The sequence below is a fragment of the Gossypium raimondii genome, chromosome 10, assembly GCF_025698545.1.
Source record: "Gossypium raimondii isolate GPD5lz chromosome 10, ASM2569854v1, whole genome shotgun sequence".
NCBI classification, from domain to species: Eukaryota; Viridiplantae; Streptophyta; class Magnoliopsida; order Malvales; family Malvaceae; genus Gossypium; species Gossypium raimondii.
In genome coordinates, this window is record NC_068574.1 from 1,522,693 (window position 1) to 1,573,172 (window position 50,480).

Genomic DNA, 50,480 nt, shown 5'->3' on the forward strand with positions numbered 1-50,480 from the left:
ATACTTGAGTTTGACATTTGTTTTATATGATGCGTTGTTTTCAATGTATAATACTAATATTTGACAAAAGTTATACGTTTCGGTACCAAGAGATATCGATGTTAACTTTTATCATTTAATTCAGGTTTTATAATTTATTTGATAAAAATTCATAATTATCAAATCAATCATAAAACTTGAATTAAATCACATCCATCACAATCAGATCTGTAAAATTAAGCAATTTCACAATTAACACTAAATTTATTAATGTATTAACAAAATAACGAACAATTTAAACCTAATAATATCATCAATAAACTTTCATCAAAACAACCTTAAAACTCAAATTAAACATTAAAAGTTAACATTGTTACCTTTGGGTACCAAAATATTTAACTTTTATCAAATACAAATATCGAATTGGACCAAAAATAACACAAATATCATCTTTTAAAAAAGTGTCAACCTCGTATACCAAATAATACATTAAACCTAAAAATTATATGTTTTATTGACAGTATTTATCATTTTAACACGTTAAATGGAAATTATTTATACAATTGTAAATACACATTTATTTGTAATTTTGACTTCATAATTTAAACAGGCTTCATATTATATTCACGTTTAACGTTTAAATTTACAAAATAACTTGATTAATATAATGTTACTATTTTAATGATTCAATCTAAAACATTTCAAAATTTAAAATAATGAAATAATTTGAGGATATTTACTCCAATTAACACTTTATATGTATAATAATATATATTGTTTATTCTAGATAATGTTACTCCTTTAACATATTTGGTGCACACGCTTACACATGTGCAGCTTTACTTGTTTATCCACAAAAAATACATGCCAAAAATCACATCCATAATTCAAGGCTTCATTGTTGAAAATTAAAGGGATGTTTAGGTTAATATACCATTTTGGTATTTGAGTTTGATTTTAATGTATAATTTGATACTTGAGTTTTTTTTCAAATTGGGTACTTAAATTTGATTTCAATGTTTACTTTAGCCTCTAAGTTTTTTTTGTCCCAGTTAAATACTTACAAAGGTGAAATAAGTTTTTTTAGGGCGGAATTAAGTCTTATGTTTTTATAAGAGCTAAAAACAATTTCATCATTTTAACCGTTTATATCTTTATAATTTTGTAAAAGACTAAATTAAAATTTTATTACTTTAAGAGGGTTAAAATATAATTTACCATATTCTAACTTGAAATTTTATAAAATTTAAAAGATTAAAAATTAAAATTACCATTTTAAGGCCTCTCACTATGCTTTTTATTATACCGCGTGTTTAACATTCATTAAATCATATAATATTGTTTAGTCTAGATATCAAATTTAATTCAATTCAACATTAAAATCAAATTTTAATATTAAACAATATATTAACCCTTTTATCTATATGTTTGTACAACTGCCATGCACTTTCTTCAAAGCTAGACTTTGATTAATGAAGTCAACTCTATCTTCTCCCCTACAATCTTAATCTTTAAAAAGAAAAACATTTTGGAAGATAAAATGGACCGACAATTTGTCCCCTTCTCCTACACGCGTTTTAGCCGAAAGCAATGGTTCTTCATTTTTTTCAGCTGCCTTCGTTCTTAAATCTCTTTTCTTTTATGAATCAAATCTTATTACATATTTTACAACTGAAAGAGACCAATGGATGTCGAAATGTCTTGATCTTCAAGTTTCTCTGTCTTATCCTTAAACTGCAAATTGCATGTAAACGAATGGCACAATACACGGCCAAAAGGGTCTCTCGGTTCCCAACTGGCTTTACTTGTGAATTGGGTAAGTAGAATTTTAGGTAAGGTCAATCTCAACTAAATTAATTTGGGTTTATTATGGTCGAGGTTAATTTTGAATTTGAATGATTTATATCATTATTTTTAGAATTAGATTGGTGGGTGAGTTAAATAGGTTTAATAGGTTCAATTGTTAGATTAAATAAATCATTAATATTCATAAAATTACTAAAACTTTTATTCAATCAATTCAACCGATCCATATAAATTTTAAACCAATCAATTCAAGATCTTTTTCTGAATAAATTCTTAATTTAATCGATTAATTCAAACAAGTGTAACATGGTTACATATGTTTAGTTCAAGGTCACTAAGCTCAACCATATATACCAATTACCAAACTATTGTTTTATAATAAGAATTTTTATATATTTTTGGTTCGTTTTCAAATAGGCTCAATCAATGAAACTTGGCACACCTAGATCATTGATGGAAAATTTATTTTGATATATTTAGTGGGTCACATCTAATCTTCTTAAACTATTCACAAATAATATATGATTTGATCTTCAAAATTTGTTTCATTATGTCAAAGAAAAACAAATTCTTGATAATTTAAAATCGATAAGACATAAGTATACTATTCACAATATATTATGGATTTTGCTACCCTAAAATTTAAATTCAAACTTTAAACATTTAGGCTCGAAATTTTCTTTAAATCTTAAATCTTAATAATTATAATTAATATTTTAATTATATTTAAATAAATTTATTAGTATTCTTTTAAAGGAATAATTCTTTAATTTATTCAACAAAAGAGATCATACAATTTTAATAAAAGAAAAACAACAAACACACGTCGATAGTGGTGAAGGACAAACTCTATCAACACAACAGAGGCTTCAGTCTCTGCATCAATAGAATATTATGGTATGTTAACAATTGGCTTTATCAAAACTCAAGTAGGACATATCTAAAGTGATTACAAGCAACTACCATAATAAGAAAATCAACTCCAATTTGTACAAAGCGGCAGGCATGCAAAAGAAGTGAATATCCACTAAACTAGAGAGAAATGTGACAAAATTATCTCTAAAATTACTTGCAAAAAGAAGACTAAAAAATATACTACATAGCAGACAAAAACTTTTAAAAATAAATACTTGTAAAACAAGGAAAAAATAAACAAAAAAAATTAAAACTCAAAACAACACAGTCCAAACCGATAACTATTAAATGATATTTATGAAAATATCAGCTCAAAGCTCTCCTTTGCCACATAGGGCGAAAAAAAAAAAAAAAAAGGAAATTAACGTCCAAATTCTAAGTTCCTTTTAATGATGGTCCATAATTATTATTTTTTTAGTATATGGTCCATAAACATATAAATTCTCTATGATGGGGTCCCATGCTGCCTTGATATGGCCAACTCCTAACTTCAACTCTTTATTGCAACTGTCGTTTTTATAATATACTTTTTTTTATTTCGATTTTTTTGGTTGTTGTTGCTAATGAGATGGGAAAAAAATAGTAAAAGGAATTTAATGGTATATTTTTAAAATTATTAATAATAATTGTATTGTTATTTATAGGTGATTTTAAAATGGTTATGGATATTGTTAGTTGAAATTTATATTTCTAATACATTTTATTGTAAATAAATAATCATAATGAATTTCGATTAATTATACATAAGGTTTGTATTAGGTAAAAAAATTGTGGAGGCTTCTATATAAGGTATTATATTGCATTTTATGCCATTTACTAAAAGATGAGCAAATTAGTTTCAATATATTATATTAAAGAGTAAATTTATCTTTTTATTAAAAATTCATCATTTCTACGGTTAAATACTAGTGTGGCTAGTAGAATAACTAAATAGTTACACGTAACGTGTCACATGTACCTCTTTTTGACATATAGAGACTAAATTTTAACAGAATGGATAGAATTTTTAGCAAAATTACCAATTTGTTCTTGGATATAATAATTAATTTACTAATTTTTTAGTAGAAGAGACAAAATCTAATCTAACTCATAATATAAGAATTTTAAGCTTTTAACTAAATTTAAAACCTAACTAAGTCAAATCTCTAAATAAGCTTTCTTAGTGTTATTTTTCTTCATCCACCATTACTCCAACCTTATTGTATGAGTTTGTTTTCTTTAATATATTATATTATTTATTATTACCATATGAAAAGATTCTCTACAACACAAAAAAGGAGAAAAAGGGGGAGAAGAAAGATAAAAGCATGCATGAATATGATGACTATTACGTTACGTAGGGTCAGTCAGACAGCTCATAACCTTTTAGGGACCCAATCTTTTCACCGTGACTGCAGGTAGGACACACTACACTGCTCCTTCTGAATCAATTTAGTCCTTTTTGTTTTTAAATTTTTGGATTAAATAATTTCATATTTTGACGAGTTTGTATTTAAATTATTTTAGGTTCAATTTTTTAATCGAATTAATTTTAATTTTGATCATTTTAAAGATAAATTATTTTAAATTTGACTCATTTCAAAATTCAATCGATTTTAAATATCAATCCGATCGAATGAAAATTATAATGTTTAATTTTGATACCACATCAATAAACAGTTCCATGATGAACTTTTCATGCCATATAATTATATAAAATATAATCCAATTACATGAATTATTAAAATTATTCTAATGTTTAAAACATTTTACAATTACACAAATTATTGAAATCTTGTAATGTTTTGTGCAGCACTAGTCACACAAAATGTTATCGAAAATTATTACAATTTATATATATTGAAGAGTTCGCAGTTAATAAATACAAGTAAAAATATATGTTGGAGTAATTACAATATAAAACTAAATTAATACAAGACAATAAAAACAAGAGACGTACTAGGTAAAATTAAAAAATAAAATAAAATTTAAATATAATATATGTACATAATAAAATTAAAATTTTATAGATTATAATTATAAATAATGAGACCCATATAAACATTAAATCTAATGGAAAGTTGGATGTGGGACTCCTTTTAGAATTTTCCTACTTCTTAATAAAAATACTTTTTGCAAGAAAATAAAAAGGAAAGAAAGAAAAAGCCATGCTTTTACATAAAATGATGAGCTATTTCAGTGGTACAACACAGTGTTTAGCAGAAAAGGGGATGGTCGGTCAGTGGGCACATGAACCAAAAGGGCGAACCCAGCCGCTCCGCTCCGCACCCAATGGATCGGCGCCTGAGGTTCTCGCTACAACTTGCGTGAGTAACGGTCGATTATGTGACCGTTGGAAAATCAAATAAATACATATATTCCTATTTATTAAAAGTAATTCAAAACATTTCTTACTGCCATTGCAGTCTGCCACCCAAATTCCCTTTACAGCCTCTAGAAAGATAAATTCACTGCAAGTCTCTTATAAAGTACATTATTATATTTCTTGAAATTTGAAACCACTGCCCTCTTTTTCGTTGTTGTCCCTACATAAAATTGGAGAGAGGAAAAATATTTAATAATCGGTAAAATCATGAAAATCTTTGTACCATAAATTAAGTTGTGTTTTACCTTATTTATTTTGATAAATTATTTTTATAGATTAGATTAAAGAGTTAATTGATTCTTGTATATTAAAATAAGGTATGCGTGGTATGTCACGTATAACTATCTAATTATTTTATCAGTCATCAGCTTTTAATAGTAGAAATAAATAAAATTTATAATAAAAATTATCAATTTACTTTTTGATATAATGTATAAGTACTAATTTACTCATTTTTAAGTAAAAAGATAAAATATAATTTAATTCATAATATAATAGCCTCCATAATACGTTTACCTTTAATAATCTCACCATGCCAGATGACCCAACCACTCTAAATTTGGGTTACATTGGGTTCAAATTTTAAATTTTTTGTACTAAACTTGGTGGATTCACAAATAACAGTAAATTCAGTATACCATTATTCACATATTTAGCCATTTGATCAGCAGTCGCATTTTGAGACCTTGGAATATGACGAAATCTTATATTTCAATTTCGTTTGAAAAGACAATTAATTAAACGTAACTCCACCAAATTACTATTGACAGCTCCTCCAGTTAGCAGAGTCTCTACTAGAAGTGCATTATCGCATGAATCCTTTCTCCCTTGCTATGCACAATCCTTCAAGCATGACACACGTTTTAATTCGAAAAATTGTTTCCCTACCAACCATCATTGAAAACTCAAACAACCATCTCGCATCAGCATCTCTTTCAACGTCATAATTTTGTAATTTTAGATGCATATAAAAAGTTTTTTATGGTAGAAATTAAATAAAAAATAATAATATTTAATATTTTTTTGCTTTTAAAATTATTTTAATTTTACTTAAAAATTTAAAATATATTTAAAATTATCCACTCAAGAATATTCTCACATATTATTTTTATTAAAATTGATAATAATTTCAAGTCTTTTTAAAAAAATATTTGTTATATATTTCCTTTCCTTCAAAGAAAAAATCATTATTTCATTATTCTATCATTTATTTACTAATTTCAATACCATCATTATGGAAAAATAAATTGGTTTTCAAGACACAATTTTTAAATACAATCTAAATCGTTTCATCAAACTTGCAATTAGAAAAATAGATTATAAAAATTTTAAAATTTCATATTTGAATTTATTTTTATGATTTATGAGTTAATTAAGATTTTATTTTTGTAATTATAATTATAAAGTAAAAATAAAACATTACAAATTAATTCAAAAAATATAATTAACAATATGATATGATTGATTAAGAAGGGTAAAAATATGGTCAAAAAACATAATAATGATAGTAAAGTTCGGGAAGGATCAATTGTTTTCGTGTCCACTTAAATAGCAACATAGAAAGCTTCATTTTAACCCTCACCTTATCTTTTTATATTGTACAATTAAAAATTTGAAAAAAGAAAAAAGGCCTAATCCAACTAATTTTTGGCCCCACCACACATAAAACTAATATCCACTCTCCATTTACATCCCTTTTAAATCTAACGGTCAAGATTCAATCATCAACTGCATCCCCACTCTCTATATATTTCCCACTCCCCATCCCTCTCCCCCCTACCCTTCAAAAAATCTGCACAAAGACTCCAAAGGGGCTTTTTTTTTTTTTAAATCTTGGCTCTGAAAATGGCGTCGGCGAGCACTTGGATGTTGTCGATGAAGGTACTGTTTATTTCTAGTGGTGTATTGAGTATAGCTTTAGGACTTAAATTATCTGTTCCATTGGTTCTGGAATTCTCCGTTTCTCAAGCTCCGTTACTGTGGAGCACGTTCCGTTCTTGGCTCAAACCGCCTTATCTTTACTTTGTCATAAACGGGATTATAATCACGATTGCGGTTTCGTCACGGTTTCATCAGAACAATGGCGAGAATGAAAAGACGGAGGAGCTGATGCAGCAGCAGCCGAGATCGAAGATCTTGGTGGAACAGCGGCCTGATTTGGAGTACGAGATGAAGAGCAGCTTGGATTTCGATTCGGTGGAAACGGTGGTGTACGAGCAAAAGGAGATAGTACAAGAGGTGGAAACAACGGTTTTTGAGGCGGAGACCAATGTAGCGGTTGTAGATGATGGAGATGGAGGTGACGTGTTTGCTATCTCCAAATCGGAGTGGATTCCTCCTAGGAGAATGGATTCGTCGGAGATTCCGTTGGATGTTCTGTTTCCGGTTGAAAAACCACCTGCTTCTTCTAGATTCGGTCACCGTAAACCTGTTAAAGCCAATCCTGAAGGTATATTTAGCATTTTTCTTCTATCGAATCATTTTTACAATATTATCATATTTTCTGAAACAAACATTAACGTTGCTCGGTTAAAATGTCTACATCCAGATTTAAAATTCAAAAAAACTCTGAAAAGCAGTTTGGTTCACTCGACGGAGCCTCTCCGTCGGTGTTTCAATTCTTTTACCCATGTTTTCCATGTTCTAACACTTTTCGGAACGAAACTGAGTCGTTTTCGTTTCGGTATAATTTGATTTTAGTCCTTTTACTATTATAAAATTTAAGATTTAATCCTTTATTTTAATTATATATAATTTGATCCTTTATTTTTATAATGATATTAGTTAGTTGAAATTGTTATTTACTCACAAGGTCAAAGTCTTTGGAAAGTTTAGTGAATTATGTTTAATTAATAATAAATTTATAGTCATTATTTTAATCCTAGCAACTAGAAGTTTTTCTAATTTGGATTTACTAATGAATTATATTAATTTGTATTGAAAAGATTAAACCTTAAATTTTTAAGTAGTATACGGGACTAAACTAAAGTTAGACCTTTATTTCTCCTTTATTTCTTCCAAACAGACAAAGTCCGTTCAAAGGTGGCGTCTACTTGACGACGCGCCACTGAATAAGTTCAAAATAGTCCTTTTCTAAAAATTGATTAAGAAACTAAAATATCTAAATTACGTAATTAAGAAGAGTAGAATGGTGATCTAATCAAATTAGTTAAATCTGTTCCTAATGCAGGTGGCCGAGCATTGAAAGTGGCGAAGCCCAAACGCCATGAGACACTGGAGAGCACGTGGAAGATGATAACGGAAGGGAGAGCGATGCCATTGACGAGGCACTTGAAGAAGTTGGACACGTTTGAGAATCACGGCCGCGAGATCAACGTGGAGACCATGGCCGACTCGCCGTTGGTGAAGAAATCGGAGACGTTCAGGGACCGGACTAATTACCAGCTTCCACCGAGCTCTTCTCCGGCTTCGGGGAAGCTGAGGAAAGAGCCGTCGCTGAGTCAAGACGAGTTGAACCGTCGAGTGGAAGCGTTCATAAAGAAGTTCAACGAGGAAATGAGATTACAAAGGCAAGAATCACTAAACCAGTATATGGAGATGGTTAACCGTGGATGTTAGCCACTAATTATCGTTTAACCATAGTTTTAAATCATGTTTTTTTTAAGTAACAGAAAATATGTTCATTAATTTGTTTTTTAAATATGTTTCCTCCATTAGGTCTAAAGAAGTTTGTGGAGACTTGGAGTTGAAAAATTTTTGAAAAAATACCCAAAAAAAAATGAAGAAAAACTAAGGGTGTAGATTTTATGGTACAGCTAGTTTTGAGTGGTATTAGAATCATTAATGGTAATTAAAAGTACTGTAAATTAAGGAAATTAGCTGTTTGTTTGTTTTTGGGTTTAACTCATATTTCAATGAAAGATTGATATGTTTATTAAATCTACGTTATTATTTTCCTCGTTTAATTTATGAGATATTATTAAGGACTGAGATGTGACTTGGTCTGCTCTGCCCTGGTTCTTTCCCTTTTTAAACACTCTAATATCTAATTAAAAATAAGGTTAAATTAAGTTTTGAATTTGGGTGTCAATAATTTTTTTTTGTTAAATTTAGTAATTGTTTCTATATTGAGCTTAAATTTTTTTTATTCACTTTGAATTTAATGAGGAAACAATTGTCAAGTTGAGGCCTCAATGTAAGAAAAACTATCAAATTTACGACCTACCTTGAACCAAAAAAGAGTTCAGCCCCAATATAAAAAAGTTGTCAAGTTCAAAATCTAACGTCAAAACAATTAACAAGTTTAGAACTTAATATTAAAAAAATCAAAAGCAAGTTTAAATTCCATATTTAACCCTTAAAAATATGTTTATAATAGTTGAATTGAGGTTTATTTGATTGATTAAGTACTCACTATTTTTCTGTTGCATTTTATTTTTCTTAATAAACTTTTTTAGAAAAATTAATATATTGTTCAAGACTAATTTTATTAGAGTCGGAATGATAAATATTCAAGTAAAACCTTTTAATAATAATAACGCAATCCAAATGCTTGAGAAGTTGTCCGCTTCACTTTTTTTCAATCACATATTCATTAAAATTAGTATTTTTGTTAAAATACACCAACTCTAGAAGCAATATTATAATTTCATAAGGAGCTTATCTATTGCTATATTACATTGTTGGCTTATAATATATAAATTATAAATGAAGATATCTATAATACCAATTGTTTGACTAAAATTTTAAATAAAATGATAAAAGCTTAGACTTAAAAAAGTTGTCAAATTCATATTTCAAATGATGATTTAATCCTTTTAAATATAATAATTAAATTTCAAATAAGTAATATTTTTTCAATGTTTAATACTGAAGGACTTTGAATCGATTTATCTAAAATTGATGATCTAATCGATTAGATCGATAAATTGATAATCGACCAATTTAAGCACCAATCTAATTTTTTAAAAAAGCATTTTTTAATAATTACATAGTAATGTTAACACCAACATTTCAACCATGGAGTTTGAAGCACCAACAAAGAATTCTAACCACTAAATCCTTTTGGGTGGTTGAGAAAAATATTTAAAATAACATTTTAGAGAAATTAAAACGTAATTAGTTTGTCGATTGAGTTTTAGTTCGATTGGTATTGATATTATTATCAGTATGAATGCGCTAAAACATATTATCTTTCTATTTAAAAATTGAAGAGATATTATAAATAATTCTAAATATTATATAAAAATAAATATAATTGAAATTTAAAAGTTACAATAAAATTAATGTTAAAAACCGTAAATGACGTATGCCTATAATCGCAGCCTTGGTTTTGTCTTTTTTGTTTTTAATAATTGGTTTCATAGGCAGCACGAGCAATAGTAGTACCTATTGATATAGGTCGGTTCATGCTTTGCGGCAAAGCAGTGCCGTACTTTGAAGTTGCTGGCCTAGCTTGTAGTTGCCACAGTCTCTAATGGAAGAAAATCGTGAGTGCGAGTCACCACACAGATGCTAATGTATTTTCATTGGTTGAAGGATAAGTTTCGAGAAATTATCGGGTCCAATTCCGGGGTTATTTGAGATTGTAGTTGTACAGGATGTAAGATTGGAAAGGATCTAAAAAAAAATACTTTTTCAATTTTAATGTGAAAAAAAATTAAAATAAAAAAAATTAATTAAATATTTAACGCTTTCAATTTTTCACCATAATTAATTAATCTGTTAGGTCCAAATTTTTTAGCTTCCATTATATTATATTATATATATTTTTTAAAAAATTTAATTTATTGTTATGCTTATGACTCAAAAATAATAAAATGAACTTGAATATAATTATGAATCGATTGAGAGTTATGAACAACTATTTATAATTATTGAATTAGATAATCTCGATTTTATAACCAAAAAAATATATAATTTATTGATTTCTATTTAAAAAAATACATAGAGTAAGTAATCTAAAACGTAGGCCCTAAAAGAAATGGCAAAGACCCATACTTAACCTTTCACAAAATGGGTGAAAAATGAAGGTTCACTTCAAATTTCATCATTATAACGTAACATGCGTCCCAAAGGCACAACCCCAATGTGTTTAAGTTGGTTAAAATGTGACTATAATCCCTGTAATTTTCTTTTACATTTCGAATTTTAAAATTCAGGTCCAACTATTAATATTGTTAGTTTTTTTACTTAAATTTATTGCTATGACATTTTAAAATTAAAAAAATATATACTCATTTAGTAGTCATGTAATTTAAAAAAATGTTATAATTAACTTAAATTTAATTAAAAAATAGTACTTTAAAATTTCAAAAGTAAAAGGACTACATTTTTGAAAAGAACAAAAATTATAACCGTTTAATTTTAACTCAACTTCACACTTAGGGGAATTGTTCTTTATTTAGATAGAGCGGTATCACCTCCGTTTTTAATAGATAGAAATTCTTTGTAAATGTAATGATGGATGAATTTAGAAAAATATGAGGTTTAATGTTGCCGCAACATAATTTTGGGTTCGGATTTCATGGTTCATTTCAATTTAGGTAAGGTTTTTAAAATCGGATCGATGATCGAATTTGTTAGGTTATCAATTCGTCAGTTTAATTGGTTCATCCGATTTAATTAAATAAATTATTAAAAATTTATAAAAATAAAATAATATTAAAAATCCGATTCAACCGGTTCATAATGATTCAAAGCTCCTCTTCAAATTAGTGCCCAACCAATCCGATTCAAGCAACTTGATTTTATATTGTTTTATGTTCAAGTTCGTTTTAGTTCCAATCGTTTCAAATTAATTGTAAGATTTATTTCAATTTCAGGTTGTTCCGTATTTGAATTTGCTTAAGTGTTTTTTTGAAAATAATCTCATTATAATTTCTGATTATATCTGCTTTTTTTAGCACAATACTTAGAACTGCCTATAGCCCCTCCCCAACCCATAGATAAGAGGATAATGTTTTAGCATACTCGAATTCATGCCATCCTGCATTGATAACAATTCTCATGCCAATCGAGCTAAGACTTAATCAGTTGAATGCGTTTAAGTTAATAGGGATGGATTGATCCATGGTCCGTTCATGTAGCAATTCTTCGAGATCTAATTATGACTTTAATATATATACTTTATAAAATTTAGAATTTAGTCCTTTATTTTAATTCCACATAATTTAATTTTTTTTATTTTATAATCTTACTTTGATATTTTTGTTAACTACTGTCATTAAAGAAGTTATTTCAGTGAGACTTGGCCCTCAAAACGGGTAAATTTTATTTTAGTCCCTTTAAAAATTTGAAATTATAAGTCAATATAATATTAAAATTATATTTTAACCCTCAAAAACAATAAAATTTCAGTTTAATACAATGATAAAATTGTACTTTGTCTCCCTAAAAATTATAGTTCAATTTTAACCCTGGTAAAATAAATTTCTAATTTCATCTCATATATATATATATATATATTTGTTGATAACCTTCTTATATAGTGGATAACATGGATAAGTCAACCGAATCACTAGTGGAGTGGTAAAAAGCTTGCTTTCAAATTTTCAGTTGACACCAGATTCGGGTTCAATCCTTGTCCGGAAAATAATCATGCCAAATTAATTTAAAGATTCAATTTCAAACTTCAGCTTAGTAGAGGGACTAAAACTAGATTTAGACCTTTTATATAGAATATTTTGAAAAATGTATAGCCATTAACAGATTCCTTCAAGAAAAAGAAAAAAAAAACCCAGATAAATTTGATTAAAAAGTAAAAGAGAAAGGTAATCCCAATTCCCATGCAATAATTCAAAGAAAAGAGAAGAGATTCAAGACGGAGGGAACATTTTACTTTGTAAGTTGTTTCAAATTTTTATTTACTTTTTTGTTAGTTGTTTAAATTTCTCCTATAATTTGCACTGCGAACATGGAAATTGTTAGGGTTTTATTCAATTTGGGATGAAGTAAGGTAGGAATTTTACTTGGATTTCTTCAAATTTTTGTTTGGTTTTCTAGGAAATCAGATAGAGTTTAACAATGTTCTTCCCATGTTTGAATATGAAGAATTCATAGGATTTTCAAGCTTTTTTCTTTCTTTTTGTTTAATGATTTCAATTTTTTTGTTATGCAGAAAAAAGAAAAAGAATCTCTCCTGTTGATGAATGGGTAGTAATCTGTTTTTTTTTTTTTCTTTTAAATTTTTTTCAGTTGTGTTGTCCGATCATCCAAATTTCAAACTCAAACCCTAATTGGTTTGATCTCAAATTGACCCTTTTATTGAATACCAAGTTTTGCCTTAATGGAGGTTAAGCTATGGAATGACAAGCGCGAAAGAGAAATGTATGAGAATTTTGCAGAGCTATATGCCATTATCAAAGCAACAGAGAAGCTTGAGAAGGCTTATGTAAGGGATATCATTTCATCATCCGAGTATGAAACCGAGTGCCAAAAGCTTATTGCCCATTTCAAAACCTTGGCTTTTACGCTCAAAGACACGGTCCCCAGCATTGAACGCTTTGCAGACACATATAAGATGGATTGCCCTGCTGCTATAAACCGACTTGTAACCTCTGGGGTGCCTGCTACCGTTGAGCACCGAGCTGCAGCCGCCACATCTGCTACTAACTCGGCTGCCATTGTGGCTGAATGCGTGCAGAATTTTATCACTGCCATGGACTCGTTGAAGCTCAATATGGTGGCAGTTGATCAGGTGCATCCTTTGTTGTCTGACCTCTCCGCATCTCTCAATAAGCTTGGCATTTTGCCACCTGATTTCGAGGGGAAGATGAAGATGAAGGAATGGATTTCACGGTTGTCGAAAATGGGCGCGGCTGACGAGCTAACGGAACAGCAAGCTAGGCAGCTCCACTTTGACTTGGAATCTTCATACAATTCCTTTATGGCTGCTTTGCCTAGTGCCTGTACTTGAATCGATCCAACATACCCTTTTTTTTTATCTCTGGAAACTGGTGTATTCTCTGTGATGTTTTAGGATTATTAAGTTGGTAGCAGTGTATAAATTTAGCGAATTATCGGATTGTTGAACTCAAAGATGCCTATTAATGTGCTGAACATGGAGAAAATGTTTATGTTGTCAATCTATGATAATATATTTGTGCTTTGATCTAGTGTTTTTTAAACATGCATTGGCCTTGTTCTTTTTCTACCATGGTAAATATTATGTTATGCAGTTTCATGGTATCATCCAAGTAAAACATGTCATTAAGGGCCAGAAACTCAGCACTAAATACTAATTTCCAAGCCAATAATGTTACAAAGAAGAAGAAAAAACAGAGAAATTTCATTAAAAACAGCCACTGAAACATGGTCAAAACCAAACAAAAAATCTCTTACCAAACTGATTGGTTCCTAACTTTGTTGGATTCCAACATGATTGGAAAGAAGAATCTAGAATGCCCAAATGCTTGAAGGTATGCTCTTCTAACTTTGTGCTATTTTGTTTTTTGTTTTTTTAAATTAACTGTCTCTGAAACTTGCTATATGTACCATCTAAACTGAACTTTGTTAGACATAAATACATTTCAAGTTTTGTTTTCTTTTTGGCCTTTACATCTTCTTCTTTTGAATTAGAGTTATAATTGTTGGCAAGAGTGGTATGAGGATGACTATAATGAGCAAAATTGCAGCAAGTATTGCTATACACATCCATTTCCTGGAGTTCTTTTGATGTTCCCTAGCTTCTTGAAGTTGTTCGGTCCCTCTTCTTACAAAGGAGCTCGCATGCGCAACGTGGCTTTCGATGTCGTTGAGTTGTTGACCTTGAGCTTCAACGAGTGCCGCCATGTCCAAGAATATCTGATGGAGTTCAATCAGGTTCTTCTCTATCTCCTTAACAGCATCATGCCTTTCTTGTATTTCAGAAATGGTGTCCATAATCTGACCCCTTCCTTGTTCTTGAATAGCCCTTTGGAGAAAACTCTCGCTTTCTCCACTCGAGATCAAGTTCTCGATCGTGTCCTCATCGGGTTTTTCCCCAGTAATGGTAAAATATCTACGTTCCACCGTTTCTTTATACTCCGATTGCATCTTTGCTCTTAACACTTGAAAATTATCCATCATATCTTTCAGTTTCTTTCCCAACCCACTAACCACCGATGTCCTAGTCCTATCCGCAGACGAACCAGGGCCACAACCTGGAGTGTTCCGACTCACCGCATTCGACTTTTCCAACGCTTCGAGCTTTCCTTTAATGATCTTCACCCGTTTAAGCACCTGTTCGACATCGGTATCCATTCGCGAACGAAGTTGTTTCATCATTTTCGCATTATGAGCGGTCTTGCATTCTTCATTAGCCTCTTGCAACGCCTTGTACAACCTTTCAACACCTTTCATATCTTCCTTTACATTCTCAACATCTTCAAAGAATTTATCGAGGTTTACACTCTCGGTTCCGGCCTCCATTTCGTCCAGGTAAGCCTGTTCTTTCAGGTCCGTGTATTTCTTGAACGAACTCGAGATTAAGTCATTCATCTTGCCACCAAAATATTTAACCTCACAATCTACTCTTCTTTTTCTTCTTCTTCTTTTATGGGATTAATATTGGTTATGTTTTAACCAAATGGGTTGATGGAACTATACATGAACTAATCTAAATTGTAATGAAATTTGGGATTATATTTTTATGAGAAATGGGACAATGTTTGTTTGTTCTTTTTCCCTCATCATCAACTGCTGCAATTGGCAATGGAGGAAGAGGAACAAAGAGAAGAGGGAGAGGTGGTGACAACAGGGAAAACTGTCACCAATCGAAGCATCAAAAAGGGTACAAAATGGCTAATTTTCCCTTGTTTTTTGGTTGGTAATGAAATTACAGGTATTGGACAAGCATGAAATAAAAATAGGGGATTTTTACAACTTCTTTTATTTTTTGAAGTTCGATACCAAAATATCTTTGGTTGACGTTGTCAATGGATATCCTTATTTTTATCCATCATTCACTATCCTCAAATCTCTTAATCCCCCTTCTTAATGCTCACTAACTTTATTTTGTTTATTAAAAGCTCCTAAACTTGGTCAGAATTAGTCAATGATGAAAACTCCTGTGTTTTTATTTCAATTTAAGTTAATTTCCAACTTAATCATTCAAGGTTTTCTTTTATTGGTTTCATGTTTTTCTAGCTTAAATCATTTTAAGTTTGGATTATTTCGAGCTTAAATTATTTTAAATTCAAATTAATAATTTGTTTGATTTTTATAGTCAAATTGGGTTTGGATCAGTTCGAATTGCTTCAAATTTTTTAATGTAAAATTTAAATATTGTAAAAATTTTGTTGAGCCCATGATTCAACAGTATTTTTTACATAATTCAATCAATTGTGCACCGATTTTGACAATCATGGTCAAAGCAATACGAATCGGTCAGATCAAATTTTTGAATTGGAGACAAAATTGGTAGGCAAAGATTATAAAATCATTTCTCCTAAGCAAACTTTTCTATTTCGCCGCATAATATAAATAGTATGCAAGGCAACAAAACAATGTAAAATCAACAAAATGCAATTTCTCTTTAACTTGCATTCTCTATTCTTCTTGATGTATATATATATATATAGCAAGGTGAGCTCCTAAAATGAACTACACTAGCTTCGACCTCCATTCTGCATCGGCAGCATCTCGGATATTACTGCAGAGAAAATGATCGAAAACTGACTTATCGATTTCTTTTTATGTCCATGGAAGAACAATGCTGATGAAGATGTATGTTTAACCAAAACTGTGGCTGATGTAGTTAATAGGATATAGTGCATTGATCTAACCGGTGGCTGATGTGGGTGCAAACGTTTTAATAGGGAAAATTGCTGGATGGTCCATGTCAGCATCTCGATGACTGGCTCTAAGATCGATGCTACTGTTGATTTTTCCTAATTCCGTTCCGCTGCCAGGTTGCGTCTGAGTAACTTCTATGTTACTGTTGCCACTAGAGCTCAAAATACTTTGCTGCCTATGGTATTTGTCGGTGGCATCTTGAAGCAATCTCATCGTGCCGCCGGAATCTGAACCAGGTGAGAGCTCTTCTTCTCGCTCCGGCTGGATATTCAAGTCAATTTGGCCTTTAAAGGGTGAACTCGAGGACTTTAACCTGTTAGTATCATCATCCAAATTCTCGCTGACAACCTTTTCCGGATTCAGGCTGCTGTTTCCCGCACTAGTAGTGCAAGGGAGAGGCTCATCGCCCACTACTTTATCGGGCAATGAAGGCTGCTGCTTCTTGCGTGTAGCGTCTGCTTCTTTTTGCGATTGTTTCTTCTCACGCCGCAGCATTAGGGTGCGGAAGCGTCTCTTTACTGTTTGGCAGACATTACATGTACATGTCTGCTTGTGTTTGGGGCCTTTCCCACTCGGGGGTTGAATGCATACGATACATGAGCAGCCAGGTCTATGCCGGGGATGCTTTGTGGTGGCCTGAGAAGCAGGGAGAACGTCTCCCTCTCCCAAGATAGCTAGGTTGGCAAGAGTATCCAACCCCTCTAAAGCATCTACATTTTCAGATTCCTGTTTAGCAGCCTTCATTTTCTTAGAAGCAGCTGTCATTCATAGTCACAAAAAACCAAGAATCACGGTTATAATAGGAAACGAGCAACCAAGAATCAGCATTTAAGAATGAAGAAAAAAGATATCATCACGAAATCACAGTCATATGTATACATTCTTTTTATTGAAAAACCAAAAATACCTAGATTACAGTGTGGCAGCAGATTTTCCAGCTCTTCTGCAGTCAATTCTTGAGTGGCCGAACAAGATGATCTGCCAGCATGATAGAGAAAAGGAAAAAGCATTCATGCAATACCAATACAAAAACCATTGTGTTTTTAATTTCTCCTTTAATTTCTTTTTTGACAGGTAGGGCGTTTAAATTGATTGGTGTTATTAGAAATGAAAATGTATAACCATGTTTAGTTGGTAGAGAAAAACACTCAAATGAGTGCTTACCTTTCAGGATCCCATGAGTTACTGGAACAGGTCCACTTGGAAGGAAGAAGAACATCGGAAGGCAATCTACGCCACTTAAAACAATCTTCACACTGAGCCCACTGGATCTTTTCCCTGACACAAGAAACAGATTGGAATTTTAGTGGTTTAAGACAACTCTTGCCGCCTGTAAGACAAGCTATCACAGTATATAGTGTTTGGTATTTTCATTATGATTTCACAGAATACTTGAATAAACCACCAAGGTGCGAACTACATTATACGTACAATATGGAATTTCAATATTATACAAGAAGTACAAAGATTTCAACAAGCCCACAAAAATGAACCAAAACATAGCCAAGTAATACGTTAATTGATTTTCTTTAAGATAATGCAGAGCATCCAAAAGAAAGAGAATTACCCCGACTTATCAGTTGCAAATATTGTAGGCTTCCCTAAAACAGGCGCATCCTGTTACCAGGAAAACAAATTGAGAAAATCAGGAACAACATATGGAAAAGGAAATAAAGGGTCCCCAAGAAAAGGATACAATATGTAGAATATATAATGTAAAATAAAATGCTACTTATAGCAACACAAAAATAATAAACTGACTAGTTGAAAAACAACAAATACTTAAGTCCATAAGTAAAAGGAAAGTGAAAAGTCAATGACCAAAACGGATTGCATTAGCCTGGGAAAGGCTAGAATAAGAAGAAAAAGAAAATGCCTTTGCATTTAACCATCCAGGACCTGTGGTAGCATTCATAAACAGCTAACAATCTACAGGTTCTTTGAGCAGCCCTATATGGCTTTTTCAAGGGTGTATCAACCATAGAAAATTCTTAGATATGCATGTTAGAGGAGTTCAATATGTTGACAAATGAGCAACAAACCCCACAATGGTAAAGTGGTTTCAATTGCAGCAACTTACAACCAAAAGTGATTTCAATCACAAAAGATTGCAAGTGGTCAAAAGAAGCATTAAATGAAGATGTATGATACCTCATATTCTTCAAACTCAAAACCTTCAATCGAAACAACATTGGCTACATGATTAGGTGGGGGACGGAGCAGCCCTTGAGCTTCTTCCCATGTTAGTTTCAGCTCTATCATGTCTTCATTATCAATTCTCAGTCGCTTACTCTTTGAACCCAGCACACTATTCTTCCTCTTTCTGGGAACTGCTACTTTGGTTCCTAATGCTTCCTTTGCTATGTATCCGGACTTATCAACTTTTGACCATGAGCTGGGATCTGCCAGTTCAGCCTGGTTGTGTTGTTGATGAAATGCTAGTCAGCCTGAGCTATCATTTAAATAATTAACAGTTAAGTAATATCACCAGTTTTAGGCTTAGAGGTACTAACATCTCCATGGGTAGAAACTCCATTACTATTTTTGGCTTCATTTTCCTGCCAATGGAAATGCAAATATGTACATAAATTGCTATTTGAATCAGTTGAGTTAGTGGCCGCGGCCACATAGAGTTTACAAACAATCAAGTAGATTTTAGAAGGAGCATTATCTTAACCAATGAATTAATGTTTTACCATGATTTAAGTATAACTATCTCCTCAAAAGGACTCATGAACAAGGAGGAAAAAAAGAACTTATATGAGACAGTTGTATAGCATGCTATCTTAGCTCTAGAGCATGTAGATGCACAATCAGAATAGAAGGTACTAAATTACTGGGGATACCAACCTGCTCAGATGCTGAAGCAGCTGAAGCCTTTCTGAAACCCATGACCAACTTCCCTCCGGGTTCAAGACGACTAAATGTTACTGAGGAAACAGCATAACTATCAGTTTTTAAAACAAATGCAAGTCTTAAAACATGATGCATGATAATTGAAATAGCCACACACTGATAAGGAATACAAAGCAAATAAACAAGGGTGGGAAACACACAATTGCTAAACAACAAAATGAATGGGGCAGCAACAGGCAACAGGCAACAGAATCAGACCCTGTCATAACATATATGAAATGGAAAATCAAAGGACAAGGAGCAATGAAAATAAGTAAAAGGTTCTAAAGAATAAAATCAACATAGGAGAGGCACAGACTAATAAGCTATAACATGAACATGACATACTTTGGGCCTCATAGCACAAAAGATTGAATCTCTAAATCATTGTTTCAAGTGATATCAAATTGTTACCTACGTCACCAGCCTGCAATTGCATGTTCTGTATGCAAGGAGTAACACCCTCTAAAACATACATTCTGCTATTATTGTTGGGCCAGAAGCGGAATTGAAATATCCATTCCTTTCCTTTTGAATCCTGGACTTTCAGCGGTAATCCTTCTGGCTGAGATATTGGTGGGAAATATGCCTGTTTCATGATTAGTGTTTTTAGTATGTGATAACAATCTAGGTAAAAACTGATGAACAAAAAAAAAAGGATCCAGTATAATGAACCAAAAAAAAAAAAGGATCATTAAGTTACTGAAAGGACAAAACTAGATGAAAGTGTATCCAGTATAAGAAATGTAGGATGCTAAGTGAGACCGATATGCATGAAGTCAAAACCTGCTACCTAGTCACAAAATAAGAATCTAGTCTAGATGATTGATGTAAACAAAAAAACAAACTTTACCACCAAGCCTTTACGACCATCAATCTATAGTTTTTCATTGCAAAGCCATTAAAACAACAAATTTAGATAAATTAAAAACTCTTAAGCCATGACTCACCTCTGCACATTTTTTTGGCAGCACTAAACGTCCGATACGCCCAGCATCACTGGCACTCAACATTTTCTCAAACAAAGGAGTGATTATAGAATTTGAACTTACATATGGTTAAGTCAAACTGAAGCACAATGTAGTTCAATGAAGGCACAAGAACAGCAAATAGGTACTAATAATTACGAGGATGCTTTCCAGAATAAAAGGATACTCGGCAGATATTTGCTGCAGGTCTTGGTCGGTAAACCTAGGCCAATAACGAGGAAATAACTGATTCCTTCCACGGCCATCTGCTCGAGGCCTCCCATTACGCATCTGAGTTTCACCTGAAGAGTCAAGCCCATTATGTGGATTACTATGAAATTGCTTGGCAAGTGAAGGTTGGGGGTTTGGTCGCAAATGAGTGCCAGAAACCCCCATTTGACCATTTGCTTCATCTATAGATGTGTACGGTACAGCTAAACCAAATGGAGGATTAGATGAGTCCTCCTTCAGAGAAGGCAGCTGAGGTTTGGTCAAACAAGAAGTATGCTGCTCCTCACAATTGATCCCTGAACAACAAATGGTTTACAAGAGGGTCAGCAGCCACCAATAAGTTGTTTTAGAGACTATTTTCACAGAAAAAGTTTATGTCCTAAAATGAGTGGACATCCACATCTTACATATGCAGCAATTAGTGTGGGTACAGATTGCTTAAAACTACCATGATTGATAGAGGGAAAGTTTTTCTGAACCTGTATTTCCATTCTCATGTATATCATGTGCAGAAGGCTTCAAAGGTCCATTCATTAACCTTTCGGGAAAGTCTTCATTTTTCTTCTTTTCAAGGGAAGGAATAGATAATCTTTCTGAAACATTTAATCTGTCAATGCCAGTGGATAAGTCAACTTCATAGGGCACTCTAGAATGCAACTCAGGCTGAGAAGTTGATGAATTGAATAAACCAGGCGCTTGCCGCCAAGGTGCAGGACCCGAACCAGTTAGCTGACTCCAACCTTTAGCAGAACAATCTTTGAACCTCTCAGGCAAAGATGAATTGAAAAGCAAAGAAGGTGGCCATGAAGAATTTGGTCCCTGTGATAGAATGTGAAAGAAAAAGGCTTACTACAGAGTCCACTGCAAAGGAGTGCTATTGACAAGGAAATTTACTTCAAGTAGCAAACTTGAACCTAAAAGTAAGACAACATCTGCTAGAAAAAGCAGACCTTTTGTTCATATATGATAAGTACAACAATGTAAACAAATAATGACCGATTGCGTCCTTATTTTCAAAAGTAACTGTTTCAATTGAAACAACATAGTAAAGTTATCCACGCTCACCAAGACAGCATTTTTCCTCGAACAAGCTATGCATAGAATTCCTCCAGCATCCAACAAAGCAAATGCATATGCTGATACAATGCATCCGCAATGAACCCGCTGCAGAGAAAGAACAATTGTGTTAAAACCAGAAAGGTAATCTAAAATGAAAAAAAAAAAAGAAGAAGAAGAAGAAGAAGAAGAAGAAAGGAAGTAAAAATCAAAGCACGCATTCAATATCATTATACCAAATTATAGCAAAATAAAATTAACGTCAATAAATGTTTCTACTAACCTTCCCACATGACTCGCAGGTTCTCCAACCAGAAGCATTCAAGTGAAAAGCATCGCAAAATCTTCCCTCATCGTAAATAGAACTAAAATCACACAGAGCTTAATTCAGATTATAGTAAAGCAAATAAATTAATCGATATACATCATTTTTTTTAGAGTTGTGGATTAAGTAAAGCATTTTTGAACATCTAATTCAAGTTAACAAAATTCACAAAATTAAACTCGGGAATAATCATGAAAGAGCAAAAATTCCGCAACTAAACTTAAGTCCATACTAAAATTCCAAAAATAAAAAAAAAAACTGCTGAAAAAACGTAGTCAACAGCGAGTAAAGACAAAAGTGAAACTCACGCGCATCGATCACAGAGCTCAGCCAACTCTCCCGTTCGCAACTGCCATCCTTTCCTCGGTCTTTCCGATTTCAAATCGTTACAGACTGAATTGAAGCAAATCCTAGAAGACGAAGTTGCTACCGAAGTCGACGTCATCTTCTTTGTTACTTTCAAAAAAATTTCAAAATTTCAAAAAAAAAACCATACGTAAAGCTTCTTCTCTTCATGAAAAACAACAAAAAAAATATACTTCGAAAAAAAAAACCAAAAAGAAAACGAAAGGTTAAGGGCTGATCTGCACAATCATGAAAAAAAATAACGAAAACAAAAAGTAAGAAAAGGGGTTTTAGAAGGGAAGGGAGTGAAACGTAAGTGACAGAGAAAAATGATAAACCAAATAAATAGATAGCAAAATGCGTTAGATATAAGAAATAAATGGTTTAACTTTTCTTTCAGTACCTGTACTCCTTGGAATTTTGAATTTAAGTCCTTTTACTTTTGATTCTAGGTTTTTTAGGGTTAATATACTATATGGTACTTAATTTTAATTTTAATTTCAATATTCAATTTAGTACCTGAGTCTTTTGTCCCAATTTAGTACTTGAATTTGGATTCCATACATTATTTTGGTACTTGAATTTTTTCAAATTGATACTTGAACTTTTGTTTGTCCCAATTTAGTACCTGATTTTTTTACTAGAACATACATATTAAAACATTAATTGGGCCACACGATGTGATTTAATCTAGATACCAATTTGAATATTAAAACAAAAATAAAGGAATTTAATATCTCTATTTGTATGATTTCAAAATGAAATCCGACACTTTCAAAAATAAAATAAAATCCAATTGATTAACACATTTCTATTAAATTTAAACACTAATCCTCAATCAAATTTTAGTTTTTAAACCGTACTTTTCAATGTTAACATACTATTTATTTAAATTTAACAAGAGTCGATTATTGCCTGGACTTTAACTTTTAAATTAGTAGAATAATTAAATTTTTAGAATTAAGTTTCAAAAGTGTGAAAACAACAAGGACTAAAGACACAATTAAATATAAATAAATAAAAATAAAATAAACCGGCATGTTTTTCATTTTTTATAATTTTTACATTGAGACTAAAAACAGCTTAAAAGACACGTCGAGTCCGTAGCCATTCTTTTTAATATTTATTGCTCCCTTTTTTTGTCTTTGTATTTTTGTTGGGATAATTTTTTAATAAAATACATTAATATTATCTATTTTAAGACTCCAGGGTGTTTTTAGTCATTCCGTTCTTAAAAGTTTAGGTTCGTTATTTTGACTTCCATTTGACTGTTGTTAAACTAATTTTCCAGAATTCCCGCGTGACAAAAACCAACTAATATATGGTTTATTATTTGATGAGTTGGTTATAAAAAAAACCTTTATCATTAATCGGCGTCGAAATCAATAAAATAATAGTAATTAGCAATATGCCCACGACCTATGTGTAAAAATGTTAAAAACAAAAATAAAAATAGGGGTTTAAATTGGTTAAGATAATAAAAGAAGAAAATACAAAAATAAAATAAAACAGATTCAAAAATGTAAAAAATAAATAAATTTAAGAAAATAAAATAAATAGATAAATAAAATATTTTTTAAGCTTAGCCTTAGCCTCGGCGTACTCCAATCTTGAATCGATCCTTGAAATAGATTTTCCCTTCCAAGCAATAAGCTGGTTATAGCGACTAAGAACGTCCCGATCGCCAACTTTTCCTTATGTAGTCAATCCCGGTACGACCTACAAACTAACTGTTGCCAAATTTCTAATTGTGATACACATGTTTGCAATTTAAGATTTCGACAGCCTTGCGATCTAAAAAACCCAACTCGACTCAACAGCCTCAACCAAGTGGGTCATCTAAATCCGATCTCTATCTCCCTTGGTGGAATCCAACTGGCTTTTCTCACATAGACACACCAATTTGTTCACGGGAATTTAAACATAGCACAACCGATTCATCTTCCCAATTGTACGCCAAACAACTCTAACCCAACGTGCACTTTTTGAATCGAAGCTGAATCAACTTTAAAGGATGAATTTATACCATCTCATATACCGGAGAGATAGAAAATACTGTGTTGAGAGGCTTTTTAAGTGGGCTCGTATCTCATGATTGTTTTATTGGAGTAATTTTCGGGCTAAAACTAAAAGGGGTTTAGTTAATCATGGAAAATGTCATGCTTTAAAAATAGATTTGTAAAATTGTGGAAAGTGGGAAGGGAAAGGGAAAGGGCCTTGGAAGATAATTAAACTAAAAGTTGAAAGTAAAGAAAAAAAAAGAGAATGAAACAGCATAATAGAAATGTTACGCAAGAAGGGAGAAAAATAGAGAATTTATTAAAGGTGAAAGGTAAAGTGTGTGTTCAATTACCTAATACCTATAGCTACTAGGTATTTATATACATTTTAATGCTAAAATTTAGCTAGATTTTTCCTAAATATTATCACTAAATAATTTTAAATATTATCACTAAATAGTTCTAAATATTATCACTAAATAACTAAAATTTTAAAAATTAAATTTAAACTAATTTCAAAATTGTAACAATATAAAATACCCTTCAATCTTTATCTAGCCACTTTTTTAAAAAAATCTTCAACCCTTCAGTTTTTATCTAGCCATCTTCGAATCGTCAATCTTTCAATCAAGCTCTCCTCTTTGCTTTTTATTCCAATTTAGCCCCTTTTTGTAAGAATTTGAATTCAGCACACCAACTTCGTTCATGATAAGAAAAATCTAAATTTAATAACATTTTATCTGAAAATTAGCCAAAAATAAATACATTAAAAATACGAATTTATCATGCTATCAGAAATCAAAATCTTTTAAAATATTAAAATTAAATTATAAAATTTCTCATCGTGGGAAGGTCAAAGTGTAATTTTATCATATATTAATTTATAATTCGATAAATTTTAAAATATTTACAAATTGGCATATACATATACATATATATATATATATTATTACTATTTAATACGTTCATACGCGTCAAGGGGTAGACAGTGGCCCTGACCTGTCTTCCTTAAAATAGGAAATGTACCATTTAAAGGTCGAGTTGACTAGGAATCCCTATACTATTATGTAAAGTTCATTTTAGTCCCCCTACTAAAAAATGTTCCATATTAGTCTATTTGTACATTAAAATTTATTCAAATCATGATACTATTACAATTTACCATTAAGTTACTGATAGTTTGGACAAAATATATCATACTCAATTGATTTACCCATGATAATGGGTTTTTTAGGCACACAATAGTTAAAAAATACAAGGAAATTTTGGGATAATGGTTGGTTTTTTTAATGAGTCGGGTCATGGGTAAACTAGTTGTGTATTTTGTATAAATTATCAATAAATTAACAATAATTGTAATGATGTCGTGATTTGAATAAATTTTAATGTACAAGGATTAATTTAGAGCAATTTTATTAGAGGGACTAAAATGAATTTTACATAATAGTATAAAAACTTTTAGTAGACTTAAACATTTAAAAGGTGCTTTCCTAATTTAGAGGTCAGGGTCACTGTTTGCCACTTGAGACAACCTCTGCAGGGGCGAAGTCAGAAAAACTTTTTAGGGGGGTCGAAATTAAATTGTATATCTTTATAATTTTTTAAAATTTAAATAATTTTTTTATCATTTTAGGGGTCAAAGTGTAATTTTATATTTACTAATTTAATTTTTTATAAATTTTAAAAGAACCGGAAAGCTTTCCATTTAATGAGTACCAAGACCCCTATGCTTCTGGTATTAATGTATTAAATAATAATAATAATCCTATATTAATATATGCCACTCTGTCATTTCATTTATTTCGTTAATTGTGTATTTAAATTAAATAAATTTTTTATTCTATTATAAGAATATATGTATTTATTTGGAAAAATAATCAATGAAATTACATCATAATAACAAATTGCAAGGGAGAGGGCCAATTTGGTCATTGCAGATTTTATGGTAATGGGGGGGAGTCATGCATGGCCCGCCGCCGCAGTCATGCATGTTTCACGTAGCACATAAAAAAAATATTTTTATAAAATTTTAAAATAATTGATTAAATCAAGAAAATCATGTTTAAAATAATCATATTGTATTTTGGTTTGATTTTTATCAATTTTATTAAATTAACAAATAATAAATATTTAAATTAAATCGAATTTTATTTTAATTTTCTAATTTCCCTATTTGTAAAATAGAGTTTTTAAACTTACAAAATTGAAAAAGAAGATATTGATGAGTGTATAACGATAAAAATATATATAAATATAAAAAAATATAGTAAGGTTATCAATTTTGTATCGACAAAATAAAATATTGTTTTTTATAATATTTTAATTTTTAAGATGTCGAACTGAATTTAATCTAAATTCATCAATTTAGGCTTATTCGATTCTTCAATTTTAACAATTATTTTAAATAAGGATCCACATATATATTAGGTTATAGCACATTTACGAAGTGATAAAAATTATATAAAAATTTATTAATTAAAAATTTTATGTAATAACTTGATGGCCAAAACAAATGTAAGAACTTATGATAATGCAACAATTAGATAAAGCTTTGGTTAAAATAGAAAAATAAAAAAATTAGAAGAAAAAAACATAGGGTTTTGGATTCAAGTTCTATTATAGGTAGGTTTTCATTGATTTTTTATAAAAATAAAATAAAAGTAAAAGCATTTTTGTAATAATATGATTTTGTTTTAAAAAAACTTTTTAATCATTTGTCAACCGAGTTGATACTCGGTTAATTCGTAATATCAACTCAATTTTAGAGATTTTAAGTATAGTAATATATAATCTTCTTGTGACTAGTTTTATTTGAATTGAACTAGATCGATTGGTCAAATTGATTGGACCGGAAATTGGCTAGTATACCGGTCTAGACATAACACATAAACTAGTTTCTGAGTAAATCACACGAAACTAGTAAAAAAAAATTGAGATAAAAAACTAATTGTTGATCTGATTTTATAAATCCTTAATTAATTATTTAATTATTATTGAATTTGTAATCTAATCAATTAAACCCAAAATTAATAATTATTTGACTAGTTCAACTATCGGTTAGTAAAATATTCCTGTGACAAATATTATTTGGATTTTTGTAGCCAATATTATTAGGATTTTTCACATGACAGCTAGTTACTTTGTTGAGTCTTACAAAAAAAAGGTCAAAGTAGGTAAATGTTTATTAATTTCGGACAAACTTTCTGACCTTAATTTAGAGTATTCATCATTTTCATTTCAAAACCCTCATTGACTTGGGTAAACTACACTCAAATTCATTAAATTATTAATAAATTTACGTTTTGACCGTTTAACTTCAATAGTCACAAAATAATCACTGAATCATTCAAAAGTTTTCATTTAAATCATTAAACTATGCAAACGCTTTTATTTAAATCACTGGACTATTAAGTATTTTCTTTTTTAAAAAGTTCAGCTAGCATACTCCAAGCAACGATTCAAAAATCGATACAGTGAATCAGTACCCATTGATGAATAAAACATATCTTAAACTCAAGTCAATCTGACAATCAGGGTTGAAGATCAAAGAAGAAAACTATATGAATTTTGGTTCATAGACTCATGACATTTAAAACTGTTTCATGAAAAAAATTGAACTGTAGAAAAAAAATAGATTGAGAGCTTTCGATTGATGCAAGCTGTGTAAATAGATAAGGCCATACAACAACAATTTTAATAGACTAGTGACTTAAATGAAAAATTTCAAATAATTCAATGATTATTTTTTAATTTTTTTGAAGTTGAATGATCAAATCTTCAATTTACTAATAGTTTAGTGATTACTTTATCCTTAGACTTAAATATATCCAAAACCAAACTAAACTCCAACATTTCTATGTTTATTTTTCTTGCAAATCGGATTCCAACAACTCGAATCTGATTCAATCACTGTCAAATTGAACTCGAGCAACTCGAACCAATAAAATTCAAACATTTCCTAACACTTAAATCAAATAACCAAGCATAAATAATTTAAACTTGAACATAAAAAACTTGGCCTGAAGCAAAGTGTATAAATCAAACTCGTTTGTTGCTAGATAAAAGGGCTTAATCAAAGCTAGTCGAGCAAACTCGGAACAGTTCAATTTTTATCTCAAATTGAACTCAATCTCTAACATCAATCAAGTTTGAACTGAATTTCGAGTCAAGTTAACTCAGATTTTTCAAAAAGACATCAACTAATACTAAGCAAATCTCACAAATGCTTAATAGTAAACAATTTAACTTCCTTTAATCTTATTATTGAGAATCAATAATAGCAAATGACAGACGAAGTAAGTTCGATATATGAGTGCGATTATTAGTTAAAATATTGAAGGCTACACTGAAATTTAGATTGTTTAAATTGAAACTGAGTATGAAACGAGAGGCATTCGGTCGATTCAATCAGATCGGTTTGGATTCGTAAGTCGTAAAAGGACCCGCGACCATCATCATATGAAACTTTGAAGATCAAAACAATGTCCCTATTTAGGTGCAAAGAGAGTAGCCAAACCTTGATCCACAGTTATTTGAACCTTATCATAGGCCATAAGTGGCTTTTGATTACCCTTGTACGTTACGTTTCCCCTTGCGATGACTTCACCATCCGAGTCTATGATCCCTTCCTTCGTTGGGTCCTCAACTCGGGTACCGGGTTCCAAAATGAATGCCTTCACCTGTAGTTTTAGTCATAGAACATATCATGGATAGCTCCATCATAAAAGAGATATAATAATCTCTGCTATACCTTATGTATGTATCATTTGTGAACTCACCTTAATGTATGTAACATACGGTGATTCGACATGACTCCCGTCATTCATATTTGACATCATTGACAGCAAGGCTAATTTTGGCAAGCCCTTAACCATAATCAAGTCCAAATAACCATCTGAAAACTGCGATCACATCCGACAAACAAAGTAATTATAAATGTTAGAAACGGAAATCAATCTGAATAGTTCAAACCTCTATTGTAAATCAACATAACAAAAGTAAATTGCATAGATTAAGTTTGGTATGGCTGTGGGTAGAAATCGAAACTGGTAGAGGTGAAACAAGGTTCTGAGCTCTGCACATTCTACACAATAGTTATTCTCTCAAAACCATAGAGCTCCCGAAAATTCAGAAGCATGAAAACAGTTTTCACCAGATCAACAGGGCATCTATGCTATAGATTATAGAGTGAAAATTTCAATTGCTTCGCGTTGCATGGTGCGCTAATATATACCCCGTAAAAATGGTAAGAAGAACAAAAGAAACATAGCAGGTATCTGTTCTTCGACTTTCACGTCAGCGGCATTCGGAGAACTGAAATTTGACTGTTGGTTATGAATGAAGCAGAACATTGTAGCGAATGAAGAAAATTTTTTTACGGTTAATATAATAAATGACTATGTTCGAAGGTGAGTGTAAAATAAACCTTTGCATTTGGTGCAGCCATGACATCTTCGCTTCCCCATGGTACATTATGGAGCCAGACTGAAACAAATGGTCCACTAATAGTCCTCCAATGCATGTCCTCCAACTTAACATCAGACCCAAGGTATCCATGCTGTTGAGTTTTCAAAGACTCCTCTTGCTTTGGGCTTTCTTCATCAGTAGGTTTACAATGATAACTCATTGGCTCCCCATAATCTTCAAAGCCAGGGGCCGGCACAAAACAAATACGTCCATTGTAGTGCCTCAAATGAAATATTCGTTGAATAGCCTACACAGGCAACACAGAAATTATTCCAATTACGAAACCCAAATCATATCATAGTGCCACACAAGCTGTGCCCTAAATGAGGCGCAGAGCAGAAAACCAGATAACATGAAGGGACACACGTAGAAATCGAGACGAGCACTCCCCATCCACCTATATTTTTCGGATTCAATGTCTATATCTGCTATCAGACCTGAAATAAAAGAAAATCCAAGTAAAAGCTGCAGTACTTTTAAAGTTTGTGATCAGTAGTCAAAACCAAATCAATACATCACCAAACTTATTGCCAACAGATCCAGATCAAACGTAGCAAATAAACATGCAATCCAAAGGAAGAATCGACATACCCCAAGCAAGCATCAAGACACTAAAAAACCTCGTTTTCCCTTGCGAGATGGTAGCTACATCAAGCGAATGTTTATAACCTGCCAGGAGTAAAACGTTCAACCAAGAATTTCTTCACCCAAAATGAAATACAATTTTTTTGCTATTCTCAATGAAATCATAGACACCCGCGTTAACCTCGGATAACAGCAAGAATGGCATTAGATACGCAGCATGGTTCACCTGCTGCATGCAGCAAAGATTTAACCATGCCATTTCCTGTTCCTGCAGCCCCAGAAATTTACAATCAAATCAACACTGCTAAATAAGTCACTATAGTTCACCAAATATGGTCATTCCCTCAAGGATAATTAACTAGGGAAAGAGAATCAAAACAACCAGTAATCGTAATGAGGAACCAACACAAACTTAATAGAGCAACAAATCGAGTTTTAGTAGCCTGAGATAAAAAAACACACACAACAATCAATTTACATGGCCAAGTAAATATCTTATATGTGCCACATACATGAAACCAGCAAATCATTGCAAGAAATTTCTGCGAAACACAACCCAAAGATGAACTTGCATCCTCAAATCATGTCTAAGAAAATTTTAACTTATACTAACATGGCGATAGATAGAAAACAAACCGGCAGGAACCATTCCTATAGGCATGTTTATTGCAGCACTCCAATCTTCTCTTTCAAGCAGTCCATTTACCACCTACTAAAAAGTTACAACAACTACTGACATAAATAAAATTAAAGCCATGAAAGTTTACACTCTATAATAATGCACTACTCAAAACTTCAGAATTCAAACCAACCTCAACAAGAATCCCATCTCCACTAACACAGACAATACCATCATATTTTGATAAATCCATAGTTTTGGCGACTTCTTTTGCATGCAGCTGATGCTTAGTTTCTGAGAAAATTCATGTAGTTATCATCAAAATCACTATACAATGAACAGAAATTTGCTAAATTAAAACCTCTTTCACCAAAAATCTCTATCTTCCTAGCGATTTTTGAATTGGTAAGCACAATAATACCAGCAATCTAATTCAGTAAAACTTACGATTCCATTAGCATACCGTTTATCGTAAAATTATTAAGTAAAACGAACAATTCAATAAGACTAACAATTAATGTTCTAATTTTCGTTTCTTGTACCAAACCGATATCCATTCCTAGTAATAAGATTGATTAAAACAGGAATATAGTGGAAAAATAAATAATAATCCAAACCTATGACGGTGATTTGAATATCAGCATCTTCAAGGTAAGGTTTTACATCTTCTGAGAAAATTTTAGTGGCGGATTTTTTTCCTCCGAATGGATTCAAAAATATTAATAATCTCTTTGGTCGACCTGTTTTGATATTTGAACAAGAAAAAAATTATGAACAATAAATAAAATTTTACAAAATTTGAAAAAAATAAATTGTACCTAGAGAATCAATGTAATCCCTAAGCTTCTGAGACCAGAGTGCGAGTGAATCTTCTGATAGAGGCTCGAACACAAAGCTCTCCCTCACCAAATCTCCCCTGTTCCCGCAACAGCAGATTCCTTCTCTCTCTTCCACGACGGCCTTGATTCGGATTCTGGAACCTTCTTCCACAGCGAATCCGAGTACCTCCTTCTCCAAGGTCAAGCACCGTTGACGTTTACCTAAAAACCGGAGCTTCCCGTCGCCGGTGAGCGTGAGAGGGACGGCAGTGCCGTTGACTAGGACTTGGTCCGATAGTATAGGGGAGAGGTTATCGAGCTGACCGCCTTGATCCATAGAGTTGACCGGCTTGAAAGACGGTTCGTATTTGTCTCACAAGTGACAGCTTGTTGTTGTTATTAGTAAGGAGAGGGGAGGAAGGTGGCGGCGAGTTTCGGTCCGGCTTAGAATGGAGAACCGGGTTTAATACGGCATCCTTTTTGTTTTGCCTCGCTTTTTACGTCAAGCTGGACGTTTTTTTGGCCTTTTTGCTTTCTTTCTCTCGTGTCTTTCTGTTGATTAGACCACGCTCTCACGCGCTAGTACTATTTGTTTGTGGTCTAATTATGTTTTTAGTACTTTTACTATGTTTTAATTTGGTATAATTTGATTCTTATGCTTCTATAATATTATTGTTAGTTCTAATTTAATAAAATAAGAGTAAATTACACCCAAGGCTACTAAATTGTTAGTAAGTTTATGTTTTGGTCCCTCAACTTCAAAAAGATACAAAATGGTCATTGAATTATTTAAAGGTTTCCATTTAAATTACTGAAATATTCGAAAGTTTTTATTTAAGTCACTAGGATATTTTTTTTTAAAGTTCAGCTAACAAGATATAAGTGACTATTCGACAATTGGTATGGTAGATCAATACCCATCAACGAGTAGAAGAACATATATTAGATCCAAGTCGATCTGACGATCATTGTCGAAGATTAGGGAATAAAATTGTTTGGATTTTGGTTTGCAGATTCATGACGTTCAAAATTGTTTCATAAAACAAAATAACCTATAGAAGAGAAGGGACTGGGAGTTTTCAATTAGTATAGACTATATGAACAGAGAAGATTATACAGCAGTGATTTCAACAACCAAACTACTTAAATTATAATTTTTGAATAGTTTAGTGATCATTTTGTAAATTTTTTAAATTGAGTGACCAAAATGTAAACTTACTAATACTTTAGTGCTATTGGGTGTAGTTTACTCATAAAATAATTAGTTGTTGTTAATGAAATTTTTAAATAGTCTTAAGCATTCGATTGACATGTAAATCTATTATCGGTTAGACATGATTGATGGATTTTCACGTAATTATAATCATATGATCAAATTACAGTAAATAAATTCACATCATTTCCAGCGAGGCCTTCGTTATAATGGCACGGCTGAGGCATTCGGAACTTTCTCTTCCATAATTATTCTAGATTAAGTGCTAACATGTGTATATCGTGTCTAAATTTATTCTAGTTTAAATTGTTATTATTTTACCGACAACAATTAATAATATTATTTGGTTGGATTTGTCTAACTAGAGAAGTAAATTTTGTCAAATTAAAAAAAAAATCTTAAATTTCAAGGTTAAAATTAGAATTAGACCTTGTTTGCATGGGAATTCTTTCTATAATAATCTTCATAAGTATTAGATTTTTTTCCATTTTGTCAAAATAAAATATTATTATAAATAAGAATTAGCAAGATCCATAATATTATGTTAAATATTTGTACATTAACTTTTTATCATTTTTAAAACTAAATAAGAAAATAAATTGAAGGCTAAATATGACATAAATTACTTGTACTTTTCACATATTTAGAATTTAGTTTATATATTTTAATTTTAAGAATTTAGTCAATTTATTGTTCAAATTTCAAAATCAAGGTCCAACTGTTAACATTGTCAACTTTTTCGTTAAATTTGTTGGTGTGATATTTTTGAAAAAAAAAAACCTCATTTGGTAGCAATGTAACTAAAAAATGACATTGTAATGATCTTGAATTCAACAAAATAATTCTAATAGTGTTAACAGTTGGACCTGAATTTTGAAATCTGAAAAATAATGGGACTAAATTCCTAGAAATAAAAGTACAAAAATTAAATTCCAAATTTTCAAAAAGTATAGGGACTTATAACATATTTTAACCTGAATGAAATGTAACCCATAAAACTGAAAGGGCGCGTGGAGCGTAGCAGAAATGATGAGAAGATGATGAAGCAATTGCGCAGCCCCGAGGTGTGCGGGTTCTCGGGACATTACACCTAACTTACTATGAGCTTTGTTACGGCTCCACGCTCCATAAATGGCACGTGTTGAGGACATTCTTTAAAATTGGTCAACTCTACCAACTCTAAATCTAATTTACGGGAATCACCTACTTCATGTTTTGGAGATTAAATAAGCTCTGATTTGGAGGGGTTTTTTAATCAATGTTTTGTTCATTATGCAACAATCATTTATTTAAAGCTTGATAGGGAGCCCATGAGGAAGTAATTAAATTTTTGAGGGAGTAAACTGTAAATTTCTTATTTTTGGAAGGGTCGAAATTGGGTACTTTATTTTAGGGGAAGCAAAATGTAATTTTGTCACCATATTAACTTAAATTTTTTATATTTTGTAAAGAGATTCTATTTTAGGGGGTTAAGATCCTACTTGGTGTAACACCCCTTACCCGAGACCGTTTCCGGAGTCGAGCACGAGGCATTACTTAGCTTATCTTACCAATTCGGAGCATAAAAACTAGGTTTGAAAATTTATTTCACTATTTACAGCAAATCTGTCCAATCGCGCAGCAGTTACTAAATTAATTATAACTTGAGCTACAGAACTCGAAATTTAATTCCGTAAATTTTCCTAAAACTAGACTCATATATCTACTCACCATAAAATTTTAGAATTTTGGTTCAGCCAATTAGTACAGTTTATTAGTTAAAGTCTCCCCTGTTTCACCATTCGACTATTCTGACCTCTTGTTACTAAAATAACTTTTCTCGTTATAGGATTTTCATATGCTATTCCCACTTGTTCCTACAGAAAATAGACTCATTAAGGAATCTAAGCATGTAAATTTCAACTCATAACCATTTTTGTACAATTTTAATGATTTTCTAAACTCAAAACAGGGGACACCAAAACTGTTCTGACCCTGTCTCACGAAAATTCACATATCTTAAAATATAAAATTCCTTTCGCTACACCGTTATTTTTCCATGAAAATAGACTCAACAAGATTTAATTCCATATATCATTTACCCTCTAATTAATTTTATACTATCTTGGGTGATTTTTCAAAGTCACATCACTGTTGCTGCCTGAATTTTGTTTCTTTGCAAAATTTCATCCTTTCATGATTTCCATACATAATTTATCACCTAGACTCTTATAACAACAAATACCTTCATACTTAACCATTTTAATAACCATACATCATCAAATACTTACACACCATTCTTTAGCAAAATCATAATCACAAACATACAAAATAACTAAATCCCTATACATGCCATAACTCAAACGTGATTCGATATAAAATACCGAAAGCAGTTGTGGTTGATAGTGTGGACGATCTCCGACTTCTTTAGGATCCTTGAAGTAGCTTTGCAATACTATAAGAGAAAGAGAAATAAAAGAAGTAAGCATAAAGCTTAGTAAGTTTACTAGCAAATAAATAACAACATTACACACAAATAATAAAACTCAAGTGACTATATCTCTAATTTACTCTTTAGTTAATCTCATACTAGTTCTCTTACTTGTTTACTTAGAATACTTGTGTGCATAACTTACTCAACTCTTGCTGCATCGTTGAACATCAATTGATAGTATAATAAGTTCTTAAGTCTTACAACTTACCTGAGCTTGCCATTTATGCTTTAAACTGAACTTTCATGAACATGATTCGTTTACAAGCCCGTTGAGCTACATTGGAATAATAAGGATACTCGGGTCTCTTCTGATAATAACATGCCAAAGCCATGTCCCAGACATGGTCTTACATGGGATGTTCTCATATCGGTGCCCATGCCATGTCCCAGACATGGTCTTACGGGGGACCTCTCATCTCGGTGCCAACGCCATGTCCCAGACATGGTCTTACATGGGACCATGTCCCAGACATGGTCTTACATGGGACCTCTCATCTCGGTGCCAATGCCATGTCCCAGACATGGTCTTACATGGGACCTCTCATCTCGGTGCCAATGCCATGTCCCAGACATGGTCTTACATGGGACCTCTTTACCCAAATGTCATGACATTCGTATCCAGTACCATCCTTATGTATCAACGAGACTTTTTAATTTTAATTCTCTATCATTTCATGCTTAGATCATCATCAAATAAATTCATAGTTGCTGGAAAATAACAGCATTGATAATAAATATTGAAATATTGCATTTATTTACCGTAAACTTACCTCGGTACCAATTATAGCCAAATTCACCAACTTAGTCTTCAACTTTATTCTTCCCTTTGTCTAACCTCGAGTTTCGTACTTCTTGATCTAAAATAGTAAATTTAACTTATTTAATAATCACATTCATCAAAACAGCCCTCGACTCTAACTTTTCAAAATTACAATTTTGCCCTAAACTTTACATAATTACATTTTTGCCCCAAGGCTCGGAAATTAAACTTCATCTCTTATTCTTATGTTTTATAACATTATGAACATTTTCCTTCTATGGCAACATCAAATTCCCACTCTAACATGTACTTATGAACATTAGGTATTTTTACCGATTATGTCGTTTTACTGCTTTCACTTAAAATCGCTTAGCAAAAGTTGTTTAACATAATTTATAGCTTCATATTCTATCATAAAACATCAAAATAAACACTTTTCACTTATGGGTATTTTTCCAAATATAAACCCTAGGTTAAATTATTGCTAGAATAAGCTAAATTAAGCTACCGGACTCCAAAACGTAAAAACATTAAAAGCGGGACTTGGGATCACTTACTATGGAGCTTGGAAGCTTGAAAACCCTAACTATGGCTTCCCCTTGCTGATTTCGTTCATATGAAGAAGATGATGATTTTGCCATCTTTTTCCTTTTAATTCATTTTAATTACTAGATTACCAAATTGCCCCTAACTTAAAAATTTTCTATTTCACTTATCTCATGTCCATTTTGTCTACCAAGTTACCAATGGTATAATTACCATATAAGGACCTCCAATTTAAATTTTCATAACAATTGGACACCTCTAACATGTAGAACTCAACTTTTGCACTTTTACAATTTAGTCCTTTTGACTAAATTGAGTGCCCAAACGTCGAAATTTTCGAACGAAATTTTCACGAAATCATTTTGTGAAATTGTAGACCATAAAAATATAAGAAAAATAAAATTTTTCTCATTGGATTTGTGGTCCCGAAACCACTGTTCCGATAACCTCAAATTTGGGCCATTACAACTCTCCCCCCCTTTTTAGGATTTTCGTCCTCGAAAATCTTACCAGTAAAGAGATTCGGGTATTGCTTCCTCATTGTCTCTTCCGGTTCCCATGTTGCTTCCTCAATCCCGTGCTTTTGCCATAGCACTTTCACCAGATTTACCTTTTTGTTTCTAAGCTCCTTTGTTTCTCGTGCTAATACTTTAACCGGTTCTTCATTATAAGTCATATCCGGCTGAATTTCTACTTCTGTTGGAGTAATAACATGTGAAGGATCTGACTGATATCGTCGTAGCATAGATACATGAAAAACATTATGGATTCTATCGAGTTCTGGTGGTAAAGCCAATCGATAAGCAATCGGTCCAATTCTTTCTATGATTTCATATGGTCCGATAAATCTTGGACTCAATTTACCCTTTCGACCGAACCGGAGAACTTTCTTCCAAGGAGACACTTTTAAGAATACTTTATCACCCACCTGAAATTCAATCTCCCTTCGGTTAAGATCGGCATATGACTTCTGTCGATCGGAAGCTGCTTTTAGACTATCTCGAATCAGCTTGACTTTTTCTTCTGTTTCTCGGATTAAATCAACCCCGTGTATTTTCTTTTCACTGAGCTCTGTCCAATATAACGGTGTTCTACATTTTCTACCATACAAAGCTTCATACGGAGCCATTTTAATACTAGACTGATAACTGTTATTATAAGCAAATTCAATCAAAGGTAGATACCTTTCCCAATTACCTTGAAATTCTAATACACAACATCGGAACATATCTTCCAATACCTGAATTACACGCTCAGATTGGCCATCTGTCTGAGGATGAAATGCAGTACTGAAATACAACTGAGTACCCAAAGCTTCTTGTAATTTGTTCCAGAAACGAGACGTAAATCGGGGATCTCTATCTGATATAATGGAGACAGGCACTCCATGTAGTCTAACAATCTCAGATATGTACAATTCACCAATTTATCTAAAGAATAATCCATACATACGGAATAAAGTCGCGGACTTTGTCAATCGATCGACAATTACCCAAATGGCATCTTTCTTCTTTGGAAACATCGGTAACCCGGATACAAAATCCATAGTGACTCTTTCCCATTTCCATTCCGGTATAGTGATTGGTTGAAGCAACCCAAGGTACCGATGTTCACTTTAACTTTGTTGACATACCAAACATCTTGATACAAACTCGGAGATATCACGTTTCATACCCGCCACCAATACATCTTTTTCAAATCATTATACATTTTATTACTCCCGGATGTACAAACATAGTACCGCTATGGGCCTCGTGTAGAATCTTCTGTATAAGCTCGAAATTCTTCGGTACACATACTCGGCCTCCGAATAATAAACAACCATCGGTCTCGATCAAATTCGAATCATTACGACTCACATTGTACCGTTTAGCTTGTAACTTCTCATCATTTTTCGAGCCTTACATATTTGTTGATTGAAACATCGATTTAGCCTTCGTTTCAGCTATGATTGAACCATCATCAGTCAGTGACAACCGGGCATTCATAGCTCGTAAAGCAAATAGAGATTTTCGGCTCAAAGCATCAGCTACCACGTTAGCCTTACCCGGATGGTAATCAATAACCAAATCATAATCCTTTATCAATTCAAGCCACCTGCGTTGTCTCAAATTCAAATCTTTCTGTGTCATCAAATATTTCAAGCTTTTGTGATCAGTATAAATATGACACTTTTCACCATACAAATAATGCCGCCATATTTTCAATGCAAATACAATAGCATTAACTCGAGATCATGTACGGGTAGTTTCTTTCATGTGGCTTAAGTTGTCTTGAAGCATAGGCTATTACTTTATCTTCTTGCATCAAGACACAACCCAAACTATTTAATGATGCATCACTATAAATAATAAATTCCTTACCCGATTCGGTGTACCAACACAAAAGCTTAGTCAACAATTTCTTCAATCGGTCAAAACTTTGTTGGCATTTATCATCCATTCAAATTTAACATCTTTCTCGTAATAAACGAGTCATTGGAGAAGCTATCATAGAAAACCCCAGCACAAATCTCCGATAATATCCATTAATCCCAAGAAACTTCTAACTTCAGATACATTTTTCGGTGGACTCCAATTGACAATAGCTGAGATTTTACTTGGATCTACCCTGATGCCTTCTGCAGATACAATATGTCCGAGAAAACCTACCTCTCGAAGCCAAAATTCACATTTACTGAATTTAGCATAAAGTTTCTTTTCACGCAGAATTTGCAACACTATTTTCAAATGTTCTGCATGCTCAGTTTCATCCCGAGAATAAACTAAAATGTCATCAATAAAAACTACTACAAACCTATCTAGATACGGTCTGAATATCCGATTCATCAAATCCATGAATACTGCAGGTGCATTAGTCAACCCAAACGGCAAACCAGAAACTCATAATGCCCATACCGGTTCGAAAGTCGTCTTTGGCACATCCGCTCTTTTACCCGTGAATCGATAATAACCCGATCGGAGATCAATCTTTGAAAATCTTGTGGCACCTTTCAGGTTGATCAAATAAGTCATCAATTCGAGGCAACGGTACTTATTCTTTATAGTTACCTTATTAAGTCATAGTCAATACACAATCTCAAAGACCCGTCTTTCTTTTTCACAAATGTAATCGGAGCACCCAAGGTGAATGACTCGGACGAACAAAACCTCATCAACAAGTTCACAGAATCGTGCCTTTAACTCTTTTAATTCTGTAGGAGCCATACGATACGGAGCTATGGAAATTGGGGCAGTTCCCGGAATCAAATCTATAGAAAATTCCACTTCTCTTTCTGGTGGCAACCCTGGTAATTCCTCTGGAAACACATCAGAAAATTCACATACAACTGGCACTGCTTGTATCTTTGACTCAGATACTTTAGTATCCAACACATACGCCAAATAAACATCATACCCTTTTCTAACACACCTCTGAGCTGTCATAACTGAAATTACATCAGATAATTCATCTGTCTGATCAGATTTAACCCGAAGTAATTCTCCATTCTGGCACTTCAGTACAACATATTTCTGTCTACGGTTTACTCTTTGCGTCATCTTTGAGTTAACCAATCCATGCCCAATATCACATCAAACTCATCAAAAGGCAATAACATCAAGTCAACCGGGAAACAAATACCTTTTATCATCAGTGGACAATTTTTACAAACTTTATCCACCATCACAAACTGGCCCAGGGGGTTCGAGACTTTAACCATAAATTCAGTAGGTTCAACAGACAAATTTTTAACAAATGCTAATTTTGTGCATATATATGAATGTGTAGAGCCAGGATCAATTAATGCAATAACAGTAGTATCATAGAGAGAAAATGTACCCGCAATTACATCAGGAGAGGACGCCTCTTCACGAGCTCGAATAACATATGATCTTGCAGGTGCTCTAACATCTGATCTAACCGCTGAATCTCTGGATGCACCTCATTACTCGCCCCACTCTGGTTTCTCTGCGGTCTACCTCTGGTAGGAGCATTACCTGATCTCGCACTCGTTATTTCTTCTCTTTTAGTTGTTTTAGGACAATCCCGAATAAAGTGATCGGATGCTCCACATCTAAAACAAACATTTTCACCTGCTCTACACTCTCCGGGGTGGCGTCTCCCACATTGAGAACATTCAGGCCTAGGAGGTCGAGTACTGCCTGTACTTGCAACTGTAGTGGTTTGAGCTCTAAAACCCTCGAATCTTCTACTTCTGCTTCGACCAGAATATATATGTGGAAAATGTGATCCGCTAGAGAGCTCCCTAGGCCTCTTAGATGTAGACTGAAATGATTTACTCATTTGCCTCTTCTTTGTATCCTGCGCTCCAGCTTCAGCTTTGCTCTTCTTTTTTTCTTTTAACAAGTCTTCTACTTTACAAGCTCTTTCTACCAGAACAACAAACTCTCTGATTTCCAATACACCCACTGATAGTCGGATGTCATCATTAAGCCCATCTTCAAATCTCTTGCACATGTTAGCTTCAGTGGATACAAATTCCCGAGCATACTTACTAAGTCCGACAAATTCGCGTTCATATTCAATCACGACATTTTACCTTGTTTTAGCTCAAGAAACTCCTTCCTTTTCGATCTATAAATCTCGGTGATGTACTTCTTTCAAACTCCTCCGAAAGAAATCCCGTAACCCTCTCACTCGGTACTATTGACACGAGGGTCTTCCACCAATGGTAAGTGAATCTCGAAGAAGTGAAACAACACACTTTATACATTCTTCCGAGTACAAGATAATTCTTCAAAACCCGATTGTATTCTCAAGCCGAATTCGCTTTTTGCATCATCATCTTTGGTAGCGAAATTCTTCAAATTTTTGCTTCCTAATCTTATCAACAGTGGTCTCTCCGATAACTATACCGCAGTTGGGAAGCTACATGGGAACCTGTGATTCTTGAGGGGTGGAGGTCTTATAGCCGGATTCGCATTTGCAACGAACTCGGCAAACCAATCGATCATGGCTTGTAAGAAGGCTTCTAGCTCCTCCTCCCTCTATCGATGCGGGTCTTTCACTAACATTAACATCTGATGGCACCGTCCCTTCAAGGGAATAGGTGCATTACTCTCTACTTCATCTGTACTAGCTCGTTCAGGATCCATAACTATAAAAGAAAACATTTTAAAATCGTCAGGAGTCGTCACACTATCAAAATATATAAGTATGGCATGTATAGGTAGACTCTTATTCATACTGCATATTTCCGAGAATCGACTAAACCTGCTCTGATACCAATAAAATGTAACACCCCTTACCCGAGACCGTTTCCGGAGTCGAGCACGAGGCATTACTTAGCTTATCTTACCAATTCGGAGCATAAAAACTAGGTTTGAAAATTTATTTCACTATTTACAGCAAATCTGTCCAATCGCGCAGCAGTTACTAAATTAATTATAACTTGAGCTACAGAACTCGAAATTTAATTCCGTAAATTTTCCCTAAAACTAGACTCATATATCTACTCACCATAAAATTTTTAGAATTTTTGGTTCAGCCAATTAGTACAGTTTATTAGTTAAAGTCTCCCCTGTTTCACCATTCGACTATTCTGACCTCTTGTTACTAAAAATAACTTTTCTCGTTATAGGATTTTCATATGCTATTCCCACTTGTTCCTACAGAAAATAGACTCATTAAGGAATCTAAGCATGTAAATTTCAACTCATAACCATTTTTGTACAATTTTTAATGATTTTCTAAACTCAAAACAGGGGACACCAAAAACTGTTCTGACCCTGTCTCACGAAAATTCACATATCTTAAAATATAAAATTCCTTTCACTACACCGTTATTTTTCCATGAAAATAGACTCAACAAGATTTAATTCCATATATCATTTACCCTCTAATTAATTTTATACTATCTTGGGTGATTTTTCAAAGTCACATCACTGTTGCTGCCTGAATTTTGTTTCTTTGCAAAATTTCATCCTTTCATGATTTCCATACATAATTTATCACCTAGACTCTTATAACAACAAATACCTTCATACTTAACCATTTTAATAACCATACATCATCAAATACTTACACACCATTCTTTAGCAAAATCATAATCACAAACATACAAAATAACTAAATCCCTATACATGCCATAACTCAAACGTGATTCGATATAAAATACCGAGCAGTTGTGGTTGATAGTGTGGACGATCTCCGACTTCTTTAGGATCCTTGAAGTAGCTTTGCAATACTATAAGAGAAAGAGAAATAAAAGAAGTAAGCATAAAGCTTAGTAAGTTTACTAGCAAATAAATAACAACATTACACACAAATAATAAAACTCAAGTGACTATATCTCTAATTTACTCTTTAGTTAATCTCATACTAGTTCTCTTACTTGTTTACTTAGAATACTTGTGTGCATAACTTACTCAACTCTTGCTGCATCGTTGAACATCAATTGATAGTATAATAAGTTCTTAAGTCTTACAACTTACCTGAGCTTGCCATTTATGCTTTAAACTGAACTTTCATGAACATGATTCGTTTACAAGCCCGTTGAGCTACATTGGAATAATAAGGATACTCGGTCTCTTCCGATAATAACATGCCAAAGCCATGTCCCAGACATGGTCTTACATGGGATGTTCTCATATCGGTGCCCATGCCATGTCCCGACATGGTCTTACGGGGACCTCTCATCTCGGTGCCAACGCCATGTCCTGCACATGGTCTTACATGGGACCATGTCCCGGACATGGTCTTACATGGGACCTCTCATCTCGGTGCCAATGCCATGTCCCGGACATGGTCTTACATGGGACCTCTCATCTCGGTGCCAATGCCATGTCCCGACATGGTCTTACATGGGACCTCTTTACCCAAATGTCATGACATTCGTATCCAAGACCATCCTTATGTATCAACGAGACTTTTTAATTTTAATTCTCTATCATTTCATGCTTAGATCATCATCAAATAAATTCATAGTTGCTGGAAAATAACAGCATTGATAATAAATATTGAAATATTGCATTTATTTACCGTAAACTTACCTCGGTACCAATTATAGCCAAATTCACCAACTTAGTCTTCAACTTTATTCTTCCCTTTGTCTAACCTCGAGTTTCGTACTTCTTGATCTAAAATAGTAAATTTAACTTATTTAATAATCACATTCATCAAAACAGCCCTCGACTCTAACTTTTCAAAATTACAATTTTGCCCTAAACTTTTACATAATTACATTTTTGCCCCAAGGCTCGGAAATTAAACTTCATCTCTTATTCTTATGTTTTATAACATTATGAACATTTTTCCCTTCTATGGCAACATCAAATTCCCACTCTAACATGTACTTATGAACATTAGGTATTTTTACCGATTATGTCGTTTTACTCGTTTTCACTTAAAATCGCTTAGCAAAAGTTGTTTAACATAATTTATAGCTTCATATTCTATCATAAAACATCAAAATAAACACTTTTCACTTATGGGTATTTTTCCAAATATAAACCCTAGGTTAAATTATTGCTAGAATAAGCTAAATTAAGCTACCGGGACTCCAAAAACGTAAAAAACATTAAAAACGGGACTTGGGATCACTTACTATGGAGCTTGGAAGCTTGAAAACCCTAACTATGGCTTCCCCCCTTGCTGATTTCGTTCATATGAAGAAGATGATGATTTTTGCCATCTTTTTCCCTTTTAATTCATTTTAATTACTAGATTACCAAATTGCCCCTAACTTAAAAATTTTCTATTTCACTTATCTCATGTCCATTTTTGTCTACCAAGTTACCAATGGTATAATTACCATATAAGGACCTCCAATTTAAATTTTCATAACAATTGGACACCTCTAACATGTAGAACTCAACTTTTGCACTTTTACAATTTAGTCCTTTTGACTAAATTGAGTGCCCAAACGTCGAAATTTTCGAACGAAATTTTCACGAAATCATTTTGTGAAATTGTAGACCATAAAAATATAAGAAAAATAAAATTTTTCTCATCGGATTTGTGGTCCCGAAACCACTGTTCCGATAACCTCAAATTTGGGCCATTACACTTGGCCCTTCTAACTCTGCCTTTAAAACTCTGATTTGATAAATTGAAATGAATTAATTATTAAATTAGTTATTAAATTCAATACTTGTGATGATTAAGTTTAATTGAAATTAGTGATATATTTGACATTAAAACTTGCTACAATGAATTGAGACGAGTGAAAATGAAAAAATTATCAATCCCATCATGTGTGTTGAGTAAGGGAAGTTTTTGATGTGTTGATACTATATAATTTAATACATTATTGATGGAGTAAATGATGATATATGGCAAAAAAAAAATTTATTTAATTACAATTTTGTTGATATATCATTATGTGATTCACTAGTAATATATAAAATTATATATAATCAATGCACCAAATATTAGGTTGAAAAAAATTATGATTTAACCTTTTTACTCAAAAATGGCAAGTCCCATAAGTTTCTTTTGGGCATTTCAAAGATGAATTAGAGAAGCCCACATCAAACCCTATAAAGCCCGTGTTTGTTGTTTTTAATGGTAAATTACATTCAAAGGTATAAAATGGTTATTGAACTATTCGAAAGCTTTCATTTAAGTCACTGAATTATTCGAAAGTTTTTATTTAAGTAATTGAGTTGTTAAGTTTTTTTTTTCTTTAAAGTCCGACTAATGAGTTTCAAGCGACGATTCGATGATCGATACAGTGGATTAATACTCATTGATGAGTAGAAGAACGTATCTTAGATTAATATCGAAATTAGAGAAGTAATGTATTTAAATTTTGGTTTGTAGATTTGTGAAGTTCAAAATTGTTTCATGAAAAAAATGAATTGTTGAAGAAAAGTGGAAGTAGAACTTTCAATATTGGTATAGGCGGTATGAATAAAGAATGTCATACAACAATGATTTCAATAGCATAGTGACTTAAATGAAAAATTTAGAATAATTTAATGACAATTTTATAATTTTTAAAATTGAATTATCAAAACATAAACTTACTAATAATTTACCCTTATTATTTTTATTGCACTTGCTTAGAATTCATACCAACCATAGAAAGTGGGTGAGAAAACAATATTTTATTTATAATAATTATTTAATCAATTTAAAATGATTATATATTGAAAACAATAAAATAATTTATTTTTAAGTTATGATTATTTATAGCGACACATATTTAAGATAAAAGGAAAGATTAGTTTTAATCCAAACCGATTTATCATAAAAATTAAATAATTCAAACTCGAAATAATAAGACTCAAACTCGAATGCACTCAAATAAATAATACAAAATGAGGTAAAAGTATCATAAAGGCTCTTGTACTAGGAATTAAATTGCACTATGCTACTTTTAATAAAAAAAAAGGGACAAATTAGTCTTTGTGTGTTGGATAAAAGAGTAATTTGGTCCTTTCTGCTAGAAATTTGTCTATTTCTACTATTGAATATTAGTATGTTTGATGAAATAACCTGACAGTTATAAATGGAATGTCATGTGGACCTCATACTAACCTATAAACAGAAAAAATAGATGAAAATTTTAACAAAATGACCAATTTGCTCTTTGATCTAATATACAATGATTAATTTATCCATTTTTTTAGTAAAGGAGGCAAACTACAACCTGACTTTTAATACAAAAGCCTCCATTGTACTTTTACTCCTAGAATGACTTAGATTAAAATGATCAAAACTCGAAATAATCCAAACCCCATAATAACCTGACTCGGAATAACTAAAACATTAATTTTGAATTACTAAAACCTTAAAAAATATCAAACTATAAACCCAAAATTAACTCGAACCAGAAACAAAACTCCCACTTCCACTGTAATTGCTGTTTCCAATGCAAATAAATTCCTAAAACTTGATATGAATAAAGATTTAAAAATTGAAAATCATTTAAAATTTCCGTATATTTTGGCATACATAAGACATATGGCACTCAACCTTACTAGTAATGGAAAGAGGACAGACAGGTTTTTATGGTTTAAAAACTCTCATTTGTCAAACGTACTCATATAATTGAAGTAATTTCAGGAATCTGATTCTGTTTGTCTCATTGAGAAAAATGAGGACCAAATAGAAAACAAATCAAACTTTCGTTGAATCTTTGAAAAATAATCATATGATTTAAGAAAATATAGTTTTCATGATTTCCCATATAACTTGCCTTGAGTTTAGGCCTTAGGGGCAGACGAAAGGGGAAAAAGCCGTGAGAAGAGGGAGGGGAAGTTGAAAAGAACAGAAAATGTTAATTTTAATTTTAATAATAATAATAAATTGCCATTTGTCTCAAATTCATTTGTCTAGAGTACCGTATAGTTTTTTTTAACGACATTACATTTTGGGGTTGACAAGTGTTCTACAAAAACTCTACTAAAATATATAAAAAAAAAGAGAGACGTATGACTGCTAAATAGTTTTAGAGTAAATTATACTAAAGGTTACTAAACTATTAGTAAGTTTACGTTTTGGTTACTCAACTTTAAAATGTTATAAAATAGTTATTGAATTTTTCAAAAGTTTTCGTTCAAGTCATTGAGCTGTTAAAATTGTGGTTGTATGGCCTTCTCAATTCGCACCGTATGCACTTTCTTCTATAGTTAAGTTTTTTCATGAAACAGATTTAAACATCACGAATCCACGAATCAAAATTCAGGCAATTTCTTCTTTGATCTCCAATACTGACCGTCAAATCAGTTTGGAAAATGGACTGTTCGTCAAACCATCGGTTGGAACTCACTAGCCGAACTTTAAAAAAATAAAACTTAACAACCTAGTGACTTGAATTAAAACTTTTGAATAGTTCAATGACCATTTTTAACCTTTTAAAGTTGAGTGACCAAAATGTAAATTTACTAATAGCTTAGTGATCTTGCGTGTAGTTCTCTCATGATTTTATTAGTATAGGTACATCAATGTTAACTCTCTTATTTAATTTGAATCCAAACCTATTTGATAAAAAGTAAGAATTCTAACCCGACCAACTTAAACTCGAATTGTTCTATACTCAAAGTGATCTAAATCTAAAATAACCCAATACAAACTCAAAGTAACTCAAAAAATAACACAATATATTTTAAACTAAAGTGATCAAAATAAAAGCAATTTGAACACGTAATGACCTGGTTAGAAAAAAAACAAACATACTTGAATAGGAAAGGACAATAAAGTACTCAAATATTTAATTGAATAAAATTAAACTTGTCACTTTCATCACTAGTCCTCAATTATGTACTTTTGGCGTACAAGAAAAAAGAAGATAGAATTTTATGTTCGTTGAATCTTTGAAAATAATAATCATATGATTTAAGAAAATATAATTTGCATAGGTTCCACTGTTGCTTGCTACGATCATAAAAAAAATTCTTGAATCCTAAATTTTGGTAGGTTAAAAAAAGATCATTTTATCGGGGCAAAGCTGCTACATACCCTATAGATTACAACTTAATTAAACATCAGCTCAATTGCAAAATAAATAGAAAACATCATTATTGTTAGAATTAATTGCACCAAACATCACCAAACTATGACTCTCATTCTAAACTAGTCCCTAAACTTTAAATAATTCTAATTACATCCCTAAATTATCGAGGTTATGTCAATTAGGTCATTTCGTTGCTAAAACCATTAATTTAACTATTAAATGACATGCTAGATCTTATATGACATAATTTAAAATGAAAATTTTAAGGAAAAAAATGAATATTTTGAAAATGGATGTTTCAAAATATTAATTTTGAGGTTTCGAAACTTTTACGAAGCTTTATCGTTCTTTCTTTCCCTTTTTTAGTTTTTACTTTTAAAAGCTATGCAATAACATTCTATTTTTCTTTAAAATTCTCATTTTAAATTTAGCTACATAAATTTGACATGTCATTTAATGATTTTAATAACGAAAATACATAATTGATATAACATCAATAATTTAAGACTATCTCGTGCAATTAACTATTGTTTTAAAAGTTAATGATGGAATTTTGTGGTTCAAAACTCTCGTACTAATAATATTGTTGTCTCATTGAGGAAATTGTGGACAAAATTAATAACAAGACAAACTTTCGTTGAATCTTTGAAAAGTAATCATATGATTTAAGAAAATATGGAATGAATGGTTTTTCCACTCTTGCTTGCTACTGCAGTAAAAACTTGTTAGTTGGTATTACAAATAAATTCGATCTCAATTTAATTAAAAAAGTAAAAGATAAATTATTTTTACGAAATTATACTACTAATAGAATGTTTTTATTTTATATTTTATATAAAAATCAATAAAAATCCACACATAATAAAATTTGAATCTAAACACAATAATACTTAAATATTTAATTTTATCGTTCCAACCAAAACTTCAGTTATTTTTACCTAAATTTTTAATAAATTATTTTTACATAATTTTTTCATCTACACCATGATGTGGTATAATCTAATATTAATTTAAAACTCTTGATTAAGTTTGATTTCATGAATTAATCAAATACTAACATGATATTTTGTTATTATTATAATAATATGCAAACTAGAAAATTATTTGAAACATTACGAGTAGGGTTTTAGACTCAAAATCGAGTCCGAAGATGACACTTATCTCATTTATAACGCAATAAAAAATAAAAGAAAATCAAGTATAAAATATGTATATGATAATATTTGAAGTTTACGTGTAAAATTAGAATATTTTAAATATTAATTTAAAACTCATATTTTATTTGATAACCATTTTATATAGTGTGGAATAAAAATTTTCACAACATCTAACATTTTTTTATTTTACTAATATAGTATAAGAATATCCTAAAATCGTTTATAATATATAAATTATAAATAAATTAAAGGGATTTTCAATGCATTCTTTTTATGAAACCTGTCCCAATACACAAATAGTGCCTTTTTTTTTAAGATAGTCTCTATATTATTCAAATTTTAAAATTAAATTTTACATGTTTGGTTATTTTAATTTTTTTCATTGTTAATCTAAATATTTTATTCTAATTAAAATGTTGACGTACACAAGTAAAAAATACACAAATTTTTTTATTTTTGAGATTATATAATAATGGTTTTAATGTTGGTCCCTATATTATGCTCAAATTTAAAATTTAATATTAGTACTTTAATTTTTGACATAATTTGGTACCTCAAATTTTTCAATACCATTAGTTAATCTAAATATTTTATTTGGATTAAAATATTGACATGATTTTTAAGAATTATCAACACCGATACAATTACCGTTAAATTCAAGTTCATTACAACTTCAATTTTTTTTGGTTACATAGTTAATAGGTGTTTTTTTAAATTTTAATATGTTACATTAGTGAATTTAATGAAACAAATTTAATGGTATCAACAACTAGAGCTTAAATTTTTACATCCAAATATGAAAATAAAAGCATTGGAATTAA

The 50,480-nt window shown here is 31.8% G+C and overlaps 5 protein-coding genes and 1 long non-coding RNA gene across 10 annotated transcripts; 2 read left to right on the top strand and 4 right to left on the bottom strand.

Annotated features, from left to right (window-relative positions):
- The first annotated feature begins 6,852 nt into the window (after positions 1 to 6,852).
- LOC105777902 (uncharacterized) lies at positions 6,853 to 8,965 on the top strand. Of its 2 annotated transcripts, XM_012601412.2 has the most exons (3): positions 6,853 to 6,946; positions 7,142 to 7,514; positions 8,256 to 8,965. In XM_012601412.2, exons 1-3 carry the CDS (start codon positions 6,911 to 6,913, stop codon positions 8,642 to 8,644), a joined length of 798 nt encoding a protein of 265 aa, XP_012456866.1. In that variant the 5' UTR covers positions 6,853 to 6,910; the 3' UTR covers positions 8,645 to 8,965. The 2 variants fall into 2 exon arrangements, with proteins under 2 accessions (XP_012456866.1, XP_012456865.1); XM_012601411.2 differs by having other exon boundaries at positions 6,853 to 7,514.
- Positions 8,966 to 12,708: 3,743 nt separating this feature from the next.
- LOC105776737 (vacuolar protein sorting-associated protein 28 homolog 2) lies at positions 12,709 to 14,135 on the top strand. Its single transcript, XM_012599604.2, has 2 exons — positions 12,709 to 12,869; positions 13,223 to 14,135. Exon 2 carries the CDS (start codon positions 13,314 to 13,316, stop codon positions 13,941 to 13,943), a length of 630 nt encoding a protein of 209 aa, XP_012455058.1. The 5' UTR covers positions 12,709 to 12,869; positions 13,223 to 13,313; the 3' UTR covers positions 13,944 to 14,135.
- A 344-nt stretch (positions 14,136 to 14,479) lies between these two features.
- On the bottom strand, positions 14,480 to 15,524 carry LOC105776735 (syntaxin-124). Its single transcript, XM_012599603.2, has one exon. The coding sequence runs from the start codon at positions 15,503 to 15,505 to the stop codon at positions 14,582 to 14,584; it is 924 nt and encodes a 307-aa protein (XP_012455057.1). The 5' UTR covers positions 15,506 to 15,524; the 3' UTR covers positions 14,480 to 14,581.
- Positions 15,525 to 16,423: 899 nt separating this feature from the next.
- LOC105776734 (B3 domain-containing protein Os07g0563300) lies at positions 16,424 to 22,921 on the bottom strand. Its single transcript, XM_012599602.2, has 14 exons — positions 22,585 to 22,921; positions 22,235 to 22,316; positions 21,961 to 22,059; positions 21,375 to 21,714; positions 20,852 to 21,191; positions 20,647 to 20,743; positions 20,111 to 20,285; positions 19,652 to 19,731; positions 19,315 to 19,359; positions 18,953 to 19,216; positions 18,369 to 18,418; positions 17,966 to 18,079; positions 17,709 to 17,779; positions 16,424 to 17,559 (listed from the first exon to the last, which is right to left on the bottom strand). The coding sequence occupies exons 1-14, from the start codon at positions 22,719 to 22,721 to the stop codon at positions 16,787 to 16,789; spliced, it is 2,667 nt and encodes an 888-aa protein (XP_012455056.1). The 5' UTR covers positions 22,722 to 22,921; the 3' UTR covers positions 16,424 to 16,786.
- Positions 22,922 to 28,854: 5,933 nt separating this feature from the next.
- LOC105777441 (sphingosine kinase 2) lies at positions 28,855 to 32,608 on the bottom strand. Of its 4 annotated transcripts, XM_012600713.2 has the most exons (10): positions 32,110 to 32,608; positions 31,909 to 32,031; positions 31,485 to 31,585; positions 31,309 to 31,381; positions 30,854 to 30,940; positions 30,679 to 30,756; positions 30,454 to 30,524; positions 30,047 to 30,334; positions 29,400 to 29,522; positions 28,855 to 29,300 (listed from the first exon to the last, which is right to left on the bottom strand). In XM_012600713.2, the coding sequence occupies exons 1-10, from the start codon at positions 32,444 to 32,446 to the stop codon at positions 29,109 to 29,111; spliced, it is 1,473 nt and encodes a 490-aa protein (XP_012456167.1). In that variant the 5' UTR covers positions 32,447 to 32,608; the 3' UTR covers positions 28,855 to 29,108. The 4 variants fall into 4 exon arrangements, with proteins under 4 accessions (XP_012456167.1, XP_012456169.1, XP_052478190.1 ...); XM_012600715.2 differs by lacking the exon at positions 32,110 to 32,608 and having other exon boundaries at positions 31,309 to 31,384; positions 31,909 to 31,954; XM_052622230.1 differs by lacking the exons at positions 31,309 to 31,381; positions 31,485 to 31,585.
- A 10,477-nt stretch (positions 32,609 to 43,085) lies between these two features.
- LOC128034113 (uncharacterized) lies at positions 43,086 to 44,880 on the bottom strand. The gene is made up of 3 exons (XR_008190214.1): positions 44,648 to 44,880; positions 44,094 to 44,180; positions 43,086 to 43,288 (listed from the first exon to the last, which is right to left on the bottom strand). It is a non-coding gene; the product is annotated as an uncharacterized LOC128034113 (long non-coding RNA).
- Between the last annotated feature and the right edge of the window lie 5,600 nt (positions 44,881 to 50,480).

Bases quoted from the DNA above. Each gene is read 5' to 3' on its own strand.
- LOC105777902 (XM_012601411.2), top strand. From the start codon at position 6,911: ATGGCGTCGGCGAGCACTTGGATGTTGTCGATGAAGGTACTGTTTATT. The intron at 7,515-8,255 runs GTATATTTAGCA...TTCCTAATGCAG, and splicing joins TGTTAAAGCCAATCCTGAAG to GTGGCCGAGCATTGAAAGTG.
- LOC105776737 (XM_012599604.2), top strand. From the start codon at position 13,314: ATGGAGGTTAAGCTATGGAATGACAAGCGCGAAAGAGAAATGTATGAG.
- LOC105776735 (XM_012599603.2), bottom strand. From the start codon at position 15,505: ATGAATGACTTAATCTCGAGTTCGTTCAAGAAATACACGGACCTGAAA.
- LOC105776734 (XM_012599602.2), bottom strand. From the start codon at position 22,721: ATGACGTCGACTTCGGTAGCAACTTCGTCTTCTAGGATTTGCTTCAAT. The intron at 22,060-22,234 runs GTTAGTAGAAAC...CTTTCTCTGCAG, and splicing joins CCTGCGAGTCATGTGGGAAG to CGGGTTCATTGCGGATGCAT. The intron at 19,732-20,110 runs GTAACAATTTGA...CTGTTTCCTCAG, and splicing joins ATTGCAGGCTGGTGACGTAG to TAACATTTAGTCGTCTTGAA.
- LOC105777441 (XM_012600713.2), bottom strand. From the start codon at position 32,446: ATGGATCAAGGCGGTCAGCTCGATAACCTCTCCCCTATACTATCGGAC. The intron at 31,382-31,484 runs GTTGGTTTGAAT...ACTTTTTAGTAG, and splicing joins GAGATGGGATTCTTGTTGAG to GTGGTAAATGGACTGCTTGA. The intron at 30,525-30,678 runs GTATGTCGATTC...CTTTTATTTCAG, and splicing joins TGTCTTGATGCTTGCTTGGG to GTCTGATAGCAGATATAGAC.